The sequence below is a fragment of the Hibiscus syriacus genome, unplaced genomic scaffold (assembly GCF_006381635.1).
Source record: "Hibiscus syriacus cultivar Baekdansim isolate YM2019G1 unplaced genomic scaffold, ASM638163v2 tig00111402_pilon, whole genome shotgun sequence".
NCBI classification, from domain to species: domain Eukaryota; kingdom Viridiplantae; phylum Streptophyta; class Magnoliopsida; order Malvales; family Malvaceae; genus Hibiscus; species Hibiscus syriacus.
The window spans coordinates 918149-975560 of NW_024063082.1; the positions used below are offsets into that span (position 1 = coordinate 918149).

Here is a 57412-nt window from a genome sequence, read left to right on the forward strand (position 1 = left end):
TTCGTTTGTTCATTCTTTGGATCTGGAGGAGAAGAAAAATGAGAATTTATATTTAATTATTTTTTCGAGTTTTTTAATAATATTTTAAACTCCGACATCATCATCATAGTAATATTAGCTTAGCAGCTTACCTGTTTATTTTATATTATATATATATATATTCGAATATTCGAATATATATTTTATTTTAACTTTTTTTTCGTTTAATCTTTTTGTTTCCAAAACTAGATCTTATTTTCGTTATTTAGCCTTATAAAAATTAGATAACTATATTTGTTTTGATTTATTCGATCTGTGTAATTTCAACCGTGACTGGAGAAGATCACAAAATTCTGGGGAGACAACGCGTTTATCATTTCTTTTTGTTCGGTTGTGAATGGAAAGATAATCGGGCTGGAATATGGAAAGGTTAAATTTCCATTTCTGTGAAAGAAGATGTTGTATTTGAAGCAGCCGAGTTCAATAATTTGCAGGAGCGATTGTTGTTGGGAAAGAATAAGGTAATTCGGGAATAAGTTATGGAAATTTCTTTCAAAGGAAACAAAGAATAAATAATTTCCTCCTTAGTGCATGCTATTTTGATAAATTCCCTGAGCCCGGTGCTCGGGGAGATCTGAAGCCAGAAATTGACAAACGGAGAACAGAGAAGCTTATCATGGAATCATCCGCAGCAGGAAATAGTTATGGTATTGGTAATGAGAGCTCCTTCCAATTTCAAACCTCTATCTACATGCAGAAATTCAGACTCTATGAAACTCTATCGGTAATTTCTCATTTATTTTTGTTTTTAATTTTATTATTATTCATTTACTTGTTTTGATCTCATTAATTATTGCTCTCAGTAACTGGTTTAGATGCAATTATACTTAAAATAGTATTGTTTTAATGTTGAATTATCAAATGAAGTGTCTGGATTTTGTTTTTGAAATTGCATTGTGATTTCTGTGTTCAGAACTTTTATATGATTGGGAGGAATAAGCGTAGAACATATTGGAGAGTATTAAAAATTGACCGACTGGATCCTTCCAAGCTAAACATTAGTGAAGATTCTACCACTTACACCGAGAGTGAATGTTCTGAGTTACTCAGGCGAATACATGAAGGAAATTTATCCACCGGTGGATTGAAATTCGTTACCACTTGTTATGGAATTGTTGGTATGGATGTTGTAATTTTTCTCATTATTTTTCAGAGCACTATTAATGTTGTGTGATTCCCTATCTAATTATGTATTTTTTTCTTCACATGTTAGGATTTATTAAATTTTTGGGACCTTACTATATGCTGCTCATTACAAAACGAAGACAGATTGGTGCAATTTGTGGTCACAATGTATATGCAGTTTCAAAGAGTGAGATGATTCCCCTCCCTAATTCAACTGTTAACTCGAGCATTAATGAAAAAGATGAGATCAGGTCTTCTTCTTTTCTATGACCTATATACTTTTCCTGATTCTTGAAGTCATGAATAATATGTTAAATGAAGTTCTGTTCCCTGATGCGATATGTGGAAACCTATTGGTATGTTGTTTCTATATGCTGGTTTTTGAGTCCTTTGAAATGTTTCTTATCTTCCTTATATTCATTGTTTAAGCTAAGTGTGTTTTCTTGTATGCATGTCATGACTCATGCATATATATATGTATATATATTTAGTTTGTATTTATTGTTTTTTAGATACAAGAAGCTCCTGTGTTCAGTGGATCTTACAAAGGACTTCTTCTTTAGCTATTCATACCATGTTATGTGTAGTCTTCAAAAGAACTTGTGTACCAATAAACCAGATCAAGTTCTTTATGAGACCATGTTTGTTTGGAACGAGTTCCTGACTCGAGGGATCCGCAACCACCTCCAGAATACTCTATGGACAGTTGCATTGGTGTATGGTTTTTTTAAGCAGGTTAAGGATGGTGCTCATTTGAAGTTATAATTAGCTTATTCAGTTTCTGTTATACATTCCTAAATGGATATTTACTTCCTAGATTGACATTCAGCTATGTGAATGTAGGCCACACTTTCTGTATCTGGACGGGTTTTGAAAGTTATACTCATTGCAAGGCGATCTCGACACTATGCAGGTACCAGGTAAGAAAGATATCCATGCTAATGTTGTATTCTGTAATATAGCTATGGAAGGTTAAGGGTTTATGTCTATTCTCTTCATGTGCAACTGATTTTGCATTTAGGTATTTGAAACGAGGAGTAAATGAAAAAGGCAGAGTAGCTAATGATGTTGAGACGGAGCAGATTGTCCTTGAGGATTTCTCTGATGGGCTTCCCACACCAATAACTTCCATCGTCCAGAATAGAGGATCAATCCCACTCTTTTGGTCACAAGAAACATCACGATTGAATATTAAACCGGATATTATATGTATGAATTTGTAACCTAAGAGAGTGTTACTGCAGGCATGTTTCTTTTGTTCAGGTCTAAATATTGATCCTTTTCTCTTTTTCCAGTGTCAAAGAAGGACCAAAATTATGAAGCAACCAGACTTCATTTTGAAAACCTTGTTGAGAGATACGGCAATCCTATAATTATTTTGAATTTGATCAAGGTAAGTTTTCATGATATAACCTTGTATCATTTTAGAGTCTTTCTGCAGCATGCCTTAGTTCCTTTATAGCATGAGACTGATCCAGTGCTTTATTTTTATTATAGTATTTCATAAACTGCCAAATTTCATAAAGATATTGCATGTGGCAGAAAATCTTCAAATAGTACCATTTCTACAATGTAGCTACGATATGAGTTTGAATGATTTGATAATAAGATTCTGTATATGCTTTTGTGTGACGAGCAGACACAAGGAAAGAAGCCTCGAGAGTCAATTCTTCGTCAAGAGTTTGCACATGTGATTGATTTTATCAATAAAGATTTGTCGGAAGAGACTTGTTTGAGGTTCCTTCATTGGGATCTACACAAACATTTTCAGAGGTTTGTGTCCTAAGCCTTTTCTGTGAACTCACACATACTCTTCCTTTTCTCATTTATACTTGGGAGTTTTCTCAACCAGCAGAAAAAAACTTATATTTTTGTTCCTTGCAGCCAATCGACAAATGTTTTGCTACTTTTGGGCAAAGTGGCTGCATATGCATTAACACTAACAGGTTTCTTTTATTGTCGGGTGACATTAACCGTGAGACCTGACGAGTCTATTGCTTGGCCTTCCTCTGAGTAAGCTTTTCATTTTCAATAACTTCCAGTTTTGTATAAGAAATGTTCGGAAATATTTGTAATTAGCTTTTTTTAGGGTTCTTTTGGTGTGGGAAAATAATTTAAACTGATTGAAAAGGGAATGTAGTCCAGATAGTATATACAATCTCTCTCTCTCTCTCTCAGTTCAGTAGTTTGCATTTTTTAAACCCATCATAAGTTAGTATTTCAAATTTGTCAGGACTTAGATTATTATATTAGGCAAGTATGTGGCTTATGAACTACTTTGGCTTTTTAACAATAAAAAAAATCTTAAAGTAATGCAATTATGGTGTGATTGTTTTTGATGATTTGTGTTTTGCTATTTTTCAGTGTTGATAAATGATAATTGCATTTCTGTTGTCATAATATGAGCAGGGATATTGATGATGCTGATGTGTCACCTCCAAAATATTGCAACAATGTTAATGAGGTTGCTTACAGATTGGAGGGGAATTATTTTGCTGATGATAATTTTGCTAATGGAAATCATTCCGTCAAGCCTCCCACAATCCAAAGAGGTGTGCTTAGGACCAATTGTATAGACTGTCTGGATCGCACTAATGTTGCACAGTATGCATATGGATTGGCTGCTCTTGGATACCAGCTTCATACTTTAGGGATTAAAGATACCCCGAAGATAGATCTTGATGACCCTTTGGCAGGTGAATTAATGGGTTTTTATGAGAGAATGGGCGACACACTTGCACACCAATATGGTGGTTCTGCAGCTCACAATAAGGTAATTCCAACTTTGGATGCTACTTGTGACCAAATGCAGTTTCCAGAATTGGAATAGAATGGGCTTCTTTAGTTTCTGTATTTTCTGTTTCCATTTTTCTTTCTTTCTCTTTCTTATTGTTTGTTTATTGAAGATGGAAATGTCAAATATTATGTTTAATAATTGATATTAATTAATGGTGAATTTGGAATTTGAAGTAGTTTTCTTTTGATTTTTTTAAAAAGAACCACATTATCGAATAATTTTAATAGAAATAAGATTTCCCCTTTTGCTAGAGTTCAAAGCTCCCAACTTTCAACCTGTTAATCTGTTCTTAATTGCATTTTTTTCCTCCATGCTTTTTCTCCTTTTGATTTGACTGTGAAAAGTTGCTGTAGGCATAATCTAACATCACTTAATTTGAAACTACAAAAAGAAAAAAAGAAAATCAAATAACCTTCGAGAATTTTATGTGGTTGTTTATATCTGTCCTTAAGCAGTGGTGGTCAATGGCTGATGGGAGGAGTATAGCAATTGCTTTGATAGTTAGGACATTCATTCTGGTATCAGAGTTTAGTTCCAATACAATCATCCTCTGTCAGTTAACTTTCTATTTTTCTATATCTATGCAGATATTCTCCGAGAGACGGGGTCAGTGGAGAGCAGCAACCCAGTCCCAGGAGTTCTTTAGAACTCTTCAACGATATTATAGCAATGCATATATGGATGCAGAGAAACAAGATGCGATTAATCTGTAAGTTACGGTCTTCTGTCGTATTACGTGGGTGAAATTGATGGCTGCCTCGGTTAACACTGAATGGTATTTAAATATCATGCTCTAAAAATTGCAAGTGAATGCAATTTGCCTGTTTGGGTTAATACATCCTACTGCAATGGAATAAATGGCTTCCTTTTTTTGTCAGAAATTTTGTCAATTTGACATTTCAATTGTAATTTTCTTTTTCACTTATTTTCTTAAGAATGTGCTATTAATAAGATCTTAAGAAAAATTTGAATAATTCCCTGTGCAGATTCCTCGGGAATTTTCTGCCCCAGCCTGGAATGCCTGCACTTTGGGAATTGGCTTCAAATCAGCGATATTGGTAAGAAATAGGGACACAGTTGTGGATTAAGATGGAAGGCTGCTTTATAAAAAAATCTTAAAATTTATTCACTGAGGAATAAAGTGTGACAACAAACACCCTTCTCTTTTTGTTCCTGGGGAACCATTTCTCTGTCAATATGCATCTCGTTGTTTCTAGTTTTGAATGCTCAACTTTTTCGTTATTTAGAAAATTAAGGCTATGGGGGCTTCATTTGGGTTTTGACAGTAAGCTGGTATGAGTAAGCCCATTAGGACTTTTGTGAGAATGCAAATCCAAACAGTTATGTCATTGTTCTACCATCTGCTATAGATTTCGTCATCAACCTTGTTGTCTTAGGGAATGGAGATGGATTGAATTCCTTAGCTTTGATTCTTTTGCACTGGATTTTACATCTTTGAAGTTAAATATTTTTTTACTCGAGAAGCTTTTCTTCATCGAAGTCTGTGTGCGATATTGGTGGAAGTGAACGGATAGACTTGCTGTTATGTTTGATTGGTTTTACCTGCCTATTATATTTCCCATTAACGTTTTCATTTTTCAAGATGAATGGATTCTAGGTCATACTATTCTGGGATTGATGCCATGGTGCTCTTCTCACAGAATTCATTCTGTTGCTATTCGGTCTTCAATTTTGACAAAAAAAAAGATATATGATTCTTTTTCACAGTTTTAACATGCTTGATGTAACATAATGAAATAATAGGTGATATACGATGATGATTTATCAAAATGTTATTTGCATTTGATTTTCTTCTTTATTTTAGTTTTTGACTTTGTATTTTGTCATATGATTATTTTACCTACTCATTTGATGCTTGGTAAGAGGTTCTCACCATGCTATTCTGTATACTTCCTAATCCTCAATGTCAGGTTAATTTTTCCAAGATCCCTTTCTGATGGTAGCATTCTTCGTCAAAGTGAGTCGCCTATGTCAGCCAGAAATGACAAGCAAGGGAAACTTAAGGACTCAACTATGCTTAACCGGTCACAAGGAGCAAGTAATGGCCATTCAGAGTCATCACCTGAGATTTCATCTTGTGAAAGAGATATATCATACTCAAGGTTTCTTTCTACTTGAAGTGTCATTTGTTTCTGTTCAGGGGGGTCTCCTACTGCTTTGGGATAAGTTTGTGAAGTGTTGTCCACCAAGCGGTTGGTTGCAGACTCCCAACAAGTCTGATATTGTGTTTCCTCGGTGTCTATGTATGGTTTTGCCCCTGGGATTTTGTCTCGCATACCCTGAAGTGTGTGTGAGGAGTGCCTCATAGCCTCAGTTACTACCTTAAAGAGGGTGTAAGGAACTCCCACCAAGGGAGAGTAAATATTTCGCTGTTGGTGAGACTTGAACCCATGACCTAAGGCTTAAAGGTCGTTTATGGGCAAGTGGTACTACTTCCCCTTCCCCACCTCCTCTGTAGGGTATGGTAGACAAAACCCGGAGGCTAAAACCACACAGAGACATCTCGAGAACACAATAATGGACCTTTTGAGGGTCCGCGACTGCCTGCCTGACGTACGACACTTCGCAGACTTCTCCCAAAGGAAAACCCCCCCCCCCCCACAACATTTTCTAATTGATGGCCATAGTTATCTATCTATTCTCCATAAACTATGGGGAGATAAGATGGACTGTGCAGTTTTTATTTGTATTGTTCTTTCAATCTTTAATCTGCATGTTTGGCTGAGCTACTGTTTTATATCAATGCCATCATAAATTTAAGATTTGTTTAAAAGTTGCTGCATGATTCAGATTGGATCCATCTGTTTCATGCTTTACCATAATTAACGAATCTCATGTAGCATGTATTATTTATGGTTATTCCTTTAAATTTTTTTATTGATTTGGTTTAGGTATACACCCTTAATGCCCCAAAGGAAGCTGTTTGGACATGTGAAAATGGACCGCCGTCTTGGATCTGATCAAATTTTCTTCTCTGAACAAGGGGATAGATTCAACTGTTCTAACTTTGTTGACCTAGACTGGCTTTCTTCCTCTGGAAACTCATGTGAGGATGAACAATTTGAGAGGTACTTTCGTTTTCTAGAATCCGTGTATTGTGTAAAGCTTGATCTTTACAGTAGCATGAGATGTTCCAGTAGAAAATGCATAAACTTTTAGCTCTATTGTATTTTCTGTCGTACACTAGTGACTTGTGTGTCATGAGCATTTGACCTATACCGTAGGTTATAAAGGAGCTACTAACTTAAAAGCAAAGTGATTTATGTTATTATTTGCAATCAGAATCAGTGTGCACATTTTCCATTCAGGAATCAAGATAGAACTTGGTTAATCTTTTGCCATACCAGTCAAGCACGAATATGTTCAATTTCTTTTAGTAGTTTTACAGTTATTTGGATAAACCGAGTATAGATAATGAGAGTAAAATGTGGTTTGAGTCATTGACATATATATTTCCAGGTCACAAGTCCTTGCAGGATCCCCGGCTGTCGGGCGTTCATCTGAAAATGTTGCCGATGGAATATTGGGCGAAACAACCCCATCCTCTTGTGAATGTGGATCGAATATTAAGGTCTGTACTCATAATACTGGTTGAAAACTTCACCTATGAATTGTTGTTGTCCCATGCACCGGATAACGCCTAAACCTTGTCATATAATCATGTAGGGAACACAGCAGACAGGATCCGGGATATCCTTTGCTTATTCGCCGGACTCCAATATCCGTGAGCAATTCTCCGATAGTTTTGTGCAGTGGATAAACAACGGACAGACACTTTGCCATTAAAGTTTTATTCGTTTCCGGGGAGAAGTGAAACCAGCTGTTTGGGTACTCGGTAGGTAAGATATCCATCCTCAAGCACTCGTTTTGGTCAGTCATGTATGTCTAAGGCATTAATTCCTACCAAAACAGAGTACATAGTCATCAGTTAAAAGGAAATGATTTCATAAGATCATCCATTCTTCTAATTCGTTCGTCGCTAAATCGACATATTAGGGTTCTTCAGTCTTGTAAATATATTTCTCTCTCTTATTTTCAAGGAGCTCCAATTCTAGGATTTCAGATCAAATTGATTCTTTTCTCTCCTTTTTCAACTATACTCCATGAAAACTAACATTGCGGTTAATGGAGGAACAGTTATAGTTAGACCTCTTGTATTTTGTCGTTATCGTGTTTAATTTTTTTTATATTTATATAAATTTGATAGGTTGATAATTTATATTATATAAAATTTGAAAAATCGTGTATTTTTATCACCTTTGGTGTTTTATTATTTGTCATGCTAAATGTGCAAAAATTTTAAACAAATAAAATATTTATATCAAATGCACCGTCTTAGTTTTGTTAAGTGTGGTTAAAAATGCACCAACCAAACAATTTCAATGAGTAAGAGATTGTTGTTATTTTTTGAGGTCTTGGATTTAAACACCATGTATGTAGGGCTTTAAGCATTTATTGTCAAGCGATTGTTTTTGAACATATATTATATTTATCTAAGATCTATTAAATAAAAAATGTGGTTAAATGTGTCGTATAACATATAAAATTTTCTATTGAATTGATGTCACATATTAATCAACGCTAATTTAATTAGTAAAATAATTGAAATTATATTTAAATAATTAAACACAAATAATTAACATATATATTAAGTTATCTTAGTGGTTAAAGGAATGATTGTTATCTTTAGAGATCTCAAGTTTGAGCATTAAAGATCGTAAATGTGTTTGAACTTTCATTGTTAAATTGTTAAGAATCTTTATAATATATACTATTTTTATAATCACTCTAGATTAATGAAAAAACACAATTAATTAATTTGTATGTAAATCTATTATCATTTCATTCAGAGTATGTTGGTTCATGGCTTTAATATTTTATTTGATAGGAATATAAGATTATATAGTATGATTAATAACATTAAATTTTATAAAATTATTCTGGTAATATATTTTTTTAACAAGTAAAAATTATTTAATCAATAAAAAAATATTCCTATAACTATTTTCTAGCTTTGTAGCTACATTTTTGTTTTTACAACTCCTAGAGAACCTGATAGTAACATTTTTTTTTGGGTTTAACAAGTTTTTTATTGAATCAAATTCGATTGAATGACAGTTTCATTATTATAAGTTTATAGTCAAATTATCGTATAAAAGTATAATTTAAAATCGAATTAAGTTTGCATTGTCTCAAACTCTCAATCAAAACTATATTATATTTAAAAATAATAATATTATAAACAAATATTAAAATAAAACTCAAAAAATTATTAATATTATTATACGTGAATCAAACATCTCTATAATAATAAAAGTAATACAAGAATAATATTTGAACCGGTCATAAAAAAAACACCGGACGTCCACTCGGTTTGCAAAATTATCAGTGTTTTCAACTTACTTGGCAAAATGTTTCGAGGGTAAAATTTACAAACACAGAGAGTCTTAAAAGACAAAAGATCATATTTTAATCAATATAACAAAGAATCGAGGGTTGTTTTCAACTTACCTGTTATGTTAATTTGTCTTCTTTTCACAAATGCAATAGATTTGAAATCAAATTCCACCCCATCCAAGACTTCTTATCAGAAGGGTTAACAAAGTTGAGTTCAAACATCTCTTTGCTGAGATGTTCACCGGACTCACAAAATCCAACAAGTTTAGCTACCAATTCGGCACTCTCCTGCACATGTTGCATGTTCAATGGGTCGGTCCATAATTTGTTAACCAATTGCAATCTCCTCTGTTTGCCCACTGCCGGAACCTCCCATTTCAAGTACAGCAAGTCCCTTTCTTCTACCGTCAGCTTCGAGCTCACCCTCTTTGCTAGATACTCTCCTTCTTGCTTCAGTGCTTTGATACTGCAAATTTCAACACCACACAATAATATTGTTATCTCTACATTTGAGTACGAATTCAGTACAAGTGTCGGATATGAATATGTGTCTAAACATGAGGGCCGAACATATATGAATAGGTTTTCATACAACAATCTTGGACACAAGGATTGTTATCGTGATCCTATGTTATTTTGATTCGGGTTTAGTGGTATGTTTAATAGGATCCTTGGATTATAATATCTCAATAATTATATTCGGATGTGAGTATGTATCTAAATATGAGTGTGGAATATGGATGAATAGGTTTCCATACAATCAACAATCACGGACACGAGGTTGTTGTCTTGATCCTAAATTATTTGGATTTAGAAAAGGGTACAGTCCGATGGGTATTTTCGATACTACCTTACAAGGATCAGAATGAGTCAGATGTGTCTAATTTTCATACAAGCAATAATTATGAACTCGACGATTGTTATCTCGATCCTAGGTTATTTGGATTAGGGAGTGTTAAAAAAAGGGTGCGAGTCTGATGGGTATTTAGATGAAAATCTCTATATAACCATATCCGAGGGTACTTCAGTTAACTGACCTTGATGCAACTAAACTTGCAGGTTCATCGCCTAAAATAGCCGGGCTTGCATTGCCAAGCTCTGCAAACTGCTGCTCCAACCATGTCAACCTTCTAAGCTCTACTTCCATATATATCTGATCAGCTGGGTCTCCCCTGAACAACAAATAAAACTGTGTACGATGTATAATCGAAACATGGCACAGGTGCCATAACATGATAATCTGCTTCCTCTGATCATCAAACACCACGTGCCATGGCATTGGAGACTGAAGACAACTATCTGCCTCCTCGTTTCCAGCCTCCTTTGCTTCTTCCAGCTCCAGCACCTAAGCAAAGGCGGAGTTTCAGACAGGTTTTTTTTTAGCAAAATATCAATATCAAGACGTTAGCTAATGCTCGACATAAGAAGTGTCAAGAGTTCTCACTTGGCAAACCAGAAGCTGCTTCTGATATTGTAGCTTAGCAACTCGTTCTTTCAGCTCAGTGACATAAGCTCTGATGCTGCGTATGTTCTCCTCGGTTGCATCCTTGAACATCCTCTGCATTTTTTTCACATCAACTGAGTTGGTTTGCCTTGTAGATGGAGTTCCCTCTCTTGATGAGACTTGTTTATCATCAGCCTTCCGAGGAGTTTTAAACAAGCCAGGTGATCTATGGCTGCTAGAGGAGACTATTTCATTATCCTTAGGGGGCTTGTTCTCGATCTCTTGTTCCATTATCCTCTGAGAAGAGGACAATGGTGAGCATGGAGCCCGTATTAAATTTTGCATGTTCGCTCTGTTCTTCAACGGGAAAGAGAGAATTTTCTTCTTCTTCACCTGGGTCTTAAAGTCTGGTGTCTCTTCTCCATTAGAAATCGATGAAACCAGCATGTCTATTGACTTCTGAACATTCTCAAGCTTCTTCTCTAAAGATTCAATAGTGCAGCCTTGAGAGTTCAACCGAGTGATCTCTTCTTTCAAGTCAGTCCCATGCACCATCATAATATCTTCAGGAATAGAGCTAATTGCCTGCATATCCTTGATTTCGGACAGCATCTTTGCTATTGCTTCAGCAGCTTCTTTATTCCCTAATCTGTGGGAAGGAACCTCATTATGCAGAACTTCAAGTGCCCGGTTTGCTTCCTCACCAAGCTGTCTCTGTCGCTGCTCGAGTTTCCGGATTTCCTGCACAAGCATGGACGGATCTGTCTTTGTGGCTGACTGCCTTAGTGTCGAATATCTTCCAACTGTTTTCCTAGGCTGAACATCCACAGAGCCTGGAACTGGCTCATTATCAAAAGAGAGACATCTGACTCCTTTGCCAGAAGGTCCACATTGTTTCGATCCCTGGAAACATGACAAGCTTGAGAGTTACAAGATGATCGAACTGCACACAAGTGTAAGACACGGGATGGCTAATATTTACCTTTTGTACTTTGCGTGCTTTTCTTTCTTGTTCTAGCTGGGTCTGTGCAATGTCTCTCTGGCGCTTCAACTCTTCCATTTCCCTCTCCATCTGCAAGTTAAGAGTTCTTTTTCAACAGCTAAATTATGAGGACGAGAATAATCCCTGTACAAACAACTCTAATAAAGTTCTTCCTCGTAAACATTTATCTATACCCTATTTTACTCTAGTTTGGGGTGAATGTTGAAAATGGTGATTTGTCTGATATGAGTATACTCAATCTTTTAAAGTTCTTCCTTACATTTGAAGAACCATATTTTCTGACCCCTGTCTACATACGTCAGATATGATATTCAACACGGATGCTTTAAAGAAAATGAAGTGTGAACAACGTAATTTATACCTCTTGGATTTTCGATTCCTTTTCCATCAATAAAGAATGTAGGCATGAAGCCGAAGTAGACTCTGGAGTTCGTAGCTTAGCTTCAAGCCTTGCCACTTCTTTCTGCAAATGTTTTACCAACCTTTTGTCTGAAACAATCTGCAAAGAAAGCCCATAAAGAATAATAACGTAGAGTTTGTCAGAACACTATATGCATTAGCAATGAAGCGCAGAATTTGCTTTGCAGAATGCATTATACTTATTTATTTGGTACAGCAAGCAGACATGTATCTCTACCCTCTTTGTTTATAAGCATGCTGTAAACATGCAACACTTCTGAAACGTTTCAAAAGTCATGAAACCAACGGCAAGTGCTAGTTGTTATTCTACAACATGGAGTGTGTCAATGGAAAAAAATAGGACCGAGGGTCAAACTGGTATGGCCCCCCTATTACCAGCTCTCGGACCGAACAGACCTTTGAATACATGTTGAATTGGACCAATCAGTTAGTTCAGTGCCATTTTTTCATCATTGGTGTAGACCTCTACTTATGTTTTCTTGTATTCTACAGCTTTCTCTGGTCTAGTAGTAGAGATCTCCACGCATGGAAGAAATGCCAACAAAAGATTAACTTCAAAAACAGTCCAAAATTACAACATAAAGAATTTGGAAGACACTATATAAACGAACACTTATCTTACCATGTTTACATGGGCATTGTTAATAACTTCCTTCGCGCTAGTTGCAAAAGCGAGAGTATTCCTAGTTTGCTCCACATGACTTAAAGCTGGGCTTATGGTACATATGATAGCTGTTCGAGCATTCCCCCCGAGTGAGTTTTGCAGTATTCGTGTGAGCTTTGAATCCCTATATGGTATGTGCCAACTTCTTTTTCCGCCACTGCAGACAAAACAAACCATTAGCACCTTTCAATGCAATGCCAAACTGCTGTATGTTTTTTTTTTTTTTAAAAAAAAGTTTTTTAAAGATCATTTCCCCATAGCCCGAGATGGATTTAGCTTACCTCAGCTTTCTAATCACTGTTGTGAGCGTCAACAAGCTTCGATTGATGTGGCTACCTTCTTTTAATCTTACACCATCAGCATTTGTCTGAGAGACACGTTCACTTCCTGCGAGGTCTACAAGATTCTGCAATATTTGACTTTTTGTTAATTTATGATGAAGAATGTAAAACCGAACAAAAGATAATTAAACATACCAAACTTGCTAAGAAAGACTTCACACATTCTGCATTTTCCCGAAGACTACTTTCGATTGTCTGCAAAGAGTGGTGAACCAAGCAGTGTAAGATTTCACTTATGGAATATAATACTCATGTACAAAACATGATCAAAAAGTGGCTAGTAGTGACTTGACGTAAAACCACCTGAAAATGTGCAAGTCTATAGGTGTGAGAGAGAGGCATTTCTGTTGATTAAACGACAAATCTAAGAAATCAACTTTGTATCTATATAACCAACTTCTAGTAGGGCTGAATAAGATAAATCAAGAAAACTGAAGATTGATTTTCGGTTTGGATTTTAGTTCCTATATTAAAAAACTAGAATTATTCAAACCAAATCGATTTTTTTAAAATATATATATTAGAATCAAAATAAGCTTAAAAAAACTAATAAATGTTTGAAATAAACAAGAAAAAATTAACACTCGTCTTACCAGCCTGATAATCTGATGTGACCTTGAGCTTTTATCATTCAAAGCTGTTTCTCCCACCTGCCTTTGTTCTGAAGAATTAAATATAAAATGTTCATGATTAAAGAGGCGTATGTCATTTTAACCAACAAGATAAATAATTAATTACATCTCGTATTTATGAAATTACCCTCACAAATGCTAATTAAGTGTCTCAAATGTTGGCTGTCCTTGATCACTTCTTCAACAAGTTTTTCCACAATGGTACCTCGCTATATTTTGCACACACACAAAAAAGTTTCAAAGAAGGGAAAAGTTTGAAATATAAAAAAGAAATGACTCATTTAAATGTACCTCAGGATCATCCAAAAGTCTTAAGCAACCAGAATCACGATTCAAAAGGTCTACAACTGTCTCATTGTAAATCTCCAATGCAGAGAGTTTCAAGACAAAGTCTCTCTCCTGAGTCTGTAAGATTGAAATTAACAAAAGCATTTCGAGATCAAATCCAAATACAGCAATTTCCTTATCAAATTGTAACTTACATTTTTTATGTGTTCAAAGATATCCTTCACTGCATTTTCAGTTATTCCTCTCATTGTAAATGTCTTCCCACTACTTGTCTGCCCATACGCAAAAATTGTTGCTGTACAATAAAGAAATTTGGTTGAACCCCAATTTGAAGGCTTCTTGCTTCTAATGAAAGGGAAAAATAATACAAAACTAAATCTAACCATTTATTCCTGTAAGAGCAGATAATGCAACATCCTTAGCCCCATCTTCGTAAACCTTTCGAGTAGAGCTCGATGGATCAAAAACTGTGTCTGCCACATTTAAGTTAACTTATCCAAAATTAGAAAAAACATTAATGAAAGACCTAGGTTCCTCTTTCTAAACAACCAATCAAAATTTACAATAATCTGTGAAATAAGATACCAAAGCTGTACTGATTAGCTGGGCGTTCGTGGTTGAGATTCTTGAAAACGATGGTATGGTCATCCGCACAATCCCAAGCAATAAGATCATACATTGATTGTTCTCTCTGATTCAGCGGTCGCATCCGAACCGTCACCAAAATCTTCTCCTCCCGAACCTTGGCTCCTCCTCCGGGGGTGGTTGCCGGAGTCCTTTGTATCTTGCACAACGGCGTGGCTGGTGTCCCGACCATCTTCGGAACTAATCTCACTGCTAATAGAATATAAAGAAATGCATTTAAAAAATAATCGGAATCAGCTTAAATAACTTCAAGATTCTATCTGAAATTCATCAAGAAAAAAAATAGATCAAACATTAAATAACAGTGCGATCAAACTTATATATAAGGTAAGAATTTTATATGCTTTCCGTTTTTGCTATTTTCAACTTAAATATAACCTTCTCAAATCGATCTAACCAAAAAAAAAAAATTAAGTATTTTCAAGAAAAAGAATAAAAATAGAAACACTACCAGTGAATTCCAAAATCTTACTAATTTCCGGTCCTTGAAAAATCGCCCGGAGCCAGTCAATATTTCAACAAAATGCAGATAAACACACGCCACGTATCAGCGAATTTCAAAATCAAATGCTCGTTTCAGGGTTTTCTAAGTATTTTGAATGTTCTTTTTGAATGAAATAATAATTGTTTTCTGGATTTGTTTGTTTAAAAGGAAGAACTGCGGTGTAACGGTGCTTTTATTTATTTTGTTTTTATTCTAATATTAATTTTTTCCCGTTCTGTGCGCGCACCTGCGGGGAGCAGTAAAAATTTGAAATTGGTGGGGTCCGTTTTCCCTAACCGTTTTGGAACCGCTAGTGGAGCCCACTTCAGATTGACCTATTGATAAAAAATGGTGCGGCCCAATCTGTTAATTTAATTTGAGGCCTCGAATCTCAATAATCCACTGGGTCCTTTGACCATTTTCAGTTCAATCCCATATTCAATTAAATTTAAAATCTATTTTTATTATTGTCGTCGTAAAAAATTTAAAAAATTTAAATTAACATTTATCGTAAAAGTCAAAATTTTAATAATAAAAAAAATGATCGTCGATCATATTCATTTGATTAAAATATTAATATAGTTTGATCTCAAGTTGATCCAACAATGAATAATGATATTTTTTACTTTTAAATTTAATTAATTGGGACAATTTTATTTTTATGATGTTAATTTTTTTAGAATATCAATGTTTATTTTTATTTTTTTATTCGATTATTTTATCCTATCAATATTAATCATTTATCTTACAAAAGTAGCAATCCAATAAACATCAAATTTTAAAGGCTTAAGGGCTATTTTTGTCTTTGTAGTAGACTCAATTTATCATTTTCACTCGTATAATATTTTCGCATCAATTTAACTCTAAAAGTCTTTTGAGACATCATTTTAGCCCTCGAAGTATATTTTAACTAACAAAACCGTTAGTCTTATGCGTCTGTAGACGCTAGTAATTCCACATAAGCCAATACTATTGACATGACTTGATGATGACGTGATATTTATTAAAAATGTAAATAATAAAATAATTACTAAACATAATGGTTAGAAAAAATCTCTAAAAATTTAAGTTAATACCTTAATCACAATGAAATAAATAATAAAATTTTGAGGATTTTTTTTAATCATTGTGTTTAGTAAATATTTTAATATAATCCCTTAATCCGCAGTCACATAAAACTCACGATTCTATTAGTCAAAATGATCAACGGACTTGAAGGACTAGTATGATACCCTTAAACAACTTTAAGGAATAAATTAATACAAAAATGTTATAGGAACAAAATTGATAAATTGAATCTATTACATATAAAAAAAACCCTTAAACCAAGTTTAAATTCAAATTTACATCTCAACCGTTCAACGTGTAAACAGGGAAAGGCTAATGATCCACCATAAGAAAATCTTGCACGGATCAAAGTCAAAATTTCCTATACAATTGAGAGTTGTTTTTATCACCAAATCACATGCAAAATGTGGCTTTATATTTGGATGGAAGAAGTTACATCACAAAAGAGAATTTGATGACACATTATCGTATAAGACCCAATGTGACATATGGATAATGCAAATCATATCAATCAAAATCATCGGGGAATTGAAGGATGATAAGCTGAACACCCGACAACTTATCAAGTGCCACGTGTGTATATTTAAAACATTATCTTTATTTCAATAGTTCATGGTGTATTCATCAATTCAAAATAATTGATTTTAAAAAAGTCTATGATTTAATTAGTTTATTTGAATTTATTTTATTTTTAAAAATAATAATAATTCGATAACATATTCTTAGTTATTGATTACATGGTAAAGTGGTCTCTTAATTATAGGATATTGTTTTATTGAGTTAATTGACTATTAAAAGTTACAAAATGATTCCAATTATAAGGTGTTGTTTTTGTTGAGTCAATGACTATTAAAAATTATAAAATGATTATACTACTATTCATATGTTATATAGTTATCATTTTTCGTTAAAGAATTGAAGGTAGTATAAGTTGGACGTTAACATGTTGATTGAAATATAATAAAATTAATTTCATAATTTCATCATATCTCAGTCAGTATGTTCACGTCTAGTTTAAACAATCGTTAATTTTTTAACTAAAAAGGACACATTTGAAATATAATAAATAGTTTGGTGATCATTTTGTAACTTTTAATAGTGAGTGACTCAACAAAATAACTTTCTATAATTGAGAGACTATTGTATAACTTTTAATAATCGAACGATTCAACAAAATAATATCTTATAATCGGATATTTGTATACTATACCCTTGATTATATTGATATTTCACTTTTGGTAATGTATTAAAGATATCTTCGACCACAATTTGAGGGGAAAAGTAGCATAACAAAATAATGATGAAGTTCAGCGAGTCAAATCCCAATAACATATGCAAAAATCAGTGGGAGATTAATGGACTTGTTTATGCTTGGAACGTAAGAAAAGTGGTCATTTTTTTTTATCAAAGAAATGGCATAATTTTAACAAAACCCCATCATTTTAATCACGTCATTGCCCCCACCAAACAAGAGTAAATTATATATTTAACAATCTATCTATTCTAATAGTTTGTTTGGGTCGTTTAATTATATTTTTTTAATATCACGATTAATATCATGTTTTTATTTTAATCACGTCATTGCCCCTCACCAAACAAGAGTCAATTATATATTTAATAATCTATATATTATTACAGTTTCGTTTTGATCATTTAACTATAGATCATACTTAATGTTATGTTTTGATTTTAATAACCATTGCCCCCACCGAACAAAGGTAAATTATGTATTTAACAATCTATCTATTCTAACAGTTTCGTTTTGGTTATTTAACTATATTTAAAAAAAAATCATACTTAATGCTACATATTAATTTTGTTTTAATCACTCATTATTAAAAAATAAACAAAATATGTACTTTTCAATGAAAATGTTACTTTACATTTTGGCGATACATCAATATCACCGTTAAATTTTTAATGACGAATGATTAAAACAAAATAAAAATATGTTGATAGTATGATTTTTAAAAAATATATTTAAATGACCAAAACAAAACCACGAAAATAGGTAGTTGACTAAATACCCAGTTTACCCGTTATCTCCCGCTTTAAATTTGGTTTTAATCCGATTAATGACAATTAATTAGTTAACATTGGTTAAAATTTATCTCCCACCAAACTGTTTCTTAGCTTATTGCTTAATGCTTATTGCATATTTAACAGATATCTAATACTACAGCTAAATATTATAACTTTAAAATCTCTTCACAATTGAAGCAATGATTTGACCAATTTAGCATACAAATATTATATGGTTTCCAAAATTATTATTATTTAATTAAAGGAAAAACCATAAGTTTTAAAAACTATTATTATTTCTGCCAGAATTAAAAATATGTTCCTCTTAATTCTTAAATCCTTTTAAATCGCCTTGCGGTCTGCACACAGTCAAATAAAACGTTTTGCAATCTTTAAATTATGAGTTTATTATATTTATATGTATATTAAGAGAATAATTTTATTATATTTATATTATAGGTAAAAGACATTGTGTGTGTATATATATATATATTTAAAATTTATTTAAAAATAATTATTAACTGAACAATAAAGAATTTATATAAAATTATATTACATGTATATTTTTTGAAATCTATGCCTTCACACTTACAACTCACAAGCCATGTGAGGGATTTTTGAAAATGGAAATTAAAATAAATATCTTTAGTGACACCAAAACCAGAACGCCTAGCCAATGGGTTTTGTTTTCCGGAAGCTATTCTCTTTCCTCTCCAAGTTCCAAGATTAGAAAAATCAATTGAATAAGTTTGGAGATTAAATTAATTTATTAAATAGAAAACTTTAAAAATAATATAATTTTTTAATAACATGAGTTGATAATAAATTAATGTCTACTCATATATGTTTTAACTTATCCATGACGTACACACTATTGATACAACTATTTGAATTTAAGATTATTGTTTTTATTATTATTTAAATCACTTAGTGGGTTCAACATTATAAATTATTATTATTTGAATAGTTTCTACTCGGGAAGGAGAAAGAGAATTTTAATCTTAGTGAATATTAAACACCGACTTAATATATATATATATATATCAACAGAAGAATTTTAACTATATAGTCTAAAAATTATTTACAATATTATAAATTATTTAAAATGATATTATGAGATATATATATAGAATATATTTATGATTAGTGGCCTTTGAGAAAAAGTAATAAGCAATTTCTCTTATATTAATAGTTAGGGCTGTAAATGTATTAAGTTAAGTTTGAGTATTGTTGAACTCGAATTGGTTTGAAAATTTTAAAATGGAGTTTGATTCAGTATAAAAAATCGTGAGTCTGAAATTTTCAAGTTCGACTCAATCTCGAAACCATGAAATGAAGCTTTAATAAATTTGAAATAAAAAAAATCAACATATAAATATTAATATCATTAATAATTTAAAATTTTAAAAGATAATATTTTAATATACTATTTCTTTTAATTTCTCGTGATTTTTTCAAGTCGAATATCAAGTAGCTCTTTTAAACTTATTAAGAACTTAAATCTAACTTACTCGAATCAAATATATATCAAATTTTGATATAATATATCTCATTTACAGTCCTATTAATAATACATTTTTTGTCTGTCCTATAAAGCCACGTCGGACGTGGATGATTCAGCCAATCTAATTCTGGAGCTACCTGTTTCGCACTTTTAAATCGTGGGGACCCACTCGCTGTTTCAGCCAACCTAATTGTAATCTGTTTAAGCCAACCTAATTTAATCTGTTTAAAATAGATAGTATAAATTTTGTATCCAATTTAAGTACGAGTATTATTTAGATATCTAAATCAATTAAATATCTTAATTTCTAAAATATTTTTAGATAATAAAAAAAATTAAATAATAAATATTTATAAAATAGTATCCATAACCACATAAAATATGTCCACTATTAATCAAGTATTGCATCTTACACTATTTGTCTCGTATCAAAAGGTCAAATGAAAAGCGGTTTTATGGAAGTAAAATTAAAACCATGGGAAAGTTAGACGCAGAGAGCCTTCCATTTGTGTATAAAAGAGCCACTAGCTCACTTCTTCCTCCATCCCATTTCATTACATCCTTTGATTATTATCTTTTTTGCGTTAATTGAATTTTCTGCTTCCTTGTATTACTATTCTCATTAGTAATCTTCTTCTTCCCTGGTTTTGCTTCTTGAAAGCTCAAGGTAATGTAATTCTTGTATTGTTTTTTTTTCTGTTGTTTTTGTCAAAAGTTCGAACAAAATTTGAGTCGTGCTTTGTTTTGTGTCTGTGTTTTCTTGGTTTTGATTTTCTTTTTTTCATTACTGTGAAAAACCATGTTAGATGATCAGCTAGAAAGTTCATAGTCAATGTTTTGGACTGCTATTTTGAAACTTTCAGACAAACAAAATTTATAGAAAGAAGAACAGTGCCATATCATCTCAAACTGGTGATTTTTTAAGGATTTTATATTTATTTTGATTAATGGATATTAAATGAAATGAAAAAAAGACACCGAAAGTGGATCTCATCATGTTGGTGTTGCAAATCTCAGTTTAGAAATAAAAACATTGAATTAACGTTAAGACTTTTCCATGTGGTTGGTGGTAGGTTTGGAATTTTCTACCCTTCTAGAAAACAGTATAATTTATGTTGGGTTTTTCAACTCTTTCATGTTTATCCATTTCCATTTATAGTTTTATAACATAATCTCTATTGCCTAATTCTTACACTCAATACTCTGTTTTGCTCTGTTTAGCTTTTGCTTTCGTTCAGTTCGAAGAAATGGCGGAACGTGCTCTCACTCGTGTCCACAGCCTCCGTGAGCGTTTGGATTCCACACTTACTGCCCACAGGAACGACATTCTGGCCCTGCTCACAAGGTAACTTGGAACAGCATACTTCAAAAGATTGTTTTTTTTTCTTTGATAAAATTTGCATGCAAGCTGTGAACTTTGTTGTTTTATCCTTTTCACTTTAGGATTGAAGGCAAAGGAAAGGGAATTCTTCAACACCACCAGATCATTCTCGAGTTTGAAGCTATCCCTGAAGAGATCAGGAAAACGTTAGCTGATGGGGCATTTTCTGAAATATTAAGAGCTAGTCAAGTAAATTGAAAATCCAAACTTTCTTTACCTGTTTTGGATACTTTTTTAATTGCCAATTCTTGATTTTTGAGTTGTTTTCGTGTGTTACATAGGAAGCGATTGTGTTGCCTCCGTGGGTGGCACTGGCCGTTCGACCAAGGCCTGGTGTTTGGGAGTACATTAGAGTGAATGTCCACGCTCTTGTTGTTGAAGAACTCACTGTTGCTGAATATCTTCTTTTCAAGGAAGAGCTTGTTGATGGAAGGTATAATGATCTGAATAAAAACGTTACTGTTTTGATTGTGTTTTGTTTGATCTGTTCACTAAGGTTGTTTCTTTTCGCTTTGCTCGCAGTTCAAATGCAAACTTTACTTTGGAATTGGATTTTGAGCCCTTCAATGCCTCGTTCCCTCGCCCGACTCTTTCAAAGTCGATCGGTAACGGCGTCGAGTTCCTTAACCGTCACCTTTCGGCGAAACTGTTTCATGACAAGGAGAGCATGCACCCCTTGCTTGAATTCCTAAAAGTCCACTGCCATAAGGGCAAGGTACTTGAACTTGACAACATATTTGCTGCTTCTATTTGCTCGATTTATCGTGTTTGTGTTAAAATTAAGACTTGCACTTTTGCATGTTAATCCTTTGGTTTGGTGTTTGCAGAACATGATGTTGAATGACAGAATTCAAAACCTGAACTCTCTCCAACATGTTTTGAGGAAGGCAGAGGAGTACCTCGTTACACTGCCTGCTGAGACGCCGTATGCTGAATTCGAACACAAGTTCCAGGAGATCGGTTTGGAGAGAGGTTGGGGTGATACGGCCGAGCGTGTGCTTGAGATGATTCAACTCCTTTTGGATCTTCTCGAGGCACCCGATCCTTGCACCCTCGAGAAGTTCCTTGGGAGAATCCCCATGGTGTTCAATGTTGTGATTCTAACTCCCCACGGATACTTTGCTCAGGACAACGTTTTGGGGTATCCTGACACCGGTGGCCAGGTTAGTTCGTTTACGAGCCTTTTTCATAAAGAGGCAGACTTGGATGTTGCAATTTGTGTTTAATCTTTAAAGTCTTCCTGTAGGTTGTTTACATCTTGGATCAAGTCCGTGCCCTGGAGAACGAGATGATCCACCGTATCAAGCAGCAGGGGCTCAACATTAACCCTCGTATCCTCATTGTGAGAACTCTTGATTCTTAGTATTTATGATTTTTTTTTCGGTTTCTTTGAAATATATGATTTCAGCTGTTTCTCATGCATATGATATTTCTATTTTGCTTTATTCCTAGATTACTAGGCTTCTCCCTGATGCTGCGGGAACAACTTGTGGCCAACGACTCGAGAAAGTATATGGAACGGAGTACTCTGATATTCTTCGGGTACCCTTCAGAACAGAGAAGGGTATCGTACGCAGATGGATCTCTAGATTCGAAGTCTGGCCCTACTTGGAAACTTACACTGAGGTGAGTCAGTGAGCCATTTATTTTCTTGCATTAGTTATCCCATTTCATTGATATTACTTACTAACAAATCTCTTTGTTTCAAGGATGTTGCTCATGAGATTTCGAAAGAGTTGCAAGGCAAGCCCGATTTGATTATCGGAAACTACAGTGACGGTAACATAGTTGCCTCCTTGCTGGCACATAAATTGGGAGTTACACAGGTTTGTTAGAAACTAATTCACCAGGATCTTTGTGTTTATCTTTGATTACATGTTGGCGTATTGATTCGATTTTTCATTCTATTATAGTGTACAATTGCCCATGCTTTAGAGAAGACCAAGTATCCGGATTCCGATATCTACTGGAAGAAGCTTGAAGATAAATATCATTTCTCCTGTCAATTTACAGCTGATCTTATCGCCATGAACCATACGGATTTCATCATCACCAGTACTTTCCAAGAAATTGCTGGAAGGTAGATGATCTGATCTGTCTTCTTAGTTCGGGATTCGATATTTTTGTTAAACTCTTTTCTCTAGACCATGAACATTGATATTCTTATGATTTCAGCAAGGACACCGTGGGTCAATACGAGAGTCACACTGCTTTCACTCTTCCCGGTCTCTACCGTGTTGTCCACGGAATTGATGTGTTCGATCCTAAATTTAACATTGTGTCCCCTGGTGCTGACATGAGCATATACTACCCTTACACTGAGGAGAAGAGGAGATTAAAGCATTTCCATGCTGATATCGAAGAACTTCTTTACAGCAAAGTTGAAAACGAAGAACACTTGTAAGTGCACTACTCCGAACCAATCCCTATGCAAAATTAGCCACTGGAAGTAATAATAATCTGTATGTCGGTGTCCGACAGATGTGTGCTAAATGACCGTAACAAGCCAATTCTATTCACAATGGCAAGGCTGGACCGTGTTAAGAATTTAACCGGACTTGTCGAGTGGTATGGGAAGAACCCCAAGTTGCGTGAGTTGGTTAACCTCGTTGTAGTAGGTGGAGATCGGAGGAAAGAATCCAAGGATTTGGAAGAGAAGGCCGAGATGGCAAAGATGGTCGAGCTCATCGAGAAGTACAAGCTGAATGGTCAATTCCGATGGATATCATCCCAAATGAACAGAGTTAGGAACGGTGAACTTTACCGATACATTTGCGACACAAAGGGTGCCTTCGTACAGCCTGCATTATACGAAGCCTTTGGATTGACTGTTGTCGAGGCAATGACTTGTGGTTTGCCGACATTTGCAACTTGCAACGGTGGACCTGCCGAGATTATCGTTCATGGTAAATCTGGCTTCAACATCGACCCTTACCACGGTGACCAAGCTGCTGAGATCCTCGTCGACTTCTTCGAGAAATGCAAGACAGATCCGTCTCACTGGACCAAGATCTCTGAGGGAGGCTTAAAGCGTATTGAGGAGAAGTAAGCAAAACTCACATTTATTTGTTTCTCTTCCCCCAAGTTAACTCCAGACTTTGTTCTTACATCTCTGCATTTTTTTCGAATCAGGTACACATGGCAGATTTACTCCGAGAGACTATTGACCCTGACAGGAGTGTACGGTTTCTGGAAGCACGTTTCCAACCTCGACCGCCGCGAGAGCCGTCGTTACCTTGAGATGTTTTACGCTCTCAAGTACCGGAAGCTGGTATTTTCTCATGCACCGACACCGCTTCCGTTATTTCTTTCTTTCTCTGTCTATCCGGTCCGGTTTCAATACGTTAATGCTTTTAACTAAACTGTTTTGCAGGCTGAATCGGTTCCTTTGGCAGTTGAAGAGTAAATTGAAGCTTTGCTTGAAACTATTGGAAGGGTTTTCTTAGTTGTTGAGAATAAGCTTCGTTTGATCGAACAAGAGAACCCGCTTTTGTATTTGATTTGTAATCTTGTTTTCTTTTAATCTTTCCGCACTGTTTGAAGTCGGTTGTTTGCGAGTTTTGTTCTCCATGTTCCATGTTCCATCTTTAATCTGCTTCTGAAACTTCACTTTTAACAAAGCTTTGATTCGTATATTTAGAAGCTGAACAACTCGCTAACAAGTTTTAACAGATTCGGATTTGTTCGGACACACATTCAACATATGTTTCAAAATTTCGAATACATGTAATTTAAATTTAGTTTCAAATATAATATCAATAATATTTTCTATAAAAATCTCGAGTTGAAATAATGATTTAATTTTTTATCATTGCTAGTCGAATCCAAAGTACATTACTCGACCTAATTTCACGTATAACAAAAAAATAATTGAAAAGTGTTTGTTCCTGGCGCCCGAGGGTAAAGGACAGTTTCTTACCAGAAAAATCAAAAGGTTGAGAGTAAAGTCAAAATATAAAACAGTGGATTAAGAATCTTCTGAATGAACAAGAAAATAAACAAAGGGATGAATTTGGATTTAACATATTTCAAACTCTCTTCCCCGCACGTCTGTCGTTTTCAGCTCGCTATTTTCTACAATAAACTCAAAATTTTAAAAACCTTTATTTCGATCTCTAAACACACGCCGACCGTCACCCTTTTCCGTCGACGAAGCTCCACTTGACCTCACCTCCCCCCGACGACCAAATCCCTTGTGAAATCGTGACTGATCAATGACCGATTGACGATGAATCGACGTTTTATACCCCGCGAATCATAGGATGAAAATCGCAATCCCAAACGATTTCGACGGCCAATCGACAACAACTATGGCGACTTATAACTAGAATGTTAACAAGGACTACGTCTGTGGTGGTGTTCTTGGCTGGAAAGGGCAATGGCAGCGGGTTAGTGTTAGGATTTGGGAATTTTAAAGATTTTGAGGTTTTTTTTGAAATTTAAAAGAAATAAAGGTTTTTTTTATAAATATAATAATATTTTAAAAAATAAATTTTAAAATTACGAGATTGTGAAACGTGTCACTTAACAAAAAAAAAATTAATGTCCGTCACGACTTGACCTGTTTTAAGTAACAGAATGAAACAATAGATACCGAACTGACACAAAATAAATGTTAGGCATTAAATGAAATAATGTATTTCATTTTTTATTAGAGATAATTAGAAAAGTACTCTTTTAGTTCAATTTTTGGATCGAATTAAGAAAGGTGAGCCAACACCCGGGACCGGCTTACCAGCTCAATCGCTCCCCTACTCCTTTATAAAAGAACATTCTTCCTCTTTTCTTAGCTCAAAAACACCTTTCTTTCTCTACCAGGCCAAAAGCCTCAACGAAAACTCTTTGCAAACCCTTAAACCTCCCCCAATAAAAGAAATGGCGAAAGGAAGCAACAAGCTAACGAAGCTCTTGTCAGTTTTAAAGAAGCTCAACTCATTAAAAAACAAGCAAATCCGTTCCCCGACGTCGACGGCCGCCGTGGCAGCTTCCGACATCATCTACAACAACGAAGAATCATCCGCAAATCTCCACCCCGTCCAAGTCGGGAAATCCCCGAGAAGCTACCTCATTAGCTCCGACATAAGTGACAACCCTCTGTTCCGTGAACTCGCGGAACGGTCGACGTCGTTGAGCGAAAACAACACGGCGGAGATCAATGTGTCGTGCGATGTCGTCTTGTTCGAACACTTGCTTTGGATGCTCGAAAATGCCGACTCTCAACCCGAGTCTTTGGAAGAGCTTGTCGAGTTTTACGCTTGTTGATTGTTTCACGTACTACGGATCGTAAGTTGTACAATAATCATGTAATAATGACATGATTATAGAGCGATGTTAGAAAGAAACAGAGTCGATTTAATTTCAACGGTGAGGATTTAACCGAGTTCTCGCCGGCGACCGCCTCATCTGTCAGCCTAATGGTGGAGGTGGTGGGTTTAGATTCGTGTATCATTGTTGCTCATTGTCGTTTAAGAATTTTTCTTTATAATATATAAGAGATTAATGTTATTTTTCCCTTTCTACATTGTTTTAATTCATTACTTATTAAATTAATCTCTTAATTTCGAGTATTGTAAATAACAAATTTATTTAAAAGTAAGAACGAAAAATTACTCATATTATGAGACATTAAAATTTGAAGGCCTGAAAGTCTACCTTTAGATACGATTATACGAAGTTAAGTTTTTTGCTTGGGCACTATTTCTTATTAAAAATTATATATAGAGAGGGTTAGGATTCACTTACATAATATAAAATTAAAGTGTTTTTATACAGATTTAAGACTATTGGATGAGTAAAAATAGATGTATGAGATTAACTCTTTATTTTTTTTTCCAGTGAATATCTTTTCATTCATACTATTAATCTCAACCGTCTATTTTCTTTTATCTACTGGTCTTAAATTTATATAAAATTAAAAGAGTTATATATATATATATAATTTTAATCTTTAAATTTCATTTCTACTAATTAATTTTACGTTGAGTGTCTCAATAGGTGAGATAGAATGAACAATCATAATGAGGATTCACGATAAAAGTGTAATGAGATTAAATGATCGTATTGTAGAGGTAGAGAGACATTAACTCCATATAAAAAAAATAAAAATCTTGAAATTTAAAATCAATAATGCTATACATCTTATTAAACATATTTAAAAAAAAAGCAATATTCTAATGTTTAATTCATTTTTATTTATATTAGTCCGATGATGAACAAGGTAAGTAAAGAAAAGATTTTATATTTATAATATAATAAAAAGCTGATTGGTCATGGAATTGAATTAGTACAATACTCTCAGATTTATATATTAAGAAAATTTATGGGTCAAATGGCCAATGATTGGCTTGTTAGAGATGTGAGATAGACTGTTGGTTTGGTTGCTTTTTGTTGATTGACAATAAGGTTCGTGTTTTATTATTTATTTTATCACATTCAACAATAGATACAAAAGTTTCAAAATACAATATTTGAATTAAATATACCCTTTTTAATAATAATAAAAAAAATGAAATATACCGTTTACATTGTATTTAAATCCAATTTAAATAAATATATAATTTATTTATTTGGACAGCGGCTTTGGTAAGAGGAAGACAAGACAAATTTGTTCCCCAACACGCATTACCATTCGCGACGCGTTTGCCAAGCTGCCATGGCCAGGCCACCCATAAAGGCTTTAAAGGCCGGGTTTTTTTTAAAAGTTGAGTTTAGTATGAAATTATTTAAGTTTATTTTGATTTTTAGGTTCATCATTTATGATTACTTATGTTTAATTTTGAAATTGAGATTAAAAAAAATCAAACTACTATTATAATTTTATTTTTATTTGGTTAAGGTTGCATTCAAAATTATATAAATATATGTAATTTACAACCACTTAAAAAATCCTAATAATCATATAAAAATTAATCTTATATTATTATCAAAGTTTGAATTTTAAATTGTTATCATTCACATGTAAAATATAAGATCAATACAATAACAATAAACGTAGATTAAAAAGTAAAATTGATATATTTAAATAATTTCAACAATTAAAAAAATAAACAAATTTTTTAATTTATATTTACTTCAAAGTTAAATCAATCCCTTAACTTAATAATATAAACAAAATAAATACTTGAAAGAATCAATATGTTCAAAAAGTAAATTATTAATGTGTAAAAATATATAAATTCAAAATGCTTTAAACACATTAAAGTATTATAGAGTAGAAATACAACGTACACAAATATGAACTTTATTTTAAACCTATTAAGTGATTTTAATGATAGAAGGGAATACTTTTTTTCTTAGATGTTTCGATTTTGAATAATTACGTATGTATGATATATGTACTTTATTAATAAGCTGAACAATTATAAATAAATTTGATCTTATAATTCTCTTGTAATATTTAAATATGGGTTATGATCTACTTACACAATGTAAAACTCTTTAGATTTAGGACCGTTTGATGAATGAAAATAGACGACTAAGATTGATTTCTTACTCTCTTTTTTCAGTAAATATCTTCAAATTTCTAACTCTTAATCTTAATCATCTATTTTCATTTAATTAACAATCATAAATATGTGTAAAACTAAAAGAGTTTACATTGTTTAACAAGATCTTATCTTAATATAAGTTATGATTCAATTGCACAATATAAAACTCCCAAAAACACCCTTCTCAAACTCCCAAAACTCGGTCAAAATAAGGTAATATTATTACTTAAAAGACTAGTCAAAATAAGGTTTGAATACAACAACGAAGCCCAACCAAGCACAAAATAAGATCGTGGGATAAACAAAACCCATCTCTAAGATTTGCCGACTAGGATATTTTGGGCTAAGAATTCCACCCATTTCTTTGCAGAATTCATCACGGTGGTTAATGCTGAAAGCTGAAATGCAGTTCTTCTTGTAGAACCTGCTTTTCCTCCTCATAACCTTCATCTCTCTCCATATCTGTTCCACCATGTTTTCTGCACTCGGGAGCTTAAACTTTTCATCCAAAAGTCGAGCAAGCCACCTGCTTCGAAGCTCCATTGTTGGAATATACGCCAGACTATCGAAATAACCCATGGGTGGATCATTCCCCTGACAAAAGAATCATTAAATGCTGCAAAACATTGTTAACCGAGTTCTCGAGCATTCCTATACAAGGGCATGACCCCAGACGGGTATTCGATCAAACTCCGAAACGGCTCCGGTAAGATCGTTTTGAGCTTCTTCTTTCCATCACAACCGGTTGCAAGAATCACAACAGCGGCCTTCATTTTCGTATTGTCATCGAACTCGATTCCTTCTTTCCAGAACCACCAATCGGAAGCTCTTTTGAAAACGATGTTTCCCTTATCGGCTTCGGTGAAGAAATCTACCGGCACGATGGCCATATTACACGATGCATAATCTTCCTCAAATGGATGGTCTGGTATCAATCCGTACTTCCTTAATGGAAGTTTCCAAAGCAAGTAGGACTCGATGAACTTCGACACAACACGACTCTGTCACTTACGCACACACCGCATGAGCTTAGAACGAAAGAGAATTGTCCAAAGGGATTTATGTAAGAAATTTCGGCTCAACATTGGAGATAACAGGTAGCGAAGGAGGGTCCCGAGAATGGTTTGATTAGGTCTTTCATGGAAGAATTGAGAAAATCTTGTAGAGTAGAAGAGGTGAAAAGGCACACCCCAGACTCTAAAATGTGGAACAATCCAATGAGGTGTCCTTACCACCATGCATGGTGCATGGTTGCCCTTCACCTCCTTCATGCAAATTATTCAACATCAGCAAAATCGGTTCTTTATTAACTGATTTATCAAAACCTTTCGATAGTTTTTAAATTTATCTGATTCGAATTATGTTCGGTTCAATTCAGTAGCCGAATCAATATATATATATATCAGAAAAATGGTTCATTATTAACGAATCATGTTCGAATTAAAATTAATCTTAATTTTGTTTCATTAGTAATATTTCACCATAATTAATAAAATTAATGGAGAATTACCTTGATTTGCTTGTGCACGTACTATAGTTAAATCAATGGCTGATTTTCTATAGCCAACAACCACAACCTTCTTCCCCTTAAGTAGCTGAGAAGCAGTATCTTTGTTGAGCTTGCAGTAATCAACGGTATGAAGGATTTCCCCTTAAAAAATCTCAGGGCCTTTGTTGTTTGGAAATTTTGGAATTTTGGGTGTGTCCCCATATTTCCCAGTGCAAACTACAACAAATTCAAAGGCATACCACTGCAAATAAAAGGGGGGGACCCCCAAAAAAATCAAAATCAAAAGAGAAACTACACATGTATATACGCATAATATACATAATAGCATATCTTCTAAGCTAAATAACCCATAACTTATCACTTTATTTAAGTTTATATACTTTTATTGCATTTATGTAAACTCTTTAATTTCTTCAAAACGGCATATATATATATATATATATATATATATAAACTATTGGTTAACTAACAATTAACGCTAACGTAACATTTTCATATATGTTTAATTGCTTACGTGACATATATCGCATATGTTTAAGTGTCGATGTAGCATATGCCGCGTGTGCTTAGATGTTGATGTGAAAATATGGCATCATTAATAAGTTTAATTGTTCATAAAAAAACTTTATTTTAATCAAAGTTGAAAAGTTGAGGGTTAAAATATTTAAAAATATATGGGTCAAATTGATTATTCATGAAAACATTAAGGGTGAATTTTAATATTATGTCTTATTAATATATATCTAAACAAACTTTTTAATAAAAATCAATTTTACAATTGAAATAATATGACCTCAAGGTTGTTTGAATCTTTGGTTTGCACTGCAATCTCCCAAGCGGGTTGACCTAGCAATGGACGACTCCAATAGTCCTCATCACTTCCGACCAGCTCAACAACCATTTCTGGTCGGCGAGCAAGCCGGAGCTCCACCACCTTTGAATTGAACTTGACGAATTTCAGCACATCAAAGTGTTTAGCATACGATTCCAAGTAATCCAAAATCTCAGCATGAGAAGGAAAACTCGGTTCATCTCTATCCGGTCACAAAAATTCCGAGAATTCGTAACCTTTACGAGCCGTTTGTAGTTTAGTAGAATGATAAGCACATTATATTAATGATAAAAAAATTATGTTTAAATAAAATTATTTATAACACGTTACATAAGCATGTATCCAGAGTTTATAGTTACATATTTATTAAAATATTTTAAAATCAACTAGACTTAATGACATAATATATCTGGTAGTATTTTATAATAAAATAAGTTCAATAAAAAAAACTTAACCGAACTCATCAAGCAACCTTATTGATTAAAGCGAGTGTTTCTCCTTAGAAGTCTCGAGTTCAAACAATTACGCCTACATGATGTGTACATTGTCAATAGTTAAGAGAGATTATAAACATATATTGTCTTATAATCATCTCAATTTAATATTAAAAAAATTAATCATATTACGTTCAAAGAAAAATAAAAAAAAATATCTTGAGTAGGTAAAAAAAAATAATACTCAACCAACAACAACACATTATAATAAAAATAGAATAATGATAAAAACATATTTAGTTACAACTAAAAATGAAATAATAAAATTAATTGTAGCCAGACTTGAACTCAAAATCAAGTGATTATTAACCGTAGTTAATCAATTGAATAAAATACTATTATTTAATAAAAATTAATTTTATTTTCTCAATTAAAATATTTCGAGTTATTGACTTGATATGTCTTATTAGATAAGCATATTTAATACTCCCTGTCTCATTCAAATTGTCTCTTATTGATATGTCCTATAAAATAAGTATATTTTAATAATTTTTTAATGATGTTAATTAGATAAAAAGAAACTAAAATATGCATAAAATATCGGTAATAAACTTATGACTTTTTAGAGGGTATATTTAAGGGTGATTGGCAGCAGAGGAAGTCAACTCCAGAGTTTGACCAAAAACTGTAATAATAAAATCTTTTTGGAGTTATTTAATGATTAAGCTTGCAGAGGAAGTCAACGATAGTAAATAGGTCACTGACGATGGTGAAATACGGTGGCAGAATGGAGTGACGGTGACGGTGGTCGTATGGAAGGGAGTTGCGGTGGTGGAGTGGGGGGAGAGGGTGTTGAAGGCGAGAAAGGGAGAAATAATGTGTTGTCGTTATCAAGATTTGACGGCATTAAACGGCAACGTTGATAGGTTATGGGATGGATCATGCAGGAGAAGATGGCAGTATCCTTATTACATTTGTCTGAATCAAAAACAACTATTTTCTTGTTACATGAACACAGAAAATTAGGATATCAAAAACAACTGCATTTACTAGTTCTTCAACAAAAACCCTAGCTAGCTACAAATCAAAACCTTCAGAACAACACTGGAGGAGCAGTGGTTGAACTATTACACTCGTACGGGGAGAAAATGATCGATGAGTTATGCCCACCAAACCCAAAAGAATTCGACAATGCTGCCTTCACATTCAATCTTTCTTTCTTAGCCCCTACAAGTACACTTGCTTCCTGAATACATGTGTAAGCAAAATCGAACCATGTCATCCAAGAAGCAAAAGCTGCTGCAAAGCACAAGTGAATGAAAGGGGAAAGGGGGAGAAGAAGAAGAAGCAACATACCACTCCTTCATCCGGGTTTTCCAGGTTGATATTTGGATGAACCCAACCAGTTCGTATTGCCTACAATAAGTAGACATAACCATGTCGATACTCGGGTTAGAAGAAAGAAAAGGGAAATAGAAAGGGAGAAAGAAGATAAGATGCATGATTCTTTCATCCGTACTCGGATCATATAACTACAGAACAGAAATACACAGGAACCAGGGAAAGCAATCATATGGAATAACAGAACATAAACAACAAATGATCGGCACCGCACAACAAATTCCGTCCACGAAGTATGTTTCCTTAATCCAAGGTAATAACATAATCAAAACTCAAAATTGCAAACCTGTACTGTTGCAACAGCTTCTACGGCGCCAGAAGCTCCCAGTAGGTGACCAATCATCGACTTTGTAGAGTTCACCCTTAACTGCAAACGACAGAGATCTTATCAACTATCACAACGCAGAAGATTGAGAAACAGATTATGCAAAAAGATCCAGGTATTAGAGAAAAATATATCAAATTACCTCGGGATTGTTGCCAAAACAATGAAGAAGAGCTTGGTATTCTTTAATGTCTCCAGCTGGTGTTGATGTAGCATGAGCATTAATATAGTTTATATCTCCTCTAGATACTCCAGCATGAGCCAAAGCCTTTTCGATGCAGAGAATGACGCCAACACCTATTTTTAGATTGCACAAGAAAGATGTTAATTTAATATTTCATACAGTAACATGCACTGCAGGTAACATTCCGAGAAAGCACCATAAAATCATAATCTCATGAAATTTATTCCGCTTAATCACGACAAGCAAGCAAGAAAGAATTCAAATAAATTTGCGATTTAAGAAGAAAGAATTGCGGTAATGAAGGCATGGCTCAATACCATCAGGGTGAGGCTCAGTCATGTTATAAGCATCACAAGTGAAGCTTCCACCAAGGAATTCTGCATAGATAGTCGCACCTCTCCTCTGCAAAAACCAGAAATCTCAACTCTGTAATTTCCCTTCTCCGAAGCAAACTAAGCGCAAATCTATAGTGTCAAAGAAACTGTACCTTAGCATGCTCCAATTCTTCTAAAAGCAGAACCCCAGCACCTTCACCCATGACAAATCCATCACGAGTCTGGAGATTAGTACCACTATCCACGTAAATAACACACATGAAACAAACCAAGGAAACTTACATGCCTTTGAATAGAAAAGGCTCGATAAATGACTAGAGTAACTTTGTGAAAAACACCATGTGCACGTGCATATCTTAGTCATACCTGAGTTGTGTCTCTAAAGAGTTGTTAAGAAATGACAACGATTGAGGTAAATCCCGCTATTAAAAGATAAACATGTTGCTTACTAGTTTCAAATTATTAGATTAGTTAACATTAGTTTCCACCAAGTTTAATTCATTAACCCGTTATCTGTATCCGTTTCACTGCTTTTGTTATAGAACTTGGAGAGAGAAAAAAAGCAACAACCAAAAGAAAAACAATGGGCAAGAAGAGCAAGAGTTATTGTAACGTACAGCATCCCAAGGGCGTGAAGCTTTAGTAGGATCATTGTTCCTCCGAGAGAGCGCTCTACAAGCCACAAATCCCCCCAAACCTAAAATGACAAGATGACAAAATATAGTCTATACCTAGTGGAAAAATTGTAAAAAAATGTTGAACAAGATACCTATGGGTATAATTGCTGCATCCGAGCCACCACAAAGCATCATATCCTGCAATTTTGCTTCAAATGCATCAATTAAAATGCAATCGATAATACCATGATACATTGGATGTTTTTCTTTGCTCAACTTACAGCTTCACCTCTGATTATGTGATTTGCCGCATTAAATATACAGAAGTTGCTTGTAGCACATGCCGTGGAGATAGAATAATTAGGACCCATCCATCCCTGAAGAAATAATGAGTATAAATTTAAAGCTCGGAGTCCGAATTTCAACATCCATCAAGCTCTATCTTAACGTTGCAGAATCCGAATTTAAGCTAACCAAATCGATTGCAAGCATTGCAGAAGCCATATTCGTTGTAGCAAATGGTATGCAAAAAGATTTCATCTTCCTGTATGAGATCCTCAAAGCTTCAATTGCATCATTGAAAACCTGCGCATTCCGCAACAAACAACTTAAATGAACCAATAGATTTAAGGTCACGAAGCCCTCATGCTTCGGATCATATACCATGCCACTATTCGTTTTTCTAGCAAAATATTTTACATTACTCAGCTCTTTCTTCTTTCAAAACTATAAGCAGAATAACTTACTTTGACGCCACCCATTCCTGAACCAATCAAAACTCCACATTTCGCTTTATCTAACTCCTCCATTAGATCTTCAGTTACCCCACCATCTTGCAAGGCTTTCTTTCCCGCAGTGAGCGAGTAAAGCATGAATTTGTCCATCCTCATGGAATGCTTTGGTGCAACCCATCCATCGGTTGAGAAAGATTTGATCTCTCCAGCAATTCTCTGGAGAGAAAACGGGAGCACTAAGAAGGAGCACTAGTACAAACAAGAGCAAGATGAGAGATCTCAAACACCACTTACGGTCGGAAACTCGGCACAGTCAAAGTTTTCAATTTCACTTATACCACTGACTCCCTCTAGCAAATTGTTATAAAAGATATCAGGCTCGTGTCCAAGTGGAGTTACCACTCCCATCCCGGTCACAACGACTCGCCTTTGCTTTTCAGGAGGCTTCTTCTTAGTTGTAATTTCTCTTGTGAGTTGCACAGCTATAGCCATGGCTTCTCCTAAGTTTTTAAACAAATTATCCCGTAGAACGAATGTAATTCAGCCGGTAAGTTCTAAGAAATTCTTGGATTGAAGAAATTATATTTTCTTCATCACCACCATTTTATTAGATAACGTACACACATAAACAATCTCATATACATAGAAAATCCTAAAATTTTAGTATGCAAAACAAACATTTTTCTTATTTTATATAGAATGAGGCAGCAAACCCATAAAAATATTATTATAGGATGTTCATCAAAACAAAACAACAAATACTACAAACCTATACCAACTCATTAAGATATAAAATGTTGAGGCAGGGGAAGAGAGAAAATAATATTTTATGGAGTAATCAAAATCTGCATGTACTATATGTTTTGTATTAAATTCAGATTATCTGAGAAAATAGTGATTTTCCATGATCATAGACTTCATATCAACTTAAAATCAACTACATTTTGAGCTCTGAATTTTGTTTCAAGACAAACAATTCTTGGTTTATCTCACTAATTTAAGATTAATGTCCCAGATTATAAAAGAAATTTAACTCTCTCGGTTGAGCAGAAATTTACCAGAATGAGCAGCTCCTCGATTGATCCTTCTTGGCTTGCGACTGTTATTGAAGGGAACGTTTCTGGAGGAAAAGCTTCTATTTTGACCGAAGAAGCCACCATTTTTGGAGGAATAGTACTCATTACAAGGCTCGAAAACCAAGCAAGAAATCATCAAGCCTTGAATGGTGGATCCAATAAACGAAGAAATCAAACCCACGTCTTTGTTAGTGACTGAGCCGCCGCAGCATTTAGAAAGAAGAGCCTTCCTTCTGTTACGAGCCCCACGGCCGAGTTTATTACTAGAAGAAACCGAACCTGACAAGTCGAACAATGGAGACCGTGATTGGTCTTTCCCGGACACACAAGGCGCCACCAACCAAGTGCATAACGGGCTCTTTATTGATGAAGATGCCATCCCCAGATGCAAATTTAACTGGAAAATTATACTTAAAAGAAGGAAAAATATTAAAGATCCGGGATTGTATAAAGAGATTATTTATGTGATGTTAATAAAAATCTACCAATTCATCAATGAAAAATAACTTTGGAAAGAAATAGTCAAAAATAAGAAAATTGGGTGAATGATTTATGTATTCCTCAAAATTAAAGTGGGTAAATGAGGTGGAGTAAGTTACTATTTATAGTTGAAGTTTTTATATCTAATGGCTCAAATTTAATTGCATTAACAGATAAGTTGAAGATTAAATCTCATCTAACAAATTATATCTTATAGATTTTAAATTTAAATTAATATAATCCTTATATTATCTTTTTAATTTAGGTTATTATCTACTTAAATTAAAAAGAACATTTTTTATTCCCCAAATATCAGATTAAGTCTGATGATCTTGACAAACCCACTACTCTGCAATTATGTTTCAGATGCATCAGACAAAATGCAATCAATAATACCATTATATGTTGGATGTTTTTCTTTGCTCAACTTACAGCTTCGCCTCAAACTATGTGAATTGCCGCATTTAATATACAGAAGTTGCATGTAGCACATCCATCCATCCCTGAAGAAATAATGAGTATAAATTGAAAGCTCAGCGTCTAAATCTCAACATCCATCAGGCTCTATCTTAACGTTGCAGAATCCGAATTTAAGCTAACCAAATCCATCCATCGGTTGAGAAAGATTTGATCTCTCCACCAAAATCTGCACATGTACTATCTGTTTTGTATTAAATTCTGATTATCTGAGAATATAGTGATTTTCCATGATCATAGACTTAATAGCGACTTCAGATCAACTACATTTCTAGCTCTTAATTTTGTTTCAAGACAAACAATTTTGGTGTGTCTCACTGGTTAAGATTAAAGAAAAGAGGCAGAAACACAGTTCGCTAAAGAGTCAAATTCAAGGCAAATAAAGATGTTAAAGAAATGGGGAAAAAAAGTGATTCGAAAAGGCGGCAAAAAGCAACGTTATGTTTCTAAATCCAGAAAACCAAGGAGCTAAAGTTTACAAGAACGAGCAGCTCCTCGAAGGAAGAGAAATCATCAATCAAGGCTTGAAAGTAGAAAGAAAAAAGGCTTCCATTTTGACCCAAAAAGCCACCATTTTTGGAGGAATAGTACTCGTTACAAGGCTTGAAAGCCGAGCAAGAAATCATCAAGTCTTGAATGGTGGATCCACTAAAAGAAGAAATCAAGCCCGCGTTTTGTTAGTGGCTGAGCCGCCGCAGCATTTAGAAAGAAGAGCCTTCCTTCTGTTACGAGCCCAACGGCCGAAGAAGCCGGACCTGACGAGTCGAACGATGGAGACCGTGATTGGTCTTTCCCGGGCACACAAGCCGCCGGTAACCAAGTGCATAGCGGGCTTGCTAGTGATGAAGATGCCATCCCCCAAATGCAAATATAACTGGAAAATTATATGTAAAGAAGGGGAAAAAGAGATTATAAAGATTTGAGTTTGGATAAAGATGGATTATTTATTTGAGGTTAATAAAAATTTATCAACTCATCAATGGAAAAACCAACAAAAAGATAGAAATTTTGAAGAAGTAGAGCTGCATTCGATATAGGGGAAAAAGCTTTGAATCTGGGCTCTCCCAGTCGTTTCTGTTTAAGACTAAATGACTGCAGTGCCAAGTGCTATTTTTCTCTTTCAATTTTTTAAAATATTTAAACTTTTGTTTTCACCTATTGGTGTCAGAGATTTTGAGTTTCTTCCCGAATCAGAAAAACAAGAGGAAAGAAAAGGATCTTTGACTATTGTTTTTAGGTTAAAGTATACAAATGGTCCCTAAACTATAGGGTATTACTTTATTGAGTCTTATGACTAGTAAAAGTTATAAAATAGTCTTTCAATTATAAGGCATTACTTTGTTGAGTCCCTCGATAGTTAAATGTTACAAAATAGTCACTTGACTATTTATACGTTTCAAATTCGTCATTTTCCGTTAAAAAGTTGACAATTGTTTGAGTTGGATGTTAATTTTTTGACTAAGATGTGATAGAATTTGATCTCATAATCTCAAACGACTATCATATATCATTCAATAAATTAACCTCCAGTTCAAACGAACGTTAACTTTTTAACGGAAAAGGATGAGCTTGGAACATAATGAATAGTCGGGGGATTATTTTGTAACTTTTAATTGTCGAGGAACTCAACAAATAATACCCTATAATCAAGGGACTATTTTGTAACTTTTAATAGTCTAGAGGCTCAATAAAATAATATCTTATAATCGGTGGATCATTTATATACTTTAACCTTTTTATTAATTTTTGTATTTTTTAATAATATTAATTTTGATAATTTTTAGTTTAATACCTAACTTTCACGTAATTTGTGTTTTCTTTTGGCTTAATACAAAAATTAGCACCTAAATTAGTCTCGAAAAAATGTTTTAATATATGTATAATTTTTTGTTAAAAATAAATATTTAATATTTTATCTGTTACACTTTTAAGTATTTATCTTTGTCAAATACAATTTTTATGATGTGGGTTTTTGTTGTTAGAACAAATGAGAAAAAAAGAGACTGATCTATATGAGTTTTGATGAAAAAACAAACAAAACCCTTTACCAAATACAACTTTTATGATTTGGGTTTCCGTCATTAGAACAAATGAGCGAAAATGTGGAATGAAAAAATGTTAGATATTTATTTTTAACGAAAAATTCTTTAGACACTAAAACATTTTTCGAAACATAATTTAGACACTTATTTTTGTTTTAAGCCTTTTCCTTTTAACAAATTCTATACTTTCTTTTATTATTAGATTTCTCCTTTCATAATTGACCTTTGTTGTTTCCTTTCTTTTAATATGATCTTTATTTGTTTTGAAAAAATATATCAACTTTTATAAATTTTAATTTAAAATCCAAATCGTCGTAAGTTATGTTTAATCATCGACATTTATGATTTATTATATCTTTAATCTTAATGTTTCTTTTAAAGTTCTACTCTGGACATCTAATAATTCCCTTATAAAAATAAATCAGACGACACTACTAGACAACCTATAAATTAATTGAGTAAATCTAAAATTAATCCAACATCGGACACAGATAAATGTCATACTTCGCTCATTTGAAATCACCATTGACACTAAGGTCACAAAATATATACATAAGAATCTACTCATCTAGTCTAAATCACTTAATATATACAATGTGAGTTTTGAGAAGTTAATAGAGATTTTTAAATCACATAGTTTTTAGATATATAAGTTTCAAGTGTTTACGTATAATTTTTTAATCATATATTTATTGAGTAACTAAACATAAGGTTAATAAATGCATGTCGTCGTTACTCGTTCTGATTTATGTTTATACAATTATGTGTTTTTAACACATAACACATCACTTAACCACCAATCAAGTGCAAATTCGAGAAATAATCTAAAATAGATATTACTTTCAAAATTATTTTTATTTCGATGATATAAGAGTAAAAAAAGCACACAAACTATTTATTAGGTTTAGGAGTATTATTAGGCAAACTGGTTGAGATAATATAAGTGTTTTTTATTTATTTTTAATATAAATCATCCGGAGATTATTTTCTCATCTAGGGTGAATTGAATAGTACCAACCTAAAGACGTTAGGTATTTCACGCGTCTTCAAGCTAGATATGAAGACTCCATGACTGCGTGACGTCTTTAGGCAAATGAAGAAAATCTCATAATTACATAACATCTTCAGATAAATCAAAAAGATTCCAAAAGTACACTGCATCTTCAAATCAATAAGAAATCTTAATTTAAAAAATAATACGTAAATACCTTACGTGGGAAAATTAATTTTTCCCACACCTTATATGGGCGAGGAAGCCGATATTATCGTGGTGTGTGGAACGTAGCCAGGTCACATCACGTCCACTTATTTTAAAATTAATTATTTTATAATTCAAAATATTTCGTTTTAAATCATAATTTCGATTTGCTGGTCCACTAAAAGTCTAAATCACCTTTTTGACTTAATTTTTAGCAGCAATAATAATAATAATTAGGGGTGTAAATAAATAAAGTGTTCGAAAATTATTCGTGAATCGTTTATATAACGTTTGTTTATGTTTGTTTGTTAAGCTAGATAAACGAGTATAAATAAAAGATTTTATGTTTATTTAATAAACGAACGAGCACAATCAGAGGTGTGTTATGTTCGTTTATATTCAAGAACAAACTCGTTTATCAACTTGTTCATTTATGTTCATGAACAAGCTCGTTTACTTAGTTCTTTTTTTCCTTTTGTTTTATTTATATTTGAAATATTGGTGAATGTAAAGATTAAATTGAGCACATGGTAAAAGTTAAAATTTAAACGGTGAATTTTAAGGAGTTTAAGCTGGAAAAACTAAAAATTGAATATATAAATGAACGATAAACAAACACTAAACGTGTAACACCCCAACCCGTACCCGACCCGAATACGAGTCTGAGATGTCACATTGACTTTTAAAACAATATTCTTATAAAATATCAAAATATTTGAACTCATATTAAGAAAATACAATAATATACTATTAAATTATGCTTCAGTATAAAAATTTGAAAAAAATATGTACTTATAAACAATACTATACGGTATGAACAGTGCCGTGAACAGTGCTACAGTGCATCGATGCACTACTACAATACTTTCGTAAAAATACGTATAAATTCATAAAATTATAACATTTCATCGCTATGCAGTTACATTTACATAAATACGTTAAAAACATTATAAAACTCAATCATAGCATAAATACTTAATTTATCGACTTTGTTTACATGCCAACCATTATTATTCTTACAAAATACATACTATACATTTCTTTTATAATCTGATCTTTGGAAAGGAGAAACTGACCTGTCTTGCATAACTTTTATCAATATTCCTCTTCTCGAAACCTACGTGTGAAACAATCACACGCTAAGTCGTTGACTTAGAGTGGCATATAAAACATATAATAAAATCATAGAACATTTCTTATAACAGAATGCATACCTGTATATATACCCTCATTACCTCATTTCATTATCATTAACATGCTTTTATCGTATCATCTTATACTTATCATTTATACACATCATATATCATTTCATAAAGAAATACACATTACATCATATAATTCATGTAATACAGTTCATATAACTAAAAACATATGCATAACATTCATTGTATTCATTGTTATCTCTTTATTAGCCTATGTACACCTGTGAGAACTTAAGGTACGTGAGTACATTGAGGGTGTTGTGCACCACTATGCTGTCACCATAACTCGTATAAATGTCCCGAAGGACCAGTCCATAGATTTCGAAGAACCTAGGTAATAAGTCCATATGTCCCGAAGAACATAGGTAAACCCTCGACCCTTGGCATGCCAACTATACCCCTAGCTCTCATATCACATAACATGGGCATTATCATTTATAACAGTTCACATTACTTATTCATATCCTTTCTCTTATAAACACATATCTTTTCTTTTCAGTCACGTATCATATGTACGTGTAATCATTGATCTTATGATCACATGTTCATTCTCTTCTTTCACATACCATATGTATGTGTAAACTTATATCTAATATCATATAACACGTATCACAAATTCATGTATTCACATAGATCATTTCATATGTCTTTTATAATTTCTCATTTGTTCATGTAACCTTATATGTCATATCAAGTAACATATATCATATGTTTATATTTTTGGTCGGGTCTTACGTTTCTGTCTATATGAAGATATTTTTATGCAAGGGTTTATTTGCAGGGATTACTTCCCATTACAGACGTGCATATGAGGACTGCATATGAAGATTGTTCAACTACGTATTTTATTTATTTATTTAAGCATGCATTACATTTTATCTTTATTATTAATTTTTTGACTGGCCGGAGGTCTTCCACGGAAGCTGCTCTCAACCTGGCGTTGGTGGACAGCCTACTACCCTACCTCCCCCTTATCCCATTGCATATGTGAATAGGGTTTTGTTGTTGTTGTTGTTCTTACCATAGTAACTCCATCATTGGCTCATCGTAAGCCAATGTTTGATCAATCACATAAGTACAATTTAAATCGCACTCACCTTAGCCTTGCTTTGATCCTAATTTTTTTATTGTTTTCGAACTCGTTTAGGCTCTGTATCTACATAAATATAATTTTCAAAACAATTATCAGAAGCCTAAACCTTATAACTTGATGTTAATAACTTATGCTAGTTTAATGAACCAAAATTTCATTTTTCCTTTAGGGGTGTATCGATGCACTATGGGTGCATCGGTACACAAAATAGCTTCAAAATTCCCATGCATCGATGCCTACCTGAGTGCATCGATACACACTGAATGATTTCTGAAAATTTACTCTTGATGCATCGGTACATGTTGAATGTGTACCGATGCACACTAGTCCAAAATTCTCATTTATGCACGTAAATTACTTCCTTCTAATTTAATTGTGTCATATTTCAACCCCTTTCATATCCTTAACTCACATACACATGCTTAAACTCATTTATATCCATTTATCTCATCTTTAACCTCAAAATTCCATCTTTCATATGTAAATCAATAATCATACCAAATTTTCAAGATGCTCTAAATCTAATTCTATCACTTCATATCTCTTAATTAAGTTGATGACAAGTCAAATTTAGTTTCAAATTCAACTTATCAACTCTTTTCCAAAAATTCACTTAAAACTCATTTTCTTTAATCTCTCATAACTTCTTCATCTTTTGATTTTAAGACAACTTAAGCTTTCTTTAAGCTTAGTTATCATCTAATGATCAAAACCCACCCATAAAATCAACAAATAATTAACTAACAAAGAAACTCACCTTTGCCTTTGGGGGTTCACGTTGAAGAAGAAAAAAAGAAGATGAAGAGAAATTTTTGGAGAAAATAACTCCATCTTATCCTTATATCCTTATCAATCCCATTTTTAATTAATTTCTAAGTCAAATGACCGTTTTTCCCTTCACTTCATTTAATAATTACTAATAACTTTAGAAAATATCTCCACATAAATCATTGAACTATTCAACTATTTTATTTTTATCCCCAAATTCTGAAATTTTACAATTTAGTCACTAACCCGTAATTTGGGATGTTACAAAACGAACATGTTTGTGAACATTAAATGAGCATATAAATGAACATATTTATGAACAATAAATAAACGAACATAAATACCTTCAAAAATAAATAAACAAATACGAACATGATATTAAAAATTTAAACAAACACGAACCGGATATAAATACCTTTAAAAATAAACAAACGAACACAAGCATAATCTTATTAGTTCAAACTCAATTCTTTTACACATCTAATAATAACCGGTTAAGTACGTAAATAAATTAATAATGTATTTGGGTTTTATAAATTATTAACATATATTATATATAATATTTAAATGCTAAACATAATTTTGGGAAACCTTCGACAGCAGGCTTGTTGGGAAAACACTTGGTCAAAATATCCTTAAAAACTTCTCCAAAATTGCCACAATGGGCTGATTGCTGCCCATGACAGGTAGTATTGTCTCACCACCAAAGCCCTGTCCAAGGGGAATGTATAAGAGCATGATCTACGAGTGTAATCAAGACGGATTGAATGAGGTAAATCGGAAATAATTATTTTTATTTAAATTTTAATTTTTTATATAATATATATATATATTATATTTTTTTATTGATAATATGTTTTAATTTTTAAATTATTATAAATTCATTATTTAACAGCTAACATAAAATTTTACGTTAATATAATCAAGCCTAATCCAAGTAGTAGTAAGCTTGACTCGAGCTTGATTCAGTACAATTCGGAAAAGGTATCCGCCACAACCCACGCCATTCCAGTCCAGTTGCTTACCCCTGCTTCGTGCAATGGAGAGCAACCGAAGGCGACGGTGACATTGAGCTTCCTCGTGGGCGCCGCAATCGAGCTTGGCTGCCAAGTGATAGTCGTAGAAGCCATCACCAAAATGTCATTTTCGAAATCCTGCTTATTTTCTAAACCAAAATTCTACACAATTCCAAATCCGAGTGTTATTAAAGACTATCGGCCAATCTCCTGTTGTTCTGTAATTTACAAGATCATTACTAAAATCATTGTTAGAAGATTGACTGAATTCCTCCCAGAGATTATTACTTTGAATCAAACAGCTTTCATCAGAGGTAGGAGCATTATTGATAATACCCTTCTTGCTTAGGAGATGGTAAAAGGCTATGGAAGAAAATCTATCTCCCCGAGATGTGCTTTGAAAATTGATCTTCATAAAGCTTTTGATTCCATTCATTAGGGATTCATCTCACAAATTCTTAAAGCTCTCCAACTTCCTCATGCTTTCATTGCTTGGATCGAAGCTTGTTTCACAGGAGCAAGGTTTTCCATTTCTTTTAATGGGACCTTAATTGGCTACTTTAAAGGTGCTAGAGGCCTAAGACAGGGAGACCCTCTCTCCCCTTATCTTTTTGTTCTTGCAATGAATATTTTATCTCGAATGCTTAATTTAGCTGATGGAAGAGGAATGTTTGGTTTTCATCCTAAATGCAGGAAAATTGGTCTTACTCATCTATCGACAGATTATTTAATGATATTTTGCAAAGGTAATATTGAATCTATTATTGGTGTTCTTACTATTCTTGATCATTTCTATGAAGTCTCTGAGCTTAAATTGAATCCTTCCAAATGTGAGATTTTTGCTATGGGGATTCCATTAAGAACCATCGAGGATTTACAACAGATTATTGGGTTTCATATCGGAAGTCTTCATGTCCATTACCTTGGTATTCCTCTTGTCACCACAAGCTTACCGAAAAGGATTGTCAAGCTTTAATTGATAACATCAAGCTCAAGCTTCATCATTGGTCTGGGAGAAATCTCAGTTATGCAAGCAGACTATAGTTCATTAGATCAGTCTTATTCAATGTCAGCAACTACTGGTGCAAACAACTTGTTTTGCCAGCTTCAATCCTTAAAAATGTGGAACATATATGCTCTAGATACTTCTGGAAAGGAGTAGATAAATCTGCTGCTGGTGCTCGTGTGAGCTGGGAAAATATTTGTCTCTCCAAATCAGATGGTGGCCTCGGACTGAAGAATATTAAAACTTGGAATAGAGCTTGTCTCATTAGTCTAATTCGAAAAATATTAGCGGGAGATGGATCACTGTGGGTTGCATGGCTTAAGGCCTGTGCTTTTAAGGAGCAAGACTTTTGGCACTTCCAAGCTGCTGCAAATGTAAGTTGGAGTATCAGCAGAATCTTAAAATCAAGGGCTGAAGCTCTTCCAATTCTTTCAGTCGGTTCTCCGCATGTTAAGGAAATATGGGACTTGATTCGATTCAAAGGGTATAATGTTTCATGACACAAACTTATTTGGTTCCCATTGCATATTCCAAAGTTTAGTTTGATTGCTTGGATGGCTTTACTGAACAAATTGCCTACTAGAGACCAACTTATTAGAATAGGAATTAACACTGATGATCTTTGTGTTAATTGCAGTAACTCATACGAGACAAGGGACCACCTCTTCTCGTAATGTTCTCTGGCAGTGGAACTCTGGAATTCAATTTTGAACCTTAATGGGATGAATAACACTTACTTATCATGGGAAGAAATGGTTCAAAGGCATGTTCTTCATGGAAAGGGAGGTCTTTGCTTACTACCATTTTGAAAATTTCTTGGACTGCTTTTATTTACTCTCTATGACAGGAAAGAAATATGAGAATTTTCCAAGGACGGCGTAGAACAATCGATTGCTTGCTCAAAGATGTTAAAGACGTTGTTGGAATCCATCTTGGGGGAATCAATATTAATAGACTAGATAATACTAACTTAAAGCTTTGTAATGTTTGGGGTATAGTCTAACCAATCATTTTGTATAGGTTGTTTATTTGATTCTATTGTTGTTGATTGGTTGTTTGGTTGTAACTAAACCTTTATTTGGGTAATAAAATCAGAATTATCCAAAAAAAATTCTACACAATTACTAAAACAGGAAAAAAATCAAATCGGCAACCCGATTATTAGACATATTTTTTTTGGATAAATCAAGATTTTATTACCCAAAAATAGCAGCAAGTTGCTAACAAAACAGTTCAATCAAGGAACAAGCAAAGGGAACTATTTACAACAAATTAGACTATATCCCAATGATTACAAATAGCTAAGTTAATGCTATCTAATCTGTTGAAAATTCTATTACTTAGAAGAGTTCCTACTATCTCCTTAATAGCTTTGATAATTTCTGCTTTAGTTCTGGAAGTTCCTTTGAATATCCGACGATTTCGTTCTTCCCAAATGGTTTAATTAAAGGCGTTCCATGACAGCTTCAGAATGCAAGTTAGCAGTGATTTACCTTTCCATGAAGAGGTTGCCCATTGCAGCAAAATAGTCCAATTCGAGAAATTCATGTTCAGAGAAAGTTGCAGAATTGATTTCCAAATGGAAGCAGTCTTCGAGTATTCGGCAAAGAGGTGGTTCCTAGTTTCCGTTGCTTCCGAGCAGAACATACAAAGATCATTTGTAATAAGACCAAATCGTTGCATTATGTCCTTAGTGGGGAGCCGATCCAAAATAATCATCCATGAAATTATGCTATGCTTCGGGACATGTAAAGGATACCAGAGAAGTTTGTGCCATGCGACTTTAGCATCTCTTGGGCGGATTTCTTCCCAAATCTCTTTAGTACTTTTTACTGCTGTTACACGCACTGTTTGAGCAGCATTTCTGAGCTTCAGCATTCGCTTAAAGCTCTAGCTGGCAGATTGCAGTATTTCCATGGTCCAGAAATCATGCTGCTTAATTATGTAGGATTGAAGCCACACTATCCAAAGAGAACCTTCCCTTACAAGTAATTTCCTGATCAGAAAAAGTAGGCAGGCGTTGTTCCATGATTTGATATCCTTTAGTCCCAAACCTCCTTCTGATTTTGGTTTACAAATTTTCACCCAACTCACCCTTGCACCGACAGCAGAAATGTCCAAACCTTTCCAGAAAAATCTGGAACATAATTACTCAATCTTCTTGATAATGGTATGTGGTAAAACCAGCTGTCTACACCAATAATTCGCAACGCTGTAGAGAACTGTCTTTATAAGCTCAACTCTGCCTGCGTAGCTCAAATTCTTTCAGACCATTGGTGAAGTCTGCTCTTGATGGTGTCTAGCAAAGCTTTGCAATCTTTATCGGTAAGCTTTCTGGTGACAAGATGTACCCCGAGGTATCTAACATGTAGTTTTCCTTGTTTGAAACCAGTATAATTGATGATAGATTCAAGATTATGAGCCAAAATACCTGCAGTGAAAATCTCACATTTACCTGCGTTGAGCTTCAACCCATAATATTCATAAAAACAATCCAAAACAGTAATCACTCCCAAAACAAACTCAAGGTTTCCTTTGCAGAAAATCAATAAGTCATCAGCAAATGACAAGTGAGTGAGTTTAATTTTCTTGCATTTAGGATGGAAGGAAAAAATCCCTCTGGAAGCAGCGTTATTGAGAATATTAGAGAGCACATTCATAACCAGAACAAATAAAATAGGGGAAAGTGGATCACCTTGTCTGATTCCTTTTGCGCCCTTAAAAAACCAACCAAGCTTCCATTAAGAGCAATGGAATATCTAGCATTCGTATAGCATGAAACAATCCAATCGATGAATTTTGGAGGAAAATCCAGAGCTTTAAGAACTGCATAAATAAAGTCCCAATTGATGGAGTCAAAAACCTTTTGAAGATCAATTTTCAGTGCACATCTTGGTGATATGAACTTCCTCCCATATCCTTTAACAATTTCCTGCGCAAGAAGGGTATTATCTACTATACTCCTTTCTTTAACAAAAGCCGATTTATTAGGTGCAATAATCCTTGGCAGTATGTTAGTAATTCTATTGACAAGAATCTTTGTAATGGTCTTGTAAATAACCGAGCAACAAGAAATGGGTATGAAGTCAGAAACTGTGCTAGGATTCGACTTCTTTGGAATCAAGACAATAGTGGTTGCATTAAAGGCTGGATAAATAAATGATTCTTGAAAGAAGTACTTTATTGCCTTAATAACATCATTACCAACCACTGGCCAAGCTTTCTTGAAAAAGAGAGAAGTAAAACCGTCCGGTCCGGGAGCCTTGTCATTGCCTTGGCTGAAAATGACCTCTTTAATCTCATCACTAGTAACTTCCTTGACAAGAGCTTCAGTGTAACAAGTGATGAAATAGGTTGCATAAGACCTTTAAGAATTGCACGAGAGCATTCTTTTACTTCTGGATCCTTGGAACCTAAAAGATTTTTGAAGAACTCAATTATTTTCGAGGACATTTCATCAAATGATTCAAGTCTTTCCCCCCGATTATTGACAAGAACCCTTATAGTCTGCCTCTTGTTCTTAGTAGCAATGACTGAGTGAAAGAATTTTGTGCATTTATCACCCTCCTTAAGCCAATGCATTTTAGCTTTTTGTTTTAAGAACATCGTCTCTGCTTCTGTTAAAGAATTGAGCTCCTTTTGTAACTCGAGTTATTTCTCCAAGGAATCATCACCTCTTAAGGTAAGAATTTGATGCCTATCAAGTTCTTCTCTTTTTAGTCTAGTTCGAGCCGAGATGTCACTGAAATGGTCATTATTGAGCTGCTTAAGGCTTTCTTTGAGACGTTTAAGCTTTAAGAATAAAGACTTCATTGGGTTGCCTTGCACTGCCCTATTCCATGATTGACTAACAATGTTAAGAAAATCTGGATGCAAAGTCCAACAGTTGAAGAAATTGAATGGTTTGGGTCTATTTGAATGAGTCTCTTTGTGAAGATCAATCACTGCCATACAATGATCAGAAGGACCAGGCGCTAAGAATTCCACAGAAGAGTGAGAAAAATAATCGAACCATATATGATTGATGAGAACTCTATCAAGTTTTCGAGCAAGGAAATTGTCACTTTGTTTGTTACTCCACGAGAATGTTGGACCAAAGAAAGGATGGTCTTGTAACTGTAGATCTTGAGTAATATGCTGAAATTCTAACATGTTAGAGGAAGTGATCATACCCATAAGCTCGTGATCAGAACTTTCATAATTATTCAAGATAACATTAAAGTCACCTCCCATAAGCCAAGGAAGGTCACTATAATTTGATTCAAGATGCCAAAGTTCTTGCCAAAGTTGTCTTCTAATGATGCCATTATTACTACCATATATTGCAGTAATAATGAAGGGAGCGCCATTAAAAAGACCTTTGATAGTGATACTTTGATCAGTAGCTTTACATAAGGAGAAATCCAATCCTTTCCTCCACAAAAACCATATTATGACATTCACTGCAAAATCATAATTGGTGAGAACATTCCAATTCTCAAAAGAAGTAGCTAATAATTCATAAGATTTCTCTAATTTCACTCGAGTTTCCATCAAGCATAGGATATCCACATTATTCTTGGATTCCCTTTGAAGGACTTGGCCTTGTTTAAGAGGATTATTTAATCCTCTTACATTCTAAAAGGAAATTATCATTTTCCTTGGGATGAGGAGCTCGGTTCCCCTCCTTGACTTCCTACTGAAGAACCCTTAGATTTATCAAGATGAGACTTCTTTTTTTTTTTTGAGTTCTTTGATCAAAACAACAACACCAGAAGCAACTGCTCTTACTTTTTTCCCTTGATTCTCTGAGGTAGGGAGAGTCTCATTAATCGTGTTTAGTAGCTCAAAACGATTACTGGACCCTGTTAATGTATCGTGAGCTTTAGCATGCCTTCCTCTATTCCTTTTATTAAGGAGAGTAGGAGCAGAAATTGTATCAGTAGAATTACCTAGCTGATCTGGAATTATGGAGTTCTCTTCTTCATTAGGATCAGTAGAAGTTTCTTGATCATTAACCGTAGTAGAGACTTGTTGAATGGGTTCAGCCGAAGCATCAGTGTTGTTAACAGAATGATATGACTCTAAGGAAGAATGGTTCCCACCTTCAAAATCCTTAGAAGATATGTTCAAAGAAGGTATAGGATCAACAGACATTGCATTTTGTTTATGTTCAGTGCAAACAATTTCAAAATCCAGTGGGGTTGTAGTGGCATAATTTTTTTTCCTCTAAACCATTGTTGAGGTTTGAGGAATAGGATTTTGCTTACATCCTTTAACACAGTGTCCGAACACATTGCAGTATTTGCTCATGATACATGTGCTGAAATTCGAGATGCATTGCGGCCAAGCAACAGAGTCAAACCTCCAAAGCTGCTGCTTTGAAAAAACATACTTCTATTTCGTTGTCTGTTCCACTCACTGCGACACACTCTCTACTCCCCGACAACAAAACCCCAACTATAATAACGGATTCGGAATATTCTATGACAGCAACATCGTTAAACAAAACAATGGTGAAACTCGTAAACGAGAAATCGACGACCGAGAAAATCGAGACGCAGTTCAAGGGTGTTCGGAAACGGAAATGGGGAAAAAGGGTGTCCGAAAAACTTCCCAACAGTCGTGAAAGGATTTGGTTGGGATCTTACGAAACCGTCGAGAAAGCGACATGTGCTTTCGATGCAGCTACATTCTACTTACGCGGTCACTCTGCTAAGTTCAACTTTCCCGGTAATCCATTGGAGATTGCTTGTGGTAAACCTTTAACCTCTTTTGAAATCCTAGCTGCTGCTGCCCTGTTTGCGAATTCGGAGCCTTTGATGATCCATTCTGAGCAACCCGAACCCGCCTCCGGAACGGATTCGTTATCGCCGTCAGTTTCGGAGGAGACATTGCGGTTGAAATATGAATTACCTATGGTCGAACCGATTAAGGATGCTTTGTCGATGGATTTAAGGGATTACAATTTGGATTACGAGATACTTCCTGGATTTGATGATCTTACGGGGTCAATGGTGAGGAGGAGGATGTTGATGGGATTTTAGTTTCAGAATCTGTTCTTTGATAAATTTGTATAATCTGTATACTGTACCACGTATATCTAAGCAAGTCTATTGTGTTTGTCTTCCAATTCGAAAATTTTCAATTTAATACAAAAATTGTTTATTATAAATTATTAAAGATATGATTCTTTATCGATAATCAGTCCATCCAATAAAATTAGATATTATATTTTTTAAATAATATTAGAAGTTTGAATATTAATATCGTAAAAAATAAAAATAATAATCGAAGTCCACTGCAAACATCAATATTGATTTGAATCCAAAAATAACAAACCTCTCAATTTGAACTACATAGAATAAACTCTGTTAAAATTGTTCAATTTTTATCCAAAAAATCCATTTTAATTTAAAAGATAAAATGGAAATTTGTAGAATTATATTTTTTTATACATTGATGGAAGATTAAAAAAAATCAATTTGAGTAGATTTTTTTATATGTAACTTATTTCTAAACACAAAATTATCACTATAAATAGATATTACACATCTTAAATTTAAGATTAAATCTTAAATTATATTTAAGCGTAAATCTGACATAATGAATTTCATCTCTTTACCCATAGTTTTTTTTCTTAAAATAGTTTATCCATATTACATCTCAATATTTTTTTTACATTTTTTATTATTATACTTACATTATTACACTCTAGAGAAGTACAATAACTCCAACAATTAAATAACTTAATAATAAAATAATATTTTAATTCTAATTTACATTAATTTTCACACAAGTCATTTTCTTTCCTCGTTAAACAAACCTACATATACCCTATTTATATATTAAAAAAAGCACTCCATTAATGATATTAATTTTAAGAAAAACCTAACCTTTTAAGAACAAAAATACAAATATATAATAGGACTCAAGTGAAGACATTATCACACATTTCGTTTTCGCCTTTCCTTTTCCACTTATTTTCAATCAATTAGAAATCTAAGCATAGATTTGACGGGCTTTAATGAGTTAAAAGACAAGTTTAGGGCCTAGCATCAAATTTGCCAACTTTGACCATTAAAAGTCCTATCCACCACCGTTTAAAAGGCTGCTGCTCGTTGCTTCCACACTGTGGGATTTCGTCTACAACCACCACAATTTACACCAAAATTTTGATCCAAAAACAATCCATCCAATACCTCTTAGGTCCCGTTTGGTTCAAGGTATATTCCATTATCGAGGGGAATGTTTTTTTACCAACCGAATATACCCATGTTTGGATGGACAATATTACCAAGGGCCAGTAAAAAATTAATATCAATAGTGATTTTTTACACTGTTTTCCCAGGAATATTAATCCCTCGTCTCCCTTAGGTATTTGCTTATTCCCGTCATTGTTGTCTAAAATAGCCTCCCCACTGCTGAAATCTTCTTCTTCTTCGATTTGGCTTAGGTATTTGCTTTCAAAATTGGGATTCCCAAAATTGAAATCCCTAAACCATAAAGCGTTCATTCCTTCCTCACGCTCCACCGCTCTAGCCTCCAACTGTGCGCTCTAGGTTCACAGTCGTTAATGGTTGCCGGCTCATTGCAGCAGAAGGATGACAGAAAGAAGAATTTAGCTCTCGCTCCCTTTGCAAAGCCATTGATCAAGCAAGATTTCAAGACAGTAATGTTCTGTTTTTTCAGTTAATTGATATGTCTATGGTATTTGCCTTAGTTAATCTCAATGATTTAAATCTCATTTGATCTTCCTTTTTTCTCCATTTCAGTCCATACTTCGACAAGTCAAATTTGACAGGTGAATTGATTTATACCCAATGATCCCTTAAAACTGGCAATTTTTCATTAGTTGTTGTTGGTCATAATCTATTCATAAAATCCACCCTTAATTTTTACAGGTGAATTTGTCGTCGCTTTGTTCTGAGTTGCTAATCGATGCATTCTTTTTTATATATGTATAATTAATTTTCTTAGCTTGCGTTCCATCTGGCTTTCTCTATCTGTTTCCCTTTATGGCGTACTTTCATATTACTCTTTTACTGGTCTCTTTCCTTTCTTGGTTTATGTTAAAAGAAAAAATAACTAAAAGATTAAAATTCTGATAATTCAAGTGAAAAGTCAAAAGTTATGTTGGAATTTCTGTTGCATTTGGATTATTTGTTCAATCCAATGGGAATTTCATTTTTCGAGATTTTTCTTTTTGATTTATGGAAAAGATCTGAGAAAGCAAACAACATGATATGGTTTTGTGTACTTGTAATTTCTGGGTTTGGAAATTAGAATGGACTGTAATTTGTTCAGAAATGTAAATACATGCCTTTTTAGTTTATTGTAGGTGTGGAAGTGAAAGTGGAAGTAGAACGGATTTTATCTAAACTTGTTTTAAGATTGATTGATTTTTTGTCTATAAATTGATTATCAAATTGTTATTTTCCATGGACTTAGTCTGTGATTTCTTGACTTTGATGTCTTTCCAGGGTTCTTATCGATTGTCGTAGTTCGCATTTCCACAATTTTTTAAAATATGGGACATTGCTTCTCTAGGGTAAGTGCTTTTAGCACATGTTCTTTAAAGAAAGAAGCACAAAACACACAAATTAGGCAATTTCAAAGGCGCGAAATTGCTTGGTGCTAGCATATTCGATGCTGATTTGACAGTTTTTCTCCCAACTATTCTATGTAAACTAACTAAATTCGAACATTTTTCATTAAAGACCTTCAAAAGTCCCTCCATTTTTCTGTTGTCTCGAAAAAAGTATTCGACGAGACTAATTTCAAGTTTCGAGCTTGTTTTTAAGGTCCGATAATGGTTTGGGGTTTTCAAACATATGATTGCCATATAGGTTGAGGTCATTAAAGGGCTAGTAAAGTAATGTAGTAAAGTAATGTAATGTGGTTAAGTTGGCCTCACTGGTTAAAAGACCTCGATTCGTATCGGTTTTCATGAAATATTTGTAATCTTCATGAGTTGAGGTTGTAAAAGGCCTCGGGTAAAATCAATTTTTCATGGATCTTCCGCTGCTTTTATGCTCATATATGCTTACATAATAAACATCGACCTTTTTTTCGAGTTGCAGCTAGTAAATAGTTCAGATAAGTGCATGCCTGCAACTTTAAGCAAACTCTCGAATCTTTTGATCTTTGTCCCTGCTCTTGTTTTAAACGGTTTTTGATTAACCGAAACGATGCAGGAGCCGACCTTTCTGAAGCTGATCTTAGGATAGATAATTCAATGTTCTATCAGATGATATCTTTGTTCGAATCTCCAATCGTTCCTACCTGCAGGCAAATTTAAGCAACGCGAACTTGGAAGGCAGAACTGCAACGGGAAACACATCTTTCAAAGGATCAAATATAACATGTGTTGGTATGTATAAACTTCAGTTTACTCAACTCTCCGTCAGTTGAATATCGATGAACTGTGCATAATTTGCCCGCGAATCTCATTACTGCGTAGTCGGTCAATTTATTTGGTTGTCTTCTTATGATCAGATTTCACATATGTATCACTGCGAGATGATCAACATGAATATCTTTGCAAAGCTGCAGGTGGGTAAGATAACTAGCTATAACAACTGCTTTAAAACATGTTCTACATTTATCCGATTATTGAAACGACATTTTGGGGTTAGGGTGAATTCGACATCCGGAAACGCAACACGGGACACATTGCTTTGCAATTAGATGAAAGATCGAGAAATCACCGCCGCAACGGGTGTTATTCGAGGTATGTAAATATTTTGCTGTGAGGAACCATGTCATATGTGATCAATTGTGTCATTGTTTTTATTGCTTCCCACTTCGAAGACATGTAAAATGTGTATACCTCGTTATGTAATGAAATTTCAAACCAACTGTTGAGGTTTGTAAATGTTTTGCTGTGAACAACTATTTTCAACCTAATGATGTATACACTTTGAGTTTTATGACAAATTTCATGGCCATAATCTCTTTTAATAGCATGTATATCATGGGTATTTTTTTTTATTTTCGGTATATTCGAGCAAGGTTCGGGGTGAAAGGGACGACGATTAGTCACCGATCCTGCAATCTTTTCGGAAACAACTAACGACCATTAGGTCTAAATCCCACATTTTTCGCCTAGGCAGAAGACATCCTAGGACCTGAACACTAGATATGTTGGACAGTCACCTTCGAGGTGAAAGGAACGTTGATGGAGTTGATTTCCAGGTCTTCTTTTTCTTTATTCTTGTAATTGATGTTTCGGGGTTTCAAGCTCGAGCTCTTGTAGTCTTGTCCATGGTGAAGTTTACATGGATACTGCAACAATCATTCATATTGACATTTCTCATTTCCTTTCATTGACGTTTCAACTCAAACGTGATTTTGTTCTCTCGAGTCATTTCTCATTGATGTAGTTTTATTTTTGTACAACAAATGTGCATATGCATGCACATGCACATACAAATATGCTACGACTCTTAATTTCCCATTGATGTGTTACTTCTCCTATTTCACTAACCTAACAGAGAAATAAAATATCAAATGTAAAATTATAAATTGACACTAACCTAACTGAGAAATAGAATTATAAATTGTTTATTTTATAATTTTATATAATATATATAATTTTGATTTTTGTTTAATTGTATATATAAAATTTTAATTTATTTATACACATTTAAAAAGTAAATGCATTCATTTATAATAAAGTCATCTTTATACATTTTGGTAGGAGTAAAATGGTTCATCTATTAAAATGTTCATACGCTTATTTAGTTAAATGTTGATGTAAAATTTTAATATATTTTTAGATAAATTATGTAAATTTTAATATTAATTAAAATTATGCATGATATATTTACTCTTTTATTCTACCCAATTATCTTTTAAATTTTATAAAAAATTATATATAAATTTTATTAAAAAGTATATATATTAAAAATAATAAAGTAATATATTCTCGATGAATTTTTATATAAATATTTTCATTTAAATATTTAGAATTCTACTTGTTAAAAATATAGAACAAGGACAATTTCGTAAAATATACATTCCAGTAATCTTTTATTACTTCAACCAAACACTGTAATCTTACATTCCTGCCAAACAAACTAAACACAGTAATGTAACATTCCCAGTAATGTGTTAGGTAATGTTACATTCCGGTAATCCTATTCCCGAAGGTAATCTTACATTCCGTGAACCAAACACACCCTTAGGTTAAATTTAAAAGAGAGGGATTCGGTTGGAAACTAAATTAGGAAAACAATCAATTCATCAACACCTTTTATATTCAAAACAAATAAATATTTAATTTTTTTTTTTTTAATTTTAGGTCTCTAATTTTATTGTATTTAAATAAATATTTAATATGTTTGAAATTATTGTTTTAAGATCAATTCCATTACAATTATTAAAAAAATCATCAACCACTTAAAATATGATACATATAACACTTATAATTATTTTAAAAATTTTATTTAGTAAAAAACTTTTTTTTGTGATTTTTAAAAATCCCAAAACTTGTTACTGTCACCAAATATCTATCCACCTATCATTGTATTACCATTGCCAATTGTTATCTTATCGTCGTTCTAACATTCTAAATCCCTAAACTTAAATATAAAAATTGTATAAATCATAATCCTTAAATTATCACTATCTAGATCTTTAATCCTAAAATCTATTATCGTCATCGAACATCTATCCATCTATCATCAGACTCCCATTGTCGATAATTTTTATCTCAATTCTCTAAATCTATAAATCTTCATGAATCTTATATCCCTAAATCCACGTACACAAATTCACAACCCCAAAGATTATTACCACCATCGACATTATAAATGTCCACCCACCTATTATTAAATTTCCATTATTATCGAATAAATCTCTTAATCATCTAAAAAGAAGTAAAGACTCAAAATTTTAAAGATATAAAATTTATAATTTTAAGGTGTTATGTAAAAGA

The 57412-nt window shown here is 33.6% G+C and overlaps 8 protein-coding genes and 1 pseudogene across 10 annotated transcripts; 5 read left to right on the plus strand and 4 right to left on the minus strand.

Annotated features, from left to right (window-relative positions):
- Window positions 1–201: 201 nt before the first annotated feature.
- Window positions 202–7916, plus strand: LOC120162157 (phosphoinositide phosphatase SAC3-like). Of its 3 annotated transcripts, none has more exons than XM_039172330.1 (16): window positions 202–763; window positions 953–1157; window positions 1253–1415; window positions 1677–1899; window positions 2008–2084; window positions 2186–2373; window positions 2460–2557; window positions 2804–2937; window positions 3049–3177; window positions 3571–3937; window positions 4549–4670; window positions 4948–5019; window positions 5893–6084; window positions 6874–7050; window positions 7442–7553; window positions 7649–7916. In XM_039172330.1, exons 1-16 carry the CDS (start codon window positions 656–658, stop codon window positions 7766–7768), a joined length of 2487 nt encoding a protein of 828 aa, XP_039028261.1. In that variant the 5' UTR covers window positions 202–655; the 3' UTR covers window positions 7769–7916. The 3 variants fall into 3 exon arrangements, with proteins under 3 accessions (XP_039028261.1, XP_039028262.1, XP_039028263.1); XM_039172331.1 differs by having other exon boundaries at window positions 3640–3937; XM_039172332.1 differs by lacking the exon at window positions 4948–5019.
- Window positions 7917–9463: 1547 nt separating this feature from the next.
- LOC120161740 (kinesin-like protein KIN-7B) lies at window positions 9464–15007 on the minus strand. Its single transcript, XM_039171955.1, has 14 exons — window positions 14757–15007; window positions 14555–14644; window positions 14366–14466; window positions 14175–14288; window positions 14011–14092; window positions 13845–13912; window positions 13387–13446; window positions 13192–13316; window positions 12869–13067; window positions 12188–12325; window positions 11806–11895; window positions 10824–11726; window positions 10417–10724; window positions 9464–9845 (listed from the first exon to the last, which is right to left on the minus strand). Exons 1-14 carry the CDS (start codon window positions 14986–14988, stop codon window positions 9518–9520), a joined length of 2838 nt encoding a protein of 945 aa, XP_039027886.1. The 5' UTR covers window positions 14989–15007; the 3' UTR covers window positions 9464–9517.
- Window positions 15008–15623: 616 nt separating this feature from the next.
- On the minus strand, window positions 15624–36604 carry LOC120161679 (3-oxoacyl-[acyl-carrier-protein] synthase II, chloroplastic-like). The gene is made up of 15 exons (XM_039171891.1): window positions 36193–36604; window positions 35429–35634; window positions 35147–35350; window positions 34875–34985; window positions 34682–34777; window positions 34553–34598; window positions 34401–34480; window positions 33936–34004; window positions 33766–33850; window positions 33407–33561; window positions 33226–33306; window positions 32895–32954; window positions 32639–32784; window positions 28509–28513; window positions 15624–15665 (listed from the first exon to the last, which is right to left on the minus strand). Coding segments are annotated over exons 1-15 (1743 nt in total). The 5' UTR covers window positions 36590–36604; the 3' UTR covers window positions 15624–15663.
- LOC120161678 (sucrose synthase-like) lies at window positions 20421–24795 on the plus strand. Its single transcript, XM_039171889.1, has 14 exons — window positions 20421–20561; window positions 21133–21239; window positions 21338–21464; window positions 21557–21708; window positions 21798–21990; window positions 22103–22438; window positions 22522–22617; window positions 22728–22901; window positions 22985–23101; window positions 23189–23355; window positions 23451–23675; window positions 23757–24320; window positions 24408–24546; window positions 24649–24795. Exons 2-14 carry the CDS (start codon window positions 21142–21144, stop codon window positions 24679–24681), a joined length of 2421 nt encoding a protein of 806 aa, XP_039027820.1. The 5' UTR covers window positions 20421–20561; window positions 21133–21141; the 3' UTR covers window positions 24682–24795.
- On the minus strand, window positions 28997–31380 carry LOC120161739 (annotated as a pseudogene).
- A 7545-nt stretch (window positions 36605–44149) lies between the features above and the next one.
- LOC120162226 lies at window positions 44150–45992 on the plus strand. Its single transcript, XM_039172398.1, has 4 exons — window positions 44150–44242; window positions 44398–44580; window positions 44926–45412; window positions 45592–45992. Exons 1-4 carry the CDS (start codon window positions 44150–44152, stop codon window positions 45990–45992), a joined length of 1164 nt encoding a protein of 387 aa, XP_039028329.1.
- Window positions 45993–46932: 940 nt separating this feature from the next.
- On the minus strand, window positions 46933–47370 carry LOC120162227. Its single transcript, XM_039172399.1, has one exon. The coding sequence runs from the start codon at window positions 47368–47370 to the stop codon at window positions 46933–46935; it is 438 nt and encodes a 145-aa protein (XP_039028330.1).
- A 3611-nt stretch (window positions 47371–50981) lies between these two features.
- On the plus strand, window positions 50982–51518 carry LOC120162240 (ethylene-responsive transcription factor ERF017-like). Its single transcript, XM_039172410.1, has one exon. The coding sequence runs from the start codon at window positions 50985–50987 to the stop codon at window positions 51516–51518; it is 534 nt and encodes a 177-aa protein (XP_039028341.1). The 5' UTR covers window positions 50982–50984.
- Window positions 51519–53047: 1529 nt separating this feature from the next.
- LOC120162242 (thylakoid lumenal 15 kDa protein 1, chloroplastic-like) lies at window positions 53048–55161 on the plus strand. The gene is made up of 7 exons (XM_039172411.1): window positions 53048–53143; window positions 53247–53275; window positions 54053–54132; window positions 54666–54707; window positions 54740–54844; window positions 54970–55030; window positions 55110–55161. The coding sequence occupies exons 1-7, from the start codon at window positions 53048–53050 to the stop codon at window positions 55159–55161; spliced, it is 465 nt and encodes a 154-aa protein (XP_039028342.1).
- Window positions 55162–57412: the final 2251 nt, after the last annotated feature.

Bases quoted from the DNA above. Each gene is read 5' to 3' on its own strand.
- LOC120161679 (XM_039171891.1), bottom strand. From the start codon at position 36,589: ATGGCATCTTCATCAATAAAGAGCCCGTTATGCACTTGGTTGGTGGCG. The intron at 35,635-36,192 runs GTAAATTTCTGC...TTAAAAACTTAG, and splicing joins TCGAGGAGCTGCTCATTCTG to GAGAAGCCATGGCTATAGCT. The intron at 32,955-33,225 runs GTTTGCAATTTT...TACTTATTGTAG, and splicing joins AAGCTGTTGCAACAGTACAG to GCAATACGAACTGGTTGGGT.
- LOC120162157 (XM_039172330.1), top strand. From the start codon at position 656: ATGGAATCATCCGCAGCAGGAAATAGTTATGGTATTGGTAATGAGAGC. The intron at 2,558-2,803 runs GTAAGTTTTCAT...TGTGACGAGCAG, and splicing joins TTATTTTGAATTTGATCAAG to ACACAAGGAAAGAAGCCTCG. The intron at 2,938-3,048 runs GTTTGTGTCCTA...TGTTCCTTGCAG, and splicing joins CTACACAAACATTTTCAGAG to CCAATCGACAAATGTTTTGC.
- LOC120162242 (XM_039172411.1), top strand. From the start codon at position 53,048: ATGGTTGCCGGCTCATTGCAGCAGAAGGATGACAGAAAGAAGAATTTA. The intron at 54,708-54,739 runs CAATGTTCTATC...TCTTTGTTCGAA, and splicing joins TGATCTTAGGATAGATAATT to TCTCCAATCGTTCCTACCTG. The intron at 55,031-55,109 runs GTAAGATAACTA...TTTTGGGGTTAG, and splicing joins CTTTGCAAAGCTGCAGGTGG to GGTGAATTCGACATCCGGAA.
- LOC120161678 (XM_039171889.1), top strand. From the start codon at position 21,142: ATGGCGGAACGTGCTCTCACTCGTGTCCACAGCCTCCGTGAGCGTTTG. The intron at 21,465-21,556 runs GTAAATTGAAAA...TGTGTTACATAG, and splicing joins AAATATTAAGAGCTAGTCAA to GAAGCGATTGTGTTGCCTCC. The intron at 24,547-24,648 runs GTATTTTCTCAT...ACTGTTTTGCAG, and splicing joins CTCTCAAGTACCGGAAGCTG to GCTGAATCGGTTCCTTTGGC.
- LOC120161740 (XM_039171955.1), bottom strand. From the start codon at position 14,988: ATGGTCGGGACACCAGCCACGCCGTTGTGCAAGATACAAAGGACTCCG. The intron at 14,645-14,756 runs GTATCTTATTTC...TAAATGTGGCAG, and splicing joins AGCTAATCAGTACAGCTTTG to ACACAGTTTTTGATCCATCG. The intron at 12,326-12,868 runs GTAAGATAAGTG...CTTTCTTTGCAG, and splicing joins ACAATGCCCATGTAAACATG to ATTGTTTCAGACAAAAGGTT.
- LOC120162227 (XM_039172399.1), bottom strand. From the start codon at position 47,370: ATGCTGAAGCTCAGAAATGCTGCTCAAACAGTGCGTGTAACAGCAGTA.
- LOC120162226 (XM_039172398.1), top strand. From the start codon at position 44,150: ATGACAGGTAGTATTGTCTCACCACCAAAGCCCTGTCCAAGGGGAATG. The intron at 44,243-44,397 runs GTAAATCGGAAA...AATATAATCAAG, and splicing joins ATCAAGACGGATTGAATGAG to CCTAATCCAAGTAGTAGTAA. The intron at 44,581-44,925 runs GTGATAGTCGTA...TCCATTCATTAG, and splicing joins CAATCGAGCTTGGCTGCCAA to GGATTCATCTCACAAATTCT.
- LOC120162240 (XM_039172410.1), top strand. From the start codon at position 50,985: ATGGTGAAACTCGTAAACGAGAAATCGACGACCGAGAAAATCGAGACG.